This window comes from Lathyrus oleraceus, chromosome 3 (genome assembly GCF_024323335.1).
Source record: "Lathyrus oleraceus cultivar Zhongwan6 chromosome 3, CAAS_Psat_ZW6_1.0, whole genome shotgun sequence".
Taxonomy (NCBI): domain Eukaryota; kingdom Viridiplantae; phylum Streptophyta; class Magnoliopsida; order Fabales; family Fabaceae; genus Lathyrus; species Lathyrus oleraceus.
The window spans coordinates 147964055-148036143 of record NC_066581.1 but is presented as its reverse complement, the minus strand read 5'-3'; the positions used below and the strand labels follow the sequence as shown (position 1 = coordinate 148036143).

The 72089-nt window shown below is 37.6% G+C and overlaps 2 protein-coding genes across 4 annotated transcripts; one reads left to right on the top strand and one right to left on the bottom strand.

The window, feature by feature from the left end:
• Positions 1-37191: 37191 nt before the first annotated feature.
• LOC127125888 (protein MODIFIER OF SNC1 11) lies at positions 37192-39740 on the top strand. Of its 2 annotated transcripts, none has more exons than XM_051054743.1 (6): positions 37192-37618; positions 37716-37793; positions 37891-38019; positions 38147-38207; positions 38400-38458; positions 38604-39740. In XM_051054743.1, the coding sequence occupies exons 1-5, from the start codon at positions 37353-37355 to the stop codon at positions 38433-38435; spliced, it is 570 nt and encodes a 189-aa protein (XP_050910700.1). In that variant the 5' UTR covers positions 37192-37352; the 3' UTR covers positions 38436-38458; positions 38604-39740. The 2 variants fall into 2 exon arrangements, with proteins under 2 accessions (XP_050910700.1, XP_050910699.1); XM_051054742.1 differs by having other exon boundaries at positions 37193-37618; positions 38400-38479.
• A 1624-nt stretch (positions 39741-41364) lies between these two features.
• Positions 41365-43802, bottom strand: LOC127125887 (probable protein phosphatase 2C 38). 2 transcript variants are annotated; one of them, XM_051054740.1, is made up of 5 exons: positions 43432-43802; positions 42955-43344; positions 42300-42670; positions 41966-42202; positions 41365-41882 (listed from the first exon to the last, which is right to left on the bottom strand). In XM_051054740.1, the coding sequence occupies exons 2-5, from the start codon at positions 43241-43243 to the stop codon at positions 41664-41666; spliced, it is 1116 nt and encodes a 371-aa protein (XP_050910697.1). In that variant the 5' UTR covers positions 43244-43344; positions 43432-43802; the 3' UTR covers positions 41365-41663. The 2 variants fall into 2 exon arrangements, with proteins under 2 accessions (XP_050910697.1, XP_050910698.1); XM_051054741.1 differs by having other exon boundaries at positions 42300-42667.
• Between the last annotated feature and the right edge of the window lie 28287 nt (positions 43803-72089).

The window sequence follows — 72089 nt, the reverse complement described above, 5'->3', positions numbered from 1 at the left end:
AATCTTCAACGACTTTTTTCTTCTCTGAAGTCTTAAAGAAAAAATATACGAATTTACACTCAATAAGAAGTTACTCTGTCAAAATAGAAGTATAAGTTGAACTTAGAATTTCTTATTCTTGTATATTTTAGAAATTTCCAACTCTTAAAAACGTCTATTTGCATTGTATTCTTTATACATTGTATATCAAGTGTATTTTTTCAAACAATCATTTATCAGTTAGGTAGATTGTTAGAAGTCTCTTACTAAGTGTTTGAGCATTTGAAGGCTCTTGTTTGTGTGCTCGAGCATTGGAAATCTCTTGTTTGTGTGTTTGAGCATAAAAATCTCTTACTTTAGTGTTTGAGCATTTGAAGTCTCTTGCTTGTATGTTTGAGCAAATTGTAATTTTGTTTGATTATAGTGAAAATCTCTTGTAAGTATAAGGGAACTTGATTAATCTAAAGTTGTGAGAGGAAACAGGATAAATTTGTGTGTCACTGTTCTTTATTGTATTTCATATCTGCTGCTTACCTCTGATTGAATTTGATTTTTGTGTTTAGAATCTGACCAAAGAGTTTTAAAAAGAAAGAAAATGTTAACACAATCAAACCATTCTTTTTATATTTTTCTCACCTTCAGTTGGCATCGGAGTAAGGTATATGCTTAACACTTAACAACAGTTCAGAAAAGATCTTGAGAAAAACATATTGAATCATGTCTGGTGTTTCTGATACTGGATGTGGTACTTCCAAAATCCACATGCTGCTATTAATTCATTCTGATTATAACAATTCAAAAAAGAACAATTATACAACTAGACTTTCAAACTTTCGATAAATACTTTACTGAATTTGAATTGTGGAAGAGCAAGATATATGCTCATATCATAGGTCTTGATGATGCGTTGTGAGATAATTCTAAAATATGACATTGTTATTCCAGTCAATGAAGTTGGAATTGTGAGAGAATTCTTTACTTTGAATTAATTTTTAATGATAGCAAATTGTGTGATCATCATCCAAATGTTGGTTGTGCATTACATTACATGATACATTTGTGTTTTATTGTGTTTTCATTCCACTCTATTGTTGCATAACTGTACATATAGACCTACATTGATACTTCTCTTAAAATAACAGTTAAAATACATTTTGTGTCAGTATGCATCAACACATAAGCCTCTGCATCGATACATACTGCATGTGGTATATCACAAAACTCCTTCTGTTCAGTATGCATCGATGCATACGAGTCATGCATCAATACATGAAAGGCAAAAGGCTTTATGCATCGATCCATACGATCCCTGCATCGATACATGACCAATTGAAACAGGTTGTGTATCAATACATACGCATTAGGCATCGATACATACTAGTGGAAAAATCACATGCATCAATACATACGAATTATGCATCGATACATGATTAATCCATTTCACCAAAAATTCACTTATCTTACAGTATGCATCGATGCATACTCTCATGTATCAATGCATAAGTTTGTTTTATGTTCTAAACAGCTTCTGTGGTTGCATATATAAGACAGGTTATGACAGCAGCAAACGGTACGAATTCATTGAGGAAAAACAATTGAACACAAGATCAAAAAGCAGTGTTGGAGCAATTGTTTTGAGAGCAAATAGAAACCTGAAAGAGACTTCATCTTCTTCATCTTCTCAATCACTTTTCTTCAAGAACATTTACACATAACCATTCTTGTTCTTTGGATAAAAAGAAGCATCAAGATAACGTTCAGTGGTACGATTAAGGATCTAGCTGTGGTTTTCAGTGGAACGATCAAGGATCTAACTGAGTTGAAGATTGAAGGGGGTTTCTAGGAAAAACCTACTGGTTTGTCCTTCAAGAACTGGAGTGTTCTTGAGGGTTTGGGAGTCACGTTTGCAGAACATATTCAGCCGCAGCGTTGCGTTTGGAGATCGGGGGATTTCGCAAGCAGGTCGTGGAACCGGTGAATTGTTTGCAATTTCGTGCAGGAAAATCTTGATCGTGCTCAGATCAAGTGAAGGTTCATACAAGAAGAGGTTCTTAGAGTTTAGAATTCTGTCTTTGTATCATAACCTTGTATCAACGGATTCGGCAATAATTGATAATCAAAGTTCTCAATTTCATTTGAAATTGAGAGGGAGACGTACCCACACGCGAGGACGACGTGGGGAACTTCCTTACCAAATCTCTGCGTATCGTATTCTTACCTTATTCCTCTTTACGTTTTAAAACTGTTTTAGCAATTCCAGTTAGTGTGTTGTGATTGTTCCTTTTGCAAGACAGCAGTGGCAAGAAAACTTTTAAGCAAACTTCATTGCTGTCCATCATTGATCACACACACACCAACTGTTTGACAAAACGGTTAGCTAGTTGTTATTCATTGGAAATAGACTTTAATGATAAGTGCATTCAGTTAGTTAAAATTCTGGTGTGGATTGTCTCTGTCATTCTCATTAAAATCCAGCATTAAACTTGTGTGTCCGGTTTTCTAGTAGCGGTTTAGAATAGACGGAAGTCGATTCGGGACTGATTTTTCCGCCAACTTTGAAAACTCTGATAAAAACTTTAAATCCGTTAAATTTTAAAGAGGTGATCTATTCACCCCCCCTCTCGATCACTAGCCACACCGTCTAACAGGAATGATGTTTGATAGAAAAACTCTCACACTAGCTCAGAAAAAGACCTATAAAAAGCATCATAGAATAAGAGGCATCTTGGTTGATGCTCAATCTCATTCGTAGTACATCAAGATCATTAATAAATCTACTAATAAGACCATTTTCAAATTCCTATGTGCTACTTATGAAGGGAATCAATTCATTTCTCTCTTTTGACCTCAAGCTTTCATATTTATTTCAAGATATTAAATTTTTCTCTCCTCCATCCAGATTCATTCAATGTATTAAACTTTACATTTTAATTTTTCTTTCTTTATTTTTGTTTATTTGGTTTTCGTTTTGCAATTTAGTTTTTGTTTTTAATTTATATTATTAGCAGATTAACTCAAGAAGTTGCTTCTTCAAAAAAATTATCTTGTTGTTTCATTAAAGTATTTTGGCAATTTTAGAATTTAATATATAAACAATATTGGTGTGGCGGTTTTTATATAGTTTTTTTTTTAATTTTATTATGTTCATATGATTTATTAGGTTTATTAATATAAAAATATATATTATTAGGTTTATTAATTTGATTTTTTTAATGATATATTATTGAAGAATATTTATATGTATTAACATAATATTTTATAATATATTATTTTAACAAAAAAGTAAAAAAAAAATATATATCTATATATATATATATATATATATATATATATATATATATAACATATAATATATATATATATATATATATATATATATATATATATATATATATATATATAATTATATGTTATATATATATATATATGTATTATATATTTATTATATGTATTATACGTTATATGTTAAATTAAAACAAAAACAGAATAATATATTTATTTACAATAATATAATATATAAGTTTATTAAAAATGAATTAGTATGAAATAATTTTTTTAAAACATAATATATATTAAGTAAATAAATATATGTTTTTTTAATTAAATAAGTATATATTTTTTAATTAAATATTTTAAATAGGTAGTATATATTAAGTAAGTTAGTATATTTATTAAGTTATATATATATATATATATATAATATATATATATATATATATATATATATATATATAGAGATAGAGAGAGAGAGAGAGAGCGAGAGAGAGAGAGAGAGAGAGAGAGAGAGAGAGAGAGAGAGAGAGAGAGAGAGAGAGAGAGAGAGAGAGAGAGAGAGAGAGAGAGAGAGAGAGAGAGAGAGCGGAGAGAGAGAGAGAGAGAGAGAGAGAGAGAGAGAGAGAGAGAGAGAGAGAGAAGTAAATAAAATTTTATTAAGAATATATATTTTTAAATAAATAAGTAAATAGTAGTATTTGAGTAAGTATACTATTAAGTAATATAAGTATATATTTTTTAAGTAAATATTATTAAGTAAATATATTATTAAATAATATATATCAAGTAAATATATATTTTTTTAAGTATATATTATTTTGTAGGAAATATATTATAAGTAAGTAAATATATATATTAAATAATATTTTTATTTAAATAAGTATATATATTAACTACAATTATATAGTTATGAAATGTAGTATTTATAGTAAGTATATACAGTAAGTAATATTTTTATTTAAGTAAGTAAATATAATTTGACTAAAGTTATGTTTAAAATAAAGTGTAAAAAATTTATATGATTAAGCATAGTTATTAGGTTTGTTAATATATGTAGTTAATGTTTTACTAAAATTATCGAAGTTGGTCGATATATTAAAATCACATTTGTAATTATAAAAATAATTATTGTATAAATGTGCAGTATGAAATATTTTCAGTATTATCATAGTTAGATGTACAATAGAATGTATTCAGGAAGACATGCACTTAAACCAAATTTTGAGAAATGAGTTAAAAGGTTTATCACGTGGGCATTTGCTCAAGAATGTAGCAAGGGAGGATTAAGATGTCCTCGTCTTAAATGTGAATGTAAACTTATAATTAGTGACTCAAAGGAAGTAGAACGTCATTTGAAGATAAGGGGTTTCATTGAAAATAATGGAGAAGAATTGTCGGGTAACGTACCAGAGACTACTAATACGCATGCTTCAAGTAGTCGATCAAATATGGAATATGATGAACAATTTTATCCGATTGATGAGATGTTTGGAGATGCTTTTGGGATGAATGTGACCTATGATGAACCTGAAGATTTTGATGGGGAAAAGTTATTGAATGAGGAAGCGCAGAGATTTTATCAGTTGTTGAAAGAAATGAATATATCGTTGTTTGATGGGTCATCAGACTCAAAATTATCAATATGTATAAGATTATTGGTCGCCAAGTCAAATTGGAATGTTCCTTATCAGTGTTTGGAATTCTTTGCAAAAATGATGTTGGACGTGACTCCTACGAAAGACAACTTGCCTAAAAGTTTTTATGATGCAAAGAGTTTGGTGTCGAAGTTGGGTTTAGAAGTAAGAAAAATTGATTGTTGCATTACTGGTTGCATATTGTTTTATGACAATGAGTTTGGTACTAATGATGGAGCGTTGGAGGAATGTAATTTCTATAAGAGTCAAAGATATAAAGTTCGCAGTAAAACCACTAATCGTACGCAAAAACGTGTAGCAGTGAAGTCTGTGTTTTATCTTTCGATAATACCAAGGTTAAAAAGAATAGTTGCTTAAATGCATAGTGCAAGTTAATTGACATTGTGTCGTACCTCGAAAAAATGAGAACACGACTTAGCGAAGCGCAATCGCACTCTCGCATGATGGACTGAACAAAGTTGCCACCAAACTTTATTTATTCCTAAAAAGGAAAGGGAAAATATCAATAAAACCCTAGAAAGAACGACAATGGTTATGGTCGTCGCAACCAAATCAGTGTTCAGGAGTCGATTACGCAAGGGGAAGGTATTAACATCCTTCACGTCCGTTGTACTCAACGGGAATCATTATGTTAGTTGTGCGCGTTAGTGTTAGTTTGAAATATTAGGCTTCTCAAGTTATTAGGTGGGAAAGAAAGAATAGAAGAGAAAAGAATGTTTTTGGATTTTGCAACGATGAGGACTAAACATAAGTTTTTTATTAATGGGCCTGACAAGATTTACGAATCCTGCTCCTATGTATCTCCAGGTGCAATAAAGAACTCAAGGCTTACGTAGTTCAGGGTAGAAAATGTTTGTTTGTTGGTCAAATTTAGCGAAAGCTATATTGTATTAATCGACGAAACACATTGTTTTACCCAAAAAAGATGAGAAGCAGACGTATGCATCACATTGAATGGATTTACAAATCAACATTCGGAAAACATCACTTATCTCAACTAAACAATCATGGATGAAACATTGCTTTACATAACCTTAAGACAAGATATCTTTCGTTTATGAAAAGATTTTTATGATCAATCGCACGGCGGCGAAAAAGAGTTTAATTGGTTGAATGTATGTTTGGGCTTGAAAGACGAGTATTTATGACTTGCAAGCTCTTACAACTTGGGTCTAATACTCGGGATTACGACTGGACCTTTCACCCAGGTAATCTTTTTCTTTCAATTTTATTGAGAAAAGAAGTTTGAATATTTACAAGTATTTTGAAGAGAAGACGAATACATAAGGCTTACAAGCTCTTACAACTTGGGCCTAATATTAGGGATTACGACTGGATACTCCATCCAAGGTAATATTTTTCTTCATATTTTATTGCAAAAAATGGTTTGAAATGTTTGAGGGTAATTGAAAAGAAGACGAATACATAGGGTTTACAAGCTCTTACAACTTAGGCCTAATATTCGGGATTACGACTGGATATTCCATCCAAGGTAATCTTTTTCTTCATATTTTATTTAAGAAAATGGTTTTTGAAAATTATTTGAGTTCGTGAGATTTTGAAAACTAACTTGATATTGATCAATAACTCATTGTAAGAAGGCTCAAGAGTATGCCACGAGACTAAAAGCCAACCGAAATCAAGAGCAAACTGAATTTAGCTCTAAGCTAATTTAGGGTGGATTCATACATGAATCACTTTATAAAGAGCCGTACAAACAAATATATGCATTTGAACGGTTCTCGAAAGCAAAATTGAGTTTTAACTCCGAAATCGCAATGCAATAATAAATCAAGCAGCAAATCAATTATATTATTATCATTACAGCAATGTTACAATTTTTACATCAACTCAACGTAATCGAGAAACAAAAAGCTAACACGACACACACACATGTTATCCACAATAAATTTGTACTACTACAAAATCAACATAAAACTAAAAATAAAAGAATATATGAAAACAATATATATATATATATATATATATATATATATATATATATATATATATATATATATATATATATATATATATATATATATATATATATATATATATATATATATATATATATATATATATCCCTTTTTTTGTCAGAAAAACATGAGATCTAGTTTTTTTGAGAGGCCAACACTCTTTTTTTCTTCAAAACCTCACTACTTAGCCAATAATGAGCGTCGTTGGTATCAATTGGTTGGTTCTCCTTTTTCAACTTTCAGTAAAGCAATATGGATAGGCTAGGGTTTCTATAATTTAAATAATACCAAAATACCCTTAGTGAGATTATTAGTGTAAAAAAGAGTTAGAAGCAAATTAAATCAAATAAAATTACACTCATTTAAATAATCAAAATTAATTCAAAACAAAAACATAAAAAAATTATTTATTTATTTTGAATATTTTAACAAAAAAAGAACAATAAATGGACTAAAAAAAAATAAAAATCAGATGCAAAGATGCCCAAAAAATTAAACTGAACGCATCAAAATGATTAATGCAAAATAAACTTCTCAGAAACATACAGCGTTTGAGTCAATTTTAAATTGAAAAATGACCGATTAAATGCTCAGACGGAACAAATGTGATCGAAAAATTAGCCGAAAAATAAATCGAGCACACCAGGTTAAACTACGTGAGACGTAGATTAATAAAACTGATGTCTTCAAATTTGATTTTGAAACTTTTTTGCCCGCTATTTTGACACACATTTGATAATTGATTCAACCTATTTTTCTGTAAATCCGAAAATTTATTTCGACTGACATTCTAGGGATTATGAGGTATGCAATGCATGTTATGATATACAAAGATGCAACGACTATGACGAATGTGTGTAAACTGGTGATTCAGGGTCCAAATCAGGGTGTGATACATTGCATCATACAAGAGTCTAAGATATAAAGTTCGCAGTAAAACCACTAATCGTAAGCAAAAACGTGTATCAACGAAGTCTGTGTTTTATCTTTCGATAATACCAAGGTTAAAAAGAATAGTTGCTTCAATGCATAGTGCAAGTCAATTGACATTGCATCTTACAAACAAAACAAGTTCAAGCATTATGCGACATCCATCTGATGGCGAGACATGGAAGCACTTTGATTAAATACATCATGATTTTGCTGTAGAACATAGAATAAACACCACAAGACAATACTTACAAAAGTTGCCTAGCGCTGAAGTTTACACGCTGTTTGTTAGTCTGCATAACAGGTCTGCATCAAGACGTGTTGTCCCCTGCACGCTGATATGTACTACCTAGTATTGGTACGAGAGGATAAGAATAGGGACTATGTTGATTTTCATGGGCCAAAGCAATGAATAATCACAAGGCCCATGATCAAATGACAAGAGGAAACCCTAAAAGCTAGGAGGATATAAAATAACCACTTTGGAGAAATGGAAGGAGATTCAGAAGTCGAGAGACTTGAGAAATAACTTAGAAAAATATCTCGTTTGGAGAAGAATAAGTCTAAACCAAAAGCGAATAGATCCTTTCATCTTACCTTTTTCGAAGATGTGCTTAGCTAGCAGGCATGACAAAATTGGCCTATTATTGATTGAAAGATTGTAAAGAGTATAAGTGTAACACTTATATTTTCATTTTCTTTTCATTAGTGTTTAGAAATGTTAACTTTGAGAGATTGTGTTGTTGTACTTATTTTGCTCACCATGAGCTAATCTCTTTTGCTCCATAGCTCATTGCTCAAAGCCATATCAAGCTTCTCAAAAACACAACGACCACCATGAAAAATGGATATTCTCCAAGTATATTTCGGCCTTACAGACCCTAGATCCAAAAGCTTATGTTCATTGAATCATCCTCTAAAAATATTGCACATTCGAATGGACACCAATGCTCCATCTTTCTTCTCAGTTGCACGAGTAATATCGTTAAAATCCCCAGCCAACAACCAAGGTTCATTCATATTTTGAGAGATAACTGCCATATTTGCCCATAACAAACATTTATTCTCCTCATTGGGGATAACATATATTATTGTCAATAACCATATATTGCCTTAAGGATATCACACCTTCATATGGATAAAATGAAACTTCTTCCTGCATAGTTCAACACAAATTTGTGTCTTTTCCAAGCCACCATTACACCTCCAACATAGCCTTGGTTACTCATATCTAATACTTTGTCATTAATTAGTCGCAGGAAAGTACCTTATAAGTTGATAGGAGTGCACTGAGTCTTCATAATGACAAGTATGACCGACTTATGCATCATAACACATTGCTTACAATAACGATAAAAAGATGTGTTGGTTGCACCTCTACAGTTCCACACAAAATATTGTTTTTTGTATTAATCATTGAGAATATATTCATAAAATGAAAATCACTAATCAACCAATCTACTGGTTATCCTTAGGTGTTTATGCCACGTCTTTCATATCTAATTCATTTTCCACATTTGGTCTTTGATCATTTGCATTCATAAAAACTTCATTTTCTCTAATTTCCCCCTTTTCTTAATAGCATTAGCCGGAGAGGATGTAATGTTAACATCTGGTGGTATGACTGTGTTAGGAGTAACTATCCCCATCCAATTCCTGTTAATAAATCCAAATAAAGATTGTCCACAACTGTCGCATCGCGCGAAAAACCGGCGGGAAAACAAGAACAACAGAGCCGCCACCGTGCGTTATTTATCCCAAAAGAGGGAAAGGAAACGCTCGAAGTAAACCTGGGAAAGAACATGGTCTCGCGACCAAAGAGAATGGGTTCGGGAGTCGGTTATGCGGAGGGAAGGTATTAGCACCCCTATGCATCCGTAGTACTCTACGGGATCCGCGCACAAAAGGAAAGAAAAATGGTTGCTATAACACTGCTCACACTCACACACACTGGCTGAAAGAGACAAAAGAGACTGACTGAAACTGAACTCGGCAGGATGTCGCATCCTGGGCCTACTTAGTCTATCAGGCATAGACATCAGAGTCGAAGTAGTTCGGACTGGGGAAACGACACATGCTCGCTAGGATGTCGCATCCTATGCATACGTATCTTCTCGGACGAGAGAAGAATCAGAGCATTCGTAGCTCGGCTAACACGCGCACAAACAAAACAAGACACAGGCAAAGGCAAACGTGGAGCCCGACTGCCAATCACTGGACTTATGTCAGCATCCGAACCAAAACACACACAAGAAGGCAAACGTGGAGCCTGAATGCCAATAGCTGGGCTTACATCAGCATCCGAACCTAAACACACCCACACTGGAACCCAAATGCCACTCGATGGACTTACATCGGCTTCCAAGCACACGACAACACAACAGGTTAATAGGGAGTCGGGGACTCGAGCCTATAACTGTCAAGCACACACTCAAACAGACAGACAACAAATTGCTAGGGAGTCAGGCACTCGAGCCTAGCAACTGTCAAACAACACACACAAAAAAGAAAAAGGGCGCCCGGAGAGATCAGCTCAATCTCCTGCCTACATACTTCATCTGGTATGAAGATCAGGGCGATGTAGTTCCCCTACGGAGGGACAAAGGTTCTAGCCTAACCAGATAACAGAGGGAGACACAACTCTAGGGAGACTACGACTCGAGCCTAGACGTTGTCATGCAAAATCAACCCTAAGTTAAGGTTTCTAGCTAAATGGCACAAGGGCCAACCTATCCTAAGTATGGCTCACACAGGAAGCAAGCCACACACACACTTAACTCGCACAGGGAGCAAGCCAAGTAAAACCTACTTGCACAGGAAGCAAGTCTAAACTAATCCTAACTTGCACAGGAAGCAAGTCAAACTATCCTAAAAGCACAGATAGCACACACTATACACAAACAAGTGGCTCAAACAAGGGTTAGGTTTTAGTCAAGGGGTCATATCAACCTCGACAAACAAACCTCTGGAACTGGGTGAATGTTGCTCTTAACCTTGCCATTGAGGGGCTAAGGTGAAGCAGATGAAAGGATGAAGTGAGGATGAGACCTCACAGCTCTTATCCCTGGCCTGGGAGAGCTCGAGACAAGAATGTGTGGGTTCAGAAAGTGGGAACCCTTCTACACATTAAAACTGACTCAACTGTACAGTTGTACAAGATCTTGGGTTTGTATCTGCAATGCATCAACACAGTGGTGTGAGCAAGGCAGATGACACACTGAATAGTGGGGGATAGATTGCATATCCCTACCTTCCACCAATTGCCTCTTCACTTAGGAGGACTTTGACTCTATGCAAGGACAAAAGTAAACAATCACAAACCTTGCCTCTTAAGGAGGACTTCAGACAGTTGCCTGGCCAAGTAACAGGCCAGGTCTTCCAGACTACATGAAGTAAAAAAGACATACCTCAATGCAAATTGCTTATACAAGCAAAGCAAAGCAAAAAGTTCACAAGGAACTAAGCAACTAAAGCACCTGAAACAGTCAAGCAGAGGTTAGTATGCAACTTCAATCAAAACAAACAGAAACAGACAACAACAGTCCATTAAAGGCACGTGGATGTGCAAGGCACAAGGCTTTAGGGCATGTGAGCCAAGCCACCTACAAAACAAAGAGGTTAGACAATGATACTTGAGCAAGCTCAATCAAATTAATTGGTCTCAACGGCCATTTGATGGTCAACCTGAACACACAAACTCAAAGGTGAGTAGCAGGACCACTAGGGCAAGCCTAGGGTCAAAAGTGAATGATAATGTCAAAACAGCAAAGGATAAGCATCCAAAATCATGTTCAAACCATTAAGAAACAAAACCAATTGGGTTCACATTCATATCAATCATCATCATCATTTCATGAACCATTTAGGTCAAAGTATAGCAAACAGAAGCTCATAGAAGTCAACAGCAAGACTTAACTCAAAAGCAATCTAAACATTTTCCAAAAATCACCAAATAAATCATGATCAAACCCAACACATAGCATGGTGAGCATGTCAAATTTCATCCCATTTAGACAAGTGGAAGGCAGTCAATGAAAATCAGAAAGTCAAAGCCAATTTGAACATGCTCAAAGAAGTCAACCAAACATGCATCAACTTAGAAAAATCATAAGTCAAGAATGGTGTATGATGAATGAATGGGATCAAAACCATGGTGAAGATGAGGATGTCTAGTTATCTCATGTAAAATTTCATGTCCATCTAATGAAGTATGAGAATTTCACAAATGAAATGGGAGCATGTGTCACACAAGGGCAACACTTGACTAGGCAGAGAAGGAAAATCTCAAACAAATGGAAAATAGTTCAATTAAATCCAAGAAAAATCACAAGTAAACTAGACATACAAGAGTAGGCTCATGCAAAATTTGGGGTCATTTGGATGTAAGGAAGTATGTGAACAAAAATTGTGAAAGTGTATGTTATCCATGTAGCAACAAATGTAACACATGTCTTCAAAAAATCATAACTCTCAATCCACAAATGATAAATGCACAAACTTTATATGGAAATGAAGGTCAATGTGTCTAGTTTCACCACAAAAAATTTCAAGCTCATTGGATACAACATGACAATTTCACAAAAGGAATGGCTCCATGTATCATTTTAGCATACATGTTGGGAAATCATTTATCATTTAAAATCCAGCCACTGAAAAATTAATTAAAATTCACAATAAAATGAAGGACACATTCATGAGTTTAATGCAAAAAGTCCCACAATTTTTGGAGTTAAAATGAATTTAAAATGAATTGTTGAAGTTGGATGGATAATTGAACAAAGTATGACACACATAGCATGGCAAATGGTCAACAATGAGTCAACGGATGGCAGAAGTGTAATTCTGGGCTCATTAATCAAAACTACTGCGTTTTGGCAAGGCAAATAAAATGTTCCTATTGGCTCCCAGCCAATGGAACAGTAACACGGCCAACAAGTTGAAAATTCTGAGTTTCACATGAACCCTTAGGGTTTACAACAGCCATGGCAAGCTTCATGCACATTTAAATCAACATCCAAACAAGTTCAAACATCAACCACACAAAAGCATGGCAGTTGGGCAATGTTCACTCATCGAGCAATCAACAGCATACCACATGGTCTCATGGATTTTTAGGACAAATGATCAAAGAGTTTCAAAACTGCAGCAAGGTCTTAGCATGGCATCATGTATTCATCAATCATCCAAACAAAATTCAATCAGCACACAATCATCATGGTAATGACAGCATGTTCATGCAATAACAGCAAACGTGACTTTGGAAACAAACTAAGGTTTTAAAATAACAGCAGCATGTATGTGCATCAAGTTCATCATATAACATTTAAACAGCAACAACCAAACATGACAAGCACAATTCAATGGATTTTTCTGAACATAATCAAAACAGTAGCAGGGCATTAACATTCATCATCCATCATGAACAAAAACGCATCCATCCATTAGCAATCACACAACGGCCATGCAACACTATCTTCATGCAATTTTAACCAACAATAAAATAAACATTAACCATGAGAAATTCTGGACAGGGTAAGTTTAGACAGCATGGTTTCAACATCAATATTTCTTCATTCAATCCAAATTCAAATGGCATGGATCAACACAGCATGGTAGTAACAAGGTAACAATGTTCATGCAGCAACATTATAAACAACAAAACATCACAAACATGAGGGATTCGAGTTCTTACTTGGTTGTGAAGGAAACCAAGATGCAGTGTTTGTTCTGATGTTGCAGCCTGAAATAAACCTTCCTTATGCTTTAGAGTGGAGGGTTCTTGAAGTCTTTTGGCTCAGGTTTTGACAGAAGAATGCAAGGCAAGGCTTGGTGCTTTTCAGTTTTGACAGGTTTTGCAAGTGAGGGCAAGGTTTGTTATGTTGGTTTTGAGCTACAAAACAAGTGTGTATGCTGCTCTTACAGTTTTTGATGACAGGGAAAAAATGCAAAAATGGCCAAGGCAAGGTAAATGGTTCTGCTATGTGATGTTTACAAACATTGTGTTTTGGTCATGGGAGATCCAATGCAAAATGACCAGCAGTGTGTGTTCTTTAGAATGACAGTCCCCAATCAATTTGCCTTGGCCCAAAGTAGTTTTTGTGTCATGCTTGTTGATTAAGTTATGCTGGATTGTTGGTTATGTTTTGAAGTTTTTGACAGGATCCTTGGAATGCAAACAGCAGGTTGTTTTGAGGAATGGCCAAGTTTTTTTTTAGTGTAGTGTTGTGATAGGTTTATGGAAAAGAAATGCCAAGGGTTTTTTGGTGAATGGTTTTGCGATGCAAAACAAAAGCTCAGGCAGCTTTTTGTTTTGGACAGGTTTTTCTGGACAGAAAAATGCCAAGCCAGGTCAGGGTATGGTTGGCCAAAGAGTGAAGATGATTGTCTATGGTCTTGTGGTTGCTGTGGACATTGGACAGAAAAACGCAAGAATGCCAAGAGCCCGGCAAGGTTGAGAATGAGGGAGTGAGTGTGAAAAAATTTAGAGGAAAGTGAGGGCAAGGTCTATTATGTGCTGGCTGTTAGCAGGTGATTTGTTGCATTTTTTACAGAAAAGTGAGGGCAAGGTCCATGTCATTGTGGTTTTGGGCTGCTGTACGGTGGTATGGAATGCAGATTAGCAGGGTCAGGTTTTGGCTTAGGTGCTTTTGTTTATGGCAGAAGAAAACAAGGTGAGGGCAGGGTTCTCTTGAGAAGCAAATGCCAAAGTTTTTTCCTCCTTCTGCTGCAGTGCTGTGTCAGACCCTCTTTTAGAGGAATGGCCAAGTTAAGTGGTTGCCAATGCTGTGTTGCTATATGTCTTCTGTTACTTTTGATTTTGGCCCAAGAAATGGTTTTTGTGTGATGCCCCTTGCTGCTACCCGTTTCGTGACAGGAAGTACCCATACCATAGGCTGTTGAGTGCTGCTGTTGCTGTCCTTTTGTTGACAGAAAATCCTCTTGCCAAAACCTGCTGTTGGCTGTGGTTTTAATGCTAAGTCAAAATGAATGAAGTCTCTTTGGCTTTTTGCTGTAACATGTTACTCATGACAGGAAAAAAAAGAGGGAAAGCCATGCTGTTACTGTCTGGTTTTGACAGAAAAACCTGGGCAACAATCTGCAATGTGATGGTACAAGTATGGTTGCAAGAGGTATGGTTCATGAATTGGACATGTCTTTTTGCCAAAATTCAAGTGAGCAAGCATGGCTATGTGTACTTGTAGGTTGTTTGGCTGCATAATGAGGTCTCAACATGACAGAAAAATGATCAAGAATGCTGCACAATGTGTGTCCTCTTGAGGTACAAGGCAAGGCATGGACCAGTATGGTGCAAGTATGGTTAAATGATACTTTTCTTACAATTCAAGCAACCAAGCAATATTCACATGTGCTGCATATTTTGACTTTGCAAACACCTTCTAAATGACATTTATGAGCTGTTCCCATTGGCCAAATGTTGAAAAAATGTTTGAGTCAAAAAGTCAACTCTTGGTCAAACTTACATTTAAATGAAAAAGGTCAAAATTTGCCATTTTGATTGGTGAAGTTTTAGGTCATGAAATTTATATTTTTGGAAAGAGGATGAAAAATGTGATTTGTAGGAAAAAACCCCACCAAATTTGGCCAAACGGTTTGGGAGATATGGCCCTTTGAAGTTCAAGATTTTCTGAAATCGATTCGATCATAACTTGCCAACCACACATGGGAATTGAGAGTTCTAGGACTTTTTGGAAATGGGAGAACAAGATCTTCAACTTTCATGTTGGGCAAAAATTCATTTGAGGCTTGTATCATGATGTAAGTTTGAGGGTCAAAACTTTCCATTTATGGCAGTTTTCAATTACAGGCCCAGTTTCTATTTTGGGAAAATCATGATCTGGCTTCAAATTCTTCCATGATGGTGTTTGGCATGATGTATGATGACTATTTGGACATGAATGAACCCTCACAAACCAATTCCAATCATCAAATCACCGATTAAATGGACAGTTGACCAACAGTTGACTTTTAGGGTTTCTGAATGATTGCGCATTGACTGATGACTTCCAAACCCTAATTCCTTGAGAATTTGACTTCAAATGATGTCCCAGGTTGTTTGAACTCTTGATTATTGACCATGGTGCCCAAATTCCACAAGAATGACCACCATCCATTGCTTTGACTGACAGTTGACTTTTTTAGGGTTTTGACTGTCTGTATGTAAACTGATGACCTCTGAGCCTTCAAACCTTGACATGAACACTTCAAATAGACCTCCAAGTTATGTGAATTTGTTGGACAAACCCCAAGGCCTTGATTCAATGAGAAATTCCTTTGACCTAATTCCTTGACTGTCTTGCACTTGAAGCAACTGAAGCAATGCAAATGTTATGCAATGGGCCATGATATGCTATGACCTAATATGAAAATGTATGCATAATGATAGGTGCAAATTTGAGGTGCTACAGCTGCCCCTATTCAGTCAGCTGGGAACCCGAATGGATGAGAGCAACGGCTGTCAGACTTTCAGGGTAAGCAGGGATTGAATACCAAAGAACCGTAGAATTTGCACAGACTGGATATGATACAAAGAACCACGTCATTTACCGATGACGACTGCAATTGACAACTTCAGAAAAAGCAAAACCATTTACCGATGGTTGGAGAACTGGAAACTTGATATTTACCGATATCAACTTCAGCATGACCATTTACCGATGGCGGCTGGGGAAAACAAACTTCTGAAAAGCAAAACCAATTACCGATGGTTAGAACTGGGACCTTGATATTTACCGATATCAACTTCAGCATGACCATTTACCGATGGCTGCTGGGAAACAGATTTGATGTGGAAAGGAAGCAAGACCATTTACCGATGGTGGCTTCAAAGAAACTGGACATTTACCGATGTCGATTTAGCAAGACCATTTACCAATGGCTGCTGCAACTGGGAATTCGATATTTACCGATATCGAAGAAAACTGGGCCATTTACCGATGGCGTCTCCACTTGGGGAGGGACAAGGTCTTCGTGGTGTAATTAGACAAGACGTTTACCGACGACTTCTGGGGGATTTGATTTTATTGACCAGATATTTAACGATGACTGGGATGAGATTCGATGTTTACCGACATCGGAAGATGATGTTTACCGACATCCAAAAGAATGACCAGACATTTACCGATGACTGGGATGGGACACGATGTTTACCGACATCGAGAGATGATGTTTACCGACATCCAAAGAAATGACCAAACATTTACCGATGACTGGGAATGAGAAATTTATTGGGGAGATACGAATATTTGCAACTGGAAACCAGATAGGACATTTACAGATGACTCTACTGGGGATTTCTAGTTGGGGATTATCAGACATTTACCGATGACTGAGGAAAAACTCGATGTTTACAGACATCGAAAGATGATGTTTACCGACATCAAAAATGACCAGACATTTACTGATGACTGAAGGAAGACTCGATGTCTACAGACACCGAAACAATGGTGTTTACCGACACCAAAAGAAGAAACACACACGGGTGCTGACATGACACTTACTGGTATCACAAGAACGACATCTGAGATATGTCAAGGCAAGGTTGACCACTTGCTGGGGGTCTCACTGGAGAGAAACAAACTTTCTGTCACCATCGGGTGAGGAAATAAACCTCTGTCACCATCGGGTGAGGAAATAAACCCCTGTGGGGAATAAACAATTCTGAATGCTGTCAAGAGCAACTGTAGCAGTCTTGCTGTGCTGATGTTGAATGAAATGATCCGCCTCTGCCGGGGATACGGTCTGGTGAAGTTAACACATGAATGCATATGTTTGAATTTTTCTATGGCGTAATGCTCCATATTGAATGGGAATGCTACGCGATTTTTGAGGATGCAATGATTACTATATGCAAAATGCAAATGAACCCTGGCTAGGGAGCCGAAATGATCAGATACTCTGACTCTGTGGGGAGTCTCTTCTCGGGGAAATACTATGCGGGGAATTCTGCTTGGGGAATGGCAAAGCGACTTCATACTCATGTTGAAGAATATCCCTGCTACTGGGGAAAGATAAACTCCGCTGGGGATATCCTTCAGTCCACAGATAGAAAAAATACTGGAGATAAAAATTCAATGAACTGCCTCACTCGGGGAGGAAATCGGCAAATACAGGCCTACTGGGGATAGGCAATCTTTAGATCTGTTGGGGAACAGAAGGCACTATCTACGGACGTCTTCGCAGGGGAACACAGCTCTGGCAGCTTCCAAACTTGCTTGGGGAAAATATCTGTTGAGGAAACGTCCTCACAGAGGCCAACCTGAAAAACAGCACAACAAACTGCCCCCAGGGGATACATGGACAAGATACGCTCAAGCGTCCTCAACATTCAAAATGATTTTCAGATGTTTCGTCATCCTGCGAGTTATTGTTTAGCCTTCATGTTCTTATATGCAATGCTTATCAAAAATTCGGACATTTTTGCAAACAAAACAATAAAAATAAAAACAGAAAGAGCTATTTATCTGAATAACGATTTTTATTGATCGAAAATGTGCCTGAAGAGGCAAATACATCGGGAAGCAATTCCTAGAAAGAGGTAATTGCGCATAAAAGGAAAAATCTATCATAATGGCAATGTGAACACGGTATCCACTATTTCCCAATTCTGTTATAACTCACAGATCATCAGTTTTCCTCCCAACTCCTTGCTTTCAGAGAAGAATGACTGGACAGATCACATCTTTCGAGATGGCGGATGACAAAGCTTGATGAAGTACAGACAACTCAGACTGTAGTCTTCGCTTTAATCCCTAATTTTTGCCTGGATCGCCCTTTCGGGTTTTCAATCCACCGGGATACCCATTTTTGCCTAAGCCGCCCTTGCGGGTTTTCGACTTACCGGGTGTACACATCTTTCATTTTATCCCTAATTTTTGCCCGAACCTTTCCTTTCTGTTTGTTTGTTTTTTTTTTTTGGTTCGCCGGGATGCCCATTTTTTGCCTGGACTCTTTTATTCTTTTTGTCCAGCGGGTCAATTTATGCGAAGTATTTTTTGACTATATCTGAGTTAACAGGAGACGGAAAATCTTCACCATCCATAGTTGTAAGCATCAAGGCTCCACCGGAGAAGACCTTCTTCACAACATACGGTCCTTCATAATTAGGAGTCCACTTGCCCCTGTTATCTGTACCGGGAGGGAGGATCCTCTTCAAAACTAGATCACCGATCTGATAGCTTCGAGGACGCACTTTCTGATCAAAGGCTCGCTTCATCCTTCGCTGATACAACTGTCCATGGCATACGGCTGCTAACCGTCTTTCTTCGATAAGGCTCAACTCGTTAAACCTTGTTCGAATCCACTCAGCTTCGTCCAGCTTGACATCCAACAAAACTCTCAGAGAAGGAATCTCCACTTCAACAGGTAGAACAGCTTCCATACCATACACAAGGGAGTAAGGGGTTGCCCTGGTCGACGTACGTACTGAGGTACGGTACCCATGCAAAGCGAAAGGCAGCATCTCATGCCAATCCTTGTACGTAACGACCATCTTCTGCACAATCTTCTTGATATTCTTGTTCGCCGCTTCTACAGCACCATTCATCTTCGGTCTGTAAGGAGAAGAATTGTGATGTTCAATCTTGAAATCTCTACAAAGCTCTTTCATCATCTTGTTGTTGAGATTCGAACCATTGTCAGTGATGATTCTCTCAGGAACTCCATAACGACATATGATTTCTTTCTTGATGAACCGGGTAACCACTTGTTTGGTAACGTTAGCATAGGAAGCTGCTTCTACCCACTTGGTGAAATAGTCAATCGCAACCAAGATGAAGCGATGTCCGTTCGAAGCAGTAGGCTCAATCTTCCCAATCATATCAATGCCCCACATGGCAAACGGCCAAGGCGAATTCATGATATTCAGAGGGCTTGGTGGTACATGCACCTTATCAGCATAGATTTGACATTTATGGCACTTCCGAGCATACTTGAAACAATCGGATTCCATAGTCATCCAGTAATAACCCGCTCTCAACAATTTCTTAGCCATTGCATGTCCGCCGGCATGAGTACCAAAGGAACCTTCATGAACTTCTTGCATTAACATGTCCGCCTCGGGTCTGTCCACGCATCTGAGCAAGACCATGTCAAAATTTCTCTTATACAACACATCATCCTGATTCAAGTAGAAGCTTCCAGCTAGCCTTCTCAGGGTTTTCTTGTCGTTCTTCGACGCACCTTCAGGATACTCCTGAGTCTTGAGGAAATTCTTGATGTCATAATACCACGGCTTCTCATCAATCACAACAGACTCGGCTGCAAACACATACGCAGGCCTCTCAAGTCGATTCACTTCAATATGTGGCACATGATTCCACCAATGAACTTTGATCATAGACGACAAAGTAGCCAAAGCATCAGCCATTTGATTCTCATCCCGGGGGACATGATACAACTTCACCTTCTTAAAGAACGTCAGTATTCTTCTGGTGTAATCTCTATACGGAATCAAATGCGGCTGGTTCGTATTCCAATCTCCATTGACTTGATTGACCACTAGAGCGGAATCCCCATAAATGTCAAGCGTTTTGATCCTCAGATCAATGGCTTCTTCTATCCCCATGATACAAGCCTCATACTCAGCTTCATTGTTGGTGACGTCAAACGTCAATCTGGCAGAAAAAGGTATATGAGCACCTTTAGGATTGATCAGCACTGCCCCAACACCGTTACCATTCATATTCACAGCCCCATCAAACATCAGTGTCCACTTGTCATCTGGATCCGGTCCTTCCTCGACAAGAGGCTCTTCGCAATCTTTCATCTTAAGATACATGATGTCTTCATCAGGGAATTCAAACATCATAGGCTGATAATCTTCAATCGGTTGTTCGGCGAGATAGTCTGACAGAATACTACCTTTGATGGCTTTTTGTGACGTGTACTGAATGTCATACTCTGTTAAGATCATCTGCCAACGGGCAACACGTCCGGTGAGAGCTGGCTTCTCAAAGATGTATTTTACTGGATCCATCTTAGAAATCAATAAGGTAGTATGGTTCAACATATACTGTCTCAGTCGGCGAGCAGCCCAGGCCAAAGCACAGCAAGTTTTCTCGAGCAGTGAATATCTTGTTTCACAGTCGGTAAACTTTTTGCTAAGGTAGTATATGGCATGCTCTTTTCGACCAGACTCGTCATGCTGTCCCAATACACACCCCATCGAGTTCTCAGTCACTGACAGGTACATTATCAGAGGTCTCCCTGGAACTGGAGGTATAAGGATTGGAGGTTTCTGTAAATACTCTTTTATCTTGTCAAAAGCTTTCTGACAGTCATCATTCCACTTGATCGCTTGATTCTTTCTGAGCAATTTGAAAATTGGTTCACATGTGGCAGTTAGATGAGATATGAACCTTGCAATGTAGTTCAACCTCCCTAAAAACCCACGGACTTGCTTCTCCGTTTTTGGTTCAGGCATTTCTTGAATAGCTTTGACTTTCGCTGGATCAACCTCAATTCCTTTTTCACTGACAATGAAGCCTAAAAGCTTCCCTGATCTCACTCCAAACATGCACTTGTTCGGATTCAACCTTAGTCTGAACTTTCTCAACCGGTCGAACAGCTTCTGCAAATTAACCAAGTGCTCCTCTTCTGTCTGCGACTTCGCAATCATATCATCTACGTACACTTCAATTTCTTTGTGCATCATGTCATGAAAAAGAGTCGTCATTGCCCTCTGATAGGTAGCACCAGCATTCTTTAGCCCAAACGGCATCACCTTATAGCAGAACGTGCCCCAAGGTGTAATGAATGTCGTCTTTTCCATATCCTCTGGCGCCATCTTGATCTGATTATATCCGGAGAAACCATCCATGAAAGAGAATACCGAGGATTGAGCCGTATTATCAACCAATACATCAATGTGAGGTAATGGGAAATCATCTTTCGGACTCGCTCTATTCAAATCCCGGTAATCGACACACATTCTAACTTTACCATCCTTCTTCGGCACAGGAACGATGTTGGCCATCCATGGGGGATAACTTGTAACAGCCAAAAAACCAGCATCCCACTGCTTCTGAACCTCTTCCTTGATCTTAGCTGCCATATCAGGACTCGTTCTACGAAGCTTCTGCTTGACCGATGGACATCCTTCCCTAAGAGGCAAACGATGCATCACAATATCTGTATCCAACCCAGGCATGTCCTGATATGACCAGGCGAATATCTCCACATATTCTCTCAGCATCTCAATCAGCCTCCTCTTGACAGAGTCTTCTAAAGCAGCCCCAATCTTAATTTCCTTTTTGGCGTCCTCAGTACCCAAATTAATAGTTTCCAACTCCTCCTGATGAGGTTGGATGACCCTTTCCTCTTGCTTCAGTAGTCTGGCCAATTCTGCAGGGAGTTCACAGTCTTCCTCACTCTCCTCTTCACCTTGGTAAATGGGATTATCGAAATCATACTGAGCCATAACAGAACCGTTCATAGTGAATGCCATAAGATCGCTTCTGCATGTTTAATGCTTTGTTTTAGAAAAAGAGTTCAAGAAAGTCACAAAAAACAAAAACATTGCCATTTTTATTGTTTTGAAAAAGTGAAAACAAAAATAGAAAAACAGGGATCACAAAGTTTGATTGCAAAAAATGTCCTTCATTGATGATAATCATTAAAACATGATGAGGCCCTACAAAATGAATCACTACGCCTTGGGCAGAACGTAGGATTTTCATGCAAAATGACAAACAACAGAAAATTACTCTGTCAGAAGAGTAACTTGAACCACTTCTTCAGCCGTCCAGTTGTTGATAGACCCCCCTGGTGCACACGGGCGAACCCAATTGTCCAGATCACAATCACTGTCACAGTCTTCACTATCGGTGGCAGAGACGTCGCCATGATTCATTTGCCCAGCGCTGGTAAAGGTACTCGGACCTGCTTGACCATTCTGCTCTGCTTGGAGAGGCTCATAACCAACGCCAAATTTGTCTTCTTTAACCGGCAAATCCACCATCTTGCCCCAGCCTTCAGCTTTGCCAGAATCAACAACTTCCTTAGCCTGCCTGTAAGAAGTAATTGAAACACCCGGCTTCCTCTGCTCAGCATACGCCACTTTCTCAAGAGCCACAGTCTCAAACGCCTGGCATAAGGTTTCATGGATCTCGCCATCCACCTCAACATATTTGAACGAGGATAGATGACTCACCAGGATCTCTTCTTCACCGCACACAGTTACAATCTGACCGTTCCAGACATACTTGAGCTTTTGATGGAGTGTCGACGAGACTGCCCCTGCTGCATGAATCCATGGACGCCCCAACAAACAACTATAGGCAGGCTGGATGTCCATAACATAGAAGATGATATCAAAAACCTCAGGACCTATCTTCACAGGCAAGGTAACTTCTCCACACACAGAACGTTTGGATCCGTCGAAAGCACGAACGATCAGATCACTGGGATTAAGCACAAACCCTTCCGCATCAATCTTCCTCAGAATCCGCTTAGGCAACACATTCAGCGACGACCCGGTGTCTACCAATACGTGAGACAACACTGCCCCCTTGCACTCCATGGTGATGTGCAAGGCTTTGTTATGGTTTCGCCCTTCAGGTGGTAAGTCCAGGTTGGTGAAACCTACACCATGCCTGGTGCTCACATTGGCCATCACACCCTCCAGTTGATTGACAGAAATCTCCTGAGGCACGTAAGCCAGATTCAACATCTTCAGCAAGGCATTACGGTGTGCCTCAGAGCACATCAACAGTGAAAGTATAGAGATCTTGGACGGAGTTTGATTCAACTGATCTACAATCTTGTAGTCACTCTTCTTGATTATTTTCATAAACTCCTCCACGTCTTTCTCAAATGACCCCTCGGGCGCTTCTTTCTGGACAGGCTCTTCCTCAACCACAGCTTGCTTACCTTTTGCTCTGGCGAGAGCCTCGGCATTATTGTCCCTCAAAGGCTGCGGTGCAAACAGACGACCGCTTCTGGTAAAACCTCCTGGCCCCCCTACATTATCCACAGCCGGACCAACAGTTGCAGGAACTCTATTCGGTACACCAATTGTCACTGGAGTTTGATTCACTGGTTTCGTCTGACTTTCAACCCTTCTGTAACTGCGGTGAGCATTATCATACTTCCATGGCACGACTTTACTATTCTCAACAGCCCTTCTTCCAGATGCAGCGGTAGTAGTTGGAACACTGATAGTTACAGGCACGGGAATGGTAACTGGGGTACCATTTGCTGCAGGTGCACCGACGACCCTTTGTCCACGTTCTTCAAACGGTTTAAAGTAAATGGTGATAGTTGACGTTGTTCCACGATTCTTTACAACCCTACTGAATTGCAAACAACCCTCATCCATCATACCCTGGATACCGGTCCTCAACTGGTCGCAACCATTCTCAGATTCTGCACAGTCCAAACAATTCTCATCACAGCCTGGGTAGACACCCCCATTCAGCAAACGACCCTTCACAACTAGCAGAGAAGTCTGAACATCATTAACATTAACAACCAGATCTTCAGCTTCTTTCCCTTCAATATTGTTCACTCTATGCCCACCATGCTGAGGCATAGGGTTGTTTACGACGTTAGGCACAGGAGCGAAGTTGATTGCTTTGGCATCGATCAAATCTTGAACCTTGTGCTGGAGAGCTCGACACTTCTCAGTATGGTGGCCTGGTGCCCCAGAATGAAAGTCACATCTAACATTAGCATCATAGCCAGGAGGCAGCACTGTAGGCGGAGCCATTGTACGCAACTCAATCATCCCCAACTTGAGTAGTTCGGGTAATAACTCTGTGTAAGACATGGGCAGAGGATCAAATCTTCTATCAGCCTGCAATTTCTGTCTGGGCTGATAAGGACGTTGCTGTTGTTGTTGTTGTTGTTGCGGTTATTGAACTCTTTGTTGTTGTTGTTGACGAGGTTGAGGTGTCGGAATGGTTACTGCAGCAGCTTGACGGTATTCAATTCTATTCTGATCTCTGCGGTGTTGAACAGCATTAGTTTCACCCTCTCTTCGACGAGGTGCCCCAACAAACGGCTTCCTAGAAGAAGAGGAACCAGCATCTTGAATCTTCCCAGTTTTGATCAAGCTCTCAGTCCTCTCCCCACAAATGACGACATCAGAAAAACTACCGAATGGGCAGCTCCCCATCCGGTCCATAAACACACCTTGAAGAGTACCAATAAACATGTCTGTCAACTCCCTCTCCAGCATAGGGGGTTGAACTCTAGCAGCCAGTTCACGCCACCTCTGAGCGTACTCCTTGAAGCTTTCATTGGATTTCTGACATAGACTCTGCAGCTGAGTCCGGCTCGGTGCCATGTCCATGTTGTGTTTATACTGTCTGAGGAACGCTTCACCCAGATCTCTCCAGCATCGGATCGAATCTCTCTTCAATTCCATGTACCAGTCCAAAGAAGCCCCAGATAGACTATCTTGGAAAAAATACATCCACATCTTTTCATCATCGGTATACGCAGAGATTTTCCTGTAGTAAGCCTGCACATGGGTGCGAGGGCAAGAAGTACCGTTGTATTTGTCGAATGACGGTGCCTTGAACTTGTGAGGGATCCTCAAACCTTCAACCAATCCCATATTAGTAACATCAAAACCAAGAGAATTTTGACTTTCCATAGCACGGATCTTCTCAGCAAGAGCTTCAACTTTGCGGTCTCTCTCATTAACCCTTCCCAGAACGTCTTCGTCTTCACTGAGCAGAGAGAACAAATCCTCTTGTCTGTCAACAATCGGAACAGGATTGCGGGCCGGAGCACGGACTACTCTGGCATTAGCGGCATCTGGAACAATAGGTTGACCGTTGATTCGAATACCCCCCAACTCATCACCTGCAGCATAGTTGTTGACGGGTACAGCAGCAGCAACATTGTTATCATTGACCGGGCCTCCCTCTGGCGGAGCATGGTTGATCGGTGGATTTGCAGCCTCTTGTCTCTGAACCATAGCTCGAAGTTCTTCTTGACCTTGCGCAACCCCTTGCATCATATTCATAAACTGGGCCATGCTAGCCTTCATCTCAGCCAACTCAGCTTGAAATTGATCCATACTTCTCTGTTGATTCAGTCTTGTTGAGTAGCGGTGCGGACGTTGATCAGCTATCCTGCCTGAACAGGAACCAAGAGTGAGAAGTCACGATCAAGAACACCTGTTATGCAAAATGATATGAGTATGATGCTAATGATGCGTATGATGCACATGATATGCTCATTTCTCAGGCATTCAAAGAGCCTGACCCATCCTGAAAAGATGGCAACCTGCAGCAACAAGAGAACAAAACAGATACAAGGAAATGCTGACATCCTTATACATACATAAGGGTAAAAAGGCATACAACCAATGTCAACAGAATATCTGAATAAACAACGTACAAAGAAAAAGAATCCCATCCAACAAGCCTGGAGGTGATTCTTAACAAAAGATCCAAGAGATGGCTTACACGCAAATGAATCCCATCCAACAAGCCTGGAGGTGATTCTCATACAAACAGAGATACAAACTAAGACAGACGGTCTTCAGGAATGAGGGTCTTCAGGTAATGGCACTGGTCGATCAACTGTGAGCATTCTGAACAATCTGGTAAAGGAGTAATCTTCTCTTTCAACTGTCTTCTCAGCTCCAAGACTTCTCCTCCAAGGTGGTCCTCTGATTTCTGTCTCAACTCTACTTCCTTCTTCAACTGAGCGTCTTTGTCTCTGAGTTGCTTCTCCAAGTCTCTGATCTTCTTCTGATAACTGGCTTCTGCTCTCTGCAGCCTCAGACATTCCCTATGCTCCGCATCTAACATAGACTCCATCTCCTCATATGACCTCTTCTTACTCCTCAGTCTGCTAGCATCTTCTCCTTGCACTTCCCTGAGTTGATGGGCCAAGTGCAGCTTATCAGCTTTGGCTTTGTACAGCTCCATATGGGTGTCTTGCTCCTTCTCTCTCAGACGACGACTCTCCATCAGGGCTTGCTTATAGTGCTCAGCAGGTACACTATCAGCGAGAACCAAGGGTGGTTGCTCTTGCAACGGCTCCATCCTATCATAGGGTAACAACAAAGTTTCCACTCTCTTCTTGACCCAATCAGTGTAATCAGGCATGGCTATGGCAAATTTCTTCCCTAAGACGGATCCGTCTCTGACACCAATAGACTTCCAAGCTCTCCCAATCTGCTCCAACCTAACAAGGTCATCCTTCTTCTCAAAGTACACACTCTCGGCTATCTCAGCTTCACGTGGTCTTCTACTCATAACAAAACCTAACTGGCGAAGAGAAAGAACTGGATTATAATTTATACAACCCTTGGTCCCCACGAGTGGCACATTCCGGAATTCTCCACAGCTCATAATAACATTCTTCACATTCATCCGGTAAGATTGCCATCTGATGTCATAAGATGTGAGTGACATGACCCTCTGAGTCCACTTAAGAGTGCTCTGGGTATCTACAAATGGTCCACTAGCTGGCAGAAGAGACACGAACCATCTGAGCAAAAGTGGGAGACAACACCTGATAGCCCCACCCTTACCATGCCTACTGTGAATAGCATAGTAAGTGTCAGCCAATAGAGTAGGAACTGGATTTCCTCCAATGAAAATACTGACTGCAGCATAGTCAACAAAATTCGGCATACTCGGAAACAAGACGATCCCATAGATCATGACGGCCAACTGAGCATGAAAGGCTTCCCAACTTCCCTTCTCTGCTTCTTCTCTAGCTACCCTCAACAGAAATTTCAAAGGCAATCCTACAACATCCCCACTGGACTTCCAACTATCACTGACTTCCTTGATACCCAAGTGGAGAGCTCTGGCAATCAATCTAAAGTCAACCTCCTTTGGGACGTCTAAGAAGGGAGTCTGGTGCTGAATAGGGATACTCAACAGGATAGAATACTCCTCGAGAGTAGGTGCTAACTGGTAATCTTGGAAAGTGAAGCATCTGAGCTCTGGATCATAAAACTGAAGTAATGTCTGCAGAGGCACTGGATCCACTACTGTCTTCAATACTGTCAAGATATCTCCGTACCGCCCAACAAAACTCTTCAGTCGATCGTCTGTCACGAGGCTACCCAACTCAAATAGCGGAGTCAACGGCTCACGGTGGAAACTGTAGGAACAGGTCTTTCGCTTTGGCTCTGGGACTGTTGCCATCTCTATCAGTGAACAAGCTCTGGAATGTACCTGAGAAATGATATGCATGCAGGGATTAGTTTTTTTTTCTTTTTTTTTTTTTTCTTTTGATTTTTTTTTTTTATATATATTTTTTCAATGCGTTTCTTTTGAAAAATAAATATGCTATGATGCAAATGGTGCAAACATGGCTGGCTGGTTGTGCAATCTCTGATCACTAGGTCGAAGCTTCAGTCAAAATCAGAACATAAATCCCACTTAAGGTCAACCGAAAACTGTTGTCTGAACTAGAGTCACCAACAGAACCAAGTCACCAACAGAACCGAGTCACCAACGGTACCTGTAATAATGATCATTCCCTCCCCACTCACGGGTGTAGTCTAGGCCAGGGTAAGGTCGAGAGAAACGCAGCATAAATAACCTTTCGCAGAATACTGTCATATACACACCCGAAGTATGTAACGACAGCATCCCACCAGGGTCTGAACTGCTCGTGATATCAATGTTCCGCTAAGTGGCGCCATACCACCCGCTTCCCATGAATCACTCTATTCCTAGGTATCCTAGATTGCACTCATGGTCTGGGTATTGGACCTTTTACCTCAACTGACTCTTCCCCCCCACACAGAGAGAAACAAACAACCAGCCAGGTGAACAGATGAATAAATGCAAACATTAATGCAAACATAAATGCAAACAATAGACAAATGAATGCAACCAGTAAATAATGAATGCAATAAATAAACACAGCATAAAGCAACCAAAACCCTAACCTAAAGAGCGCTAGGAGAGACTCGCTCAGGGAAGATGGACCAGCATAGGTCAACTTCTCTATGTCCCCAGCAGAGTCGCCAGCTGTCGCATCGCGCGAAAAACCGGCGGGAAAACAAGAACAACAGAGCCGCCACCGTGCGTTATTTATCCCAAAAGAGGGAAAGGAAACGCTCGAAGTAAACCTGGGAAAGAACATGGTCTCGCGACCAAAGAGAATGGGTTCGGGAGTCGGTTATGCGGAGGGAAGGTATTAGCACCCCTACGCATCCGTAGTACTCTACGGGATCCACGCACAAAAGGAAAGAAAAATGGTTGCTATAACACTGCTCACACTCACACACACTGGCTGAAAGAGACAAAAGAGACTGACTGAAACTGAACTCGGCAGGATGTCGCATCCTGGGCCTACTTAGTCTATCAGGCATAAACATCAGAGTCGAAGTAGTTCGGACTGGGGAAACGACACATGCTCGCTAGGATGTCGCATCCTATGCATACGTATCTTCTCGGACGAGAGAAGAATCAGAGCATTCGTAGCTCGGCTAACACGCGCACAAACAAAACAAGACACAGGCAAAGGCAAACGTGGAGCCCGACTGCCAATCACTGGACTTATGTCAGCATCCGAACCAAAACACACACAAGAAGGCAAACGTGGAGCCTGAATGCCAATAGTTGGGCTTACATCAGCATCCGAACCTAAACACACCCACACTGGAACCCAAATGCCACTCGATGGACTTACATCGGCTTCCAAGCACACGACAACACAACAGGTTAATAGGGAGTCGGGGACTCGAGCCTATAACTGTCAAGCACACACTCAAACAGACAGACAACAAATTGCTAGGGAGTCAGGCACTCGAGCCTAGCAACTGTCAAACAACACACACAAAAAAGAAAAAGGGCGCCCGGAGAGATCAGCTCAATCTCCTGCCTACATACTTCATCTGGTATGAAGATCAGGGCGATGTAGTTCCCCTACGGAGGGACAAAGGTTCTAGCCTAACCAGATAACAGAGGGAGACACAACTCTAGGGAGACTACGACTCGAGCCTAGACGTTGTCATGCAAAATCAACCCTAAGTTAAGGTTTCTAGCTAAATGGCACAAGGGCCAACCTATCCTAAGTATGGCTCACACAGGAAGCAAGCCACACACACACTTAACTCGCACAGGGAGCAAGCCAAGTAAAACCTACTTGCACAGGAAGCAAGTCTAAACTAATCCTAACTTGCACAGGAAGCAAGTCAAACTATCCTAAAAGCACAGATAGCACACGCTATACACAAACAAGTGGCTCAAACAAGGGTTAGGTTTTAGTCAAGGGGTCATATCAACCTCGACAAACAAACCTCTGGAACTGGGTGAATGTTGCTCTTAACCTTGCCATTGAGGGGCTAAGGTGAAGCAGATGAAAGGATGAAGTGAGGATGAGACCTCACAGCTCTTATCCCTGGCCTGGGAGAGCTCGAGACAAGAATGTGTGGGTTCAGAAAGTGGGAACCCTTCTACACATTAAAACTGACTCAACTGTACAGTTGTACAAGATCTTGGGTTTGTATCTGCAATGCATCAACACAGTGGTGTGAGCAAGGCAGATGACACACTGAATAGTGGGGGATAGATTGCATATCCCTACCTTCCACCAATTGCCTCTTCACTTAGGAGGACTTTGACTCTATGCAAGGACAAAAGTAAACAATCACAAACCTTGCCTCTTAAGGAGGACTTCAGACAGTTGCCTGGCCAAGTAACAGGCCAGGTCTTCCAGACTACATGAAGTAAAAAAGACATACCTCAATGCAAATTGCTTATACAAGCAAAGCAAAGCAAAAAGTTCACAAGGAACTAAGCAACTAAAGCACCTGAAACAGTCAAGCAGAGGTTAGTATGCAACTTCAATCAAAACAAACAGAAACAGACAACAACAGTCCATTAAAGGCACGTGGATGTGCAAGGCACAAGGCTTTAGGGCATGTGAGCCAAGCCACCTACAAAACAAAGAGGTTAGACAATGATACTTGAGCAAGCTCAATCAAATTAATTGGTCTCAACGGCCATTTGATGGTCAACCTGAACACACAAACTCAAAGGTGAGTAGCAGGACCACTAGGGCAAGCCTAGGGTCAAAAGTGAATGATAAAGTCAAAACAGCAAAGGATAAGCATCCAAAATCATGTTCAAACCATTAAGAAACAAAACCAATTGGGTTCACATTCATATCAATCATCATCATCATTTCATGAACCATTTAGGTCAAAGTATAGCAAACAGAAGCTCATAGAAGTCAACAGCAAGACTTAACTCAAAAGCAATCTAAACATTTTCCAAAAATCACCAAATAAATCATGATCAAACCCAACACATAGCATGGTGAGCATGTCAAATTTCATCCCATTTAGACAAGTGGAAGGCAGTCAATGAAAATCAGAAAGTCAAAGCCAATTTGAACATGCTCAAAGAAGTCAACCAAACATGCATCAACTTAGAAAAATCATAAGTCAAGAATGGTGTATGATGAATGAATGGGATCAAAACCATGGTGAAGATGAGGATGTCTAGTTATCTCATGTAAAATTTCATGTCCATCTAATGAAGTATGAGAATTTCACAAATGAAATGGGAGCATGTGTCACACAAGGGCAACACTTGACTAGGCAGAGAAGGAAAATCTCAAACAAATGGAAAATAGTTCAATTAAATCCAAGAAAAATCACAAGTAAACTAGACATACAAGAGTAGGCTCATGCAAAATTTGGGGTCATTTGGATGTAAGGAAGTATGTGAACAAAAATTGTGAAAGTGTATGTTATCCATGTAGCAACAAATGTAACACATGTCTTCAAAAAATCATAACTCTCAATCCACAAATGATAAATGCACAAACTTTATATGGAAATGAAGGTCAATGTGTCTAGTTTCACCACAAAAAATTTCAAGCTCATTGGATACAACATGACAATTTCACAAAAGGAATGGCTCCATGTATCATTTTAGCATACATGTTGGGAAATCATTTATCATTTAAAATCCAGCCACTGAAAAATTAATTAAAATTCACAATAAAATGAAGGACACATTCATGAGTTTAATGCAAAAAGTCCCACAATTTTTGGAGTTAAAATGAATTTAAAATGAATTGTTGAAGTTGGATGGATAATTGAACAAAGTATGACACACATAGCATGGCAAATGGTCAACAATGAGTCAACGGATGGCAGAAGTGTAATTCTGGGCTCATTAATCAAAACTACTGCGTTTTGGCAAGGCAAATAAAATGTTCCTATTGGCTCCCAGCCAATGGAACAGTAACACGGCCAACAAGTTGAAAATTCTGAGTTTCACATGAACCCTTAGGGTTTACAACAGCCATGGCAAGCTTCATGCACATTTAAATCAACATCCAAACAAGTTCAAACATCAACCACACAAAAGCATGGCAGTTGGGCAATGTTCACTCATCGAGCAATCAACAGCATACCACATGGTCTCATGGATTTTTAGGACAAATGATCAAAGAGTTTCAAAACTGCAGCAAGGTCTTAGCATGGCATCATGTATTCATCAATCATCCAAACAAAATTCAATCAGCACACAATCATCATGGTAATGACAGCATGTTCATGCAATAACAGCAAACGTGACTTTGGAAACAAACTAAGGTTTTAAAATAACAGCAGCATGTATGTGCATCAAGTTCATCATATAACATTTAAACAGCAACAACCAAACATGACAAGCACAATTCAATGGATTTTTCTGAACATAATCAAAACAGTAGCAGGGCATTAACATTCATCATCCATCATGAACAAAAACGCATCCATCCATTAGCAATCACACAACGGCCATGCAACACTATCTTCATGCAATTTTAACCAACAATAAAATAAACATTAACCATGAGAAATTCTGGACAGGGTAAGTTTAGACAGCATGGTTTCAACATCAATATTTCTTCATTCAATCCAAATTCAAATGGCATGGATCAACACAGCATGGTAGTAACAAGGTAACAATGTTCATGCAGCAACATTATAAACAACAAAACATCACAAACATGAGGGATTCGAGTTCTTACTTGGTTGTGAAGGAAACCAAGATGCAGTGTTTGTTCTGATGTTGCAGCCTGAAATAAACCTTCCTTATGCTTTAGAGTGGAGGGTTCTTGAAGTCTTTTGGCTCAGGTTTTGACAGAAGAATGCAAGGCAAGGCTTGGTGCTTTTCAGTTTTGACAGGTTTTGCAAGTGAGGGCAAGGTTTGTTATGTTGGTTTTGAGCTACAAAACAAGTGTGTATGTTGCTCTTACAGTTTTTGATGACAGGGAAAAAATGCAAAAATGGCCAAGGCAAGGTAAATGGTTCTGCTATGTGATGTTTACAAACATTGTGTTTTGGTCATGGGAGATCCAATGCAAAATGACCAGCAGTGTGTGTTCTTTAGAATGACAGTCCCCAATCAATTTGCCTTGGCCCAAAGTAGTTTTTGTGTCATGCTTGTTGATTAAGTTATGCTGGATTGTTGGTTATGTTTTGAAGTTTTTGACAGGATCCTTGGAATGCAAACAGCAGGTTGTTTTGAGGAATGGCCAAGTTTTTTTTTAGTGTAGTGTTGTGATAGGTTTATGGAAAAGAAATGCCAAGGGTTTTTTGGTGAATGGTTTTGCGATGCAAAACAAAAGCTCAGGCAGCTTTTTGTTTTGGACAGGTTTTTCTGGACAGAAAAATGCCAAGCCAGGTCAGGGTATGGTTGGCCAAAGAGTGAAGATGATTGTCTATGGTCTTGTGGTTGCTGTGGACATTGGACAGAAAAACGCAAGAATGCCAAGAGCCCGGCAAGGTTGAGAATGAGGGAGTGAGTGTGAAAAAATTTAGAGGAAAGTGAGGGCAAGGTCTATTATGTGCTGGCTGTTAGCAGGTGATTTGTTGCATTTTTTACAGAAAAGTGAGGGCAAGGTCCATGTCATTGTGGTTTTGGGCTGCTGTACGGTGGTATGGAATGCAGATTAGCAGGGTCAGGTTTTGGCTTAGGTGCTTTTGTTTATGGCAGAAGAAAACAAGGTGAGGGCAGGGTTCTCTTGAGAAGCAAATGCCAAAGTTTTTTCCTCCTTCTGCTGCAGTGCTGTGTCAGACCCTCTTTTAGAGGAATGGCCAAGTTAAGTGGTTGCCAATGCTGTGTTGCTATATGTCTTCTGTTACTTTTGATTTTGGCCCAAGAAATGGTTTTTGTGTGATGCCCCTTGCTGCTACCCGTTTCGTGACAGGAAGTACCCATACCATAGGCTGTTGAGTGCTGCTGTTGCTGTCCTTTTGTTGACAGAAAATCCTCTTGCCAAAACCTGCTGTTGGCTGTGGTTTTAATGCTAAGTCAAAATGAATGAAGTCTCTTTGGCTTTTTGCTGTAACATGTTACTCATGACAGGAAAAAAAAGAGGGAAAGCCATGCTGTTACTGTCTGGTTTTGACAGAAAAACCTGGGCAACAATCTGCAATGTGATGGTACAAGTATGGTTGCAAGAGGTATGGTTCATGAATTGGACATGTCTTTTTGCCAAAATTCAAGTGAGCAAGCATGGCTATGTGTACTTGTAGGTTGTTTGGCTGCATAATGAGGTCTCAACATGACAGAAAAATGATCAAGAATGCTGCACAATGTGTGTCCTCTTGAGGTACAAGGCAAGGCATGGACCAGTATGGTGCAAGTATGGTTAAATGGTACTTTTCTTACAATTCAAGCAACCAAGCAATATTCACATGTGCTGCATATTTTGACTTTGCAAACACCTTCTAAATGACATTTATGAGCTGTTCCCATTGGCCAAATGTTGAAAAAATGTTTGAGTCAAAAAGTCAACTCTTGGTCAAACTTACATTTAAATGAAAAAGGTCAAAATTTGCCATTTTGATTGGTGAAGTTTTAGGTCATGAAATTTATATTTTTGGAAAGAGGATGAAAAATGTGATTTGTAGGAAAAAACCCCACCAAATTTGGCCAAACGGTTTGGGAGATATGGCCCTTTGAAGTTCAAGATTTTCTGAAATCGATTCGATCATAACTTGCCAACCACACATGGGAATTGAGAGTTCTAGGACTTTTTGGAAATGGGAGAACAAGATCTTCAACTTTCATGTTGGGCAAAAATTCATTTGAGGCTTGTATCATGATGTAAGTTTGAGGGTCAAAACTTTCCATTTATGGCAGTTTTCAATTACAGGCCCAGTTTCTATTTTGGGAAATTCATGATCTGGCTTCAAATTCTTCCATGATGGTGTTTGGCATGATGTATGATGACTATTTGGACATGAATGAACCCTCACAAACCAATTCCAATCATCAAATCACCGATTAAATGGACAGTTGACCAACAGTTGACTTTTAGGGTTTCTGAATGATTGCGCATTGACTGATGACTTCCAAACCCTAATTCCTTGAGAATTTGACTTCAAATGATGTCCCAGGTTGTTTGAACTCTTGATTATTGACCATGGTGCCCAAATTCCACAAGAATGACCACCATCCATTGCTTTGACTGACAGTTGACTTTTTTAGGGTTTTGACTGTCTGTATGTAAACTGATGACCTCTGAGCCTTCAAACCTTGACATGAACACTTCAAATAGACCTCCAAGTTATGTGAATTTGTTGGACAAACCCCAAGGCCTTGATTCAATGAGAAATTCCTTTGACCTAATTCCTTGACTGTCTTGCACTTGAAGCAACTGAAGCAATGCAAATGTTATGCAATGGGCCATGATATGCTATGACCTAATATGAAAATGTATGCATAATGATAGGTGCAAATTTGAGGTGCTACAACAACCACTCATTCCCACACCCTTACTTCTTGTTGATTCTTTAATATATATCCCCCATTATTTCTTCTTTCCCTCTCCAATTGACTTACTAATATTGGTCCTTCTGAACCGGGCCTCAGTATCTTTATCCACAATATTAAGTTTTAGTTTATCTACCATGTTTTTCAATCATTTCCTACTAACAACACTAGCTTTCCCTTTAAAAACATGTGATACAAGTGTAGTCAATTTCAAATCTTTAATTGTCTTCTCCTGAATAATTGTCTCATTTGAAATATTATTGCCACTACTTTCTTACTTACCTTTATTTCCATTTCTGAATTTAACAAGGCTAGTAACATCATCACCCAATCTTTGTCTATATCATTGTCATTTATTACCAACTTGTCCTCTTTCTCTTTGACATTAATAACACAATCATTATATATTTTCGATATCTCCTTATTTTTCAGAGTAATAAATCTTAATCTATTTAATGTCGTTGCCTCATTAACTCTTGTCGGAGCACTGATTCTCCATCTATTAGTCATCCTTCGTCCTTTTAGATTTTCTGTACTACCCTATAAGGATATTATTTCCACTAAAAGCATAATTTCCCCATACACCTCATTCACCTTTATAAACGCATCCTTGTTCTTGATTCATTATTGTCTCCCTTATATTTAAAGATGGCTTTATCATGACACTCTTCCTTATAGTGGCCAAATTTTCCATACTTGACGCACAACAAAATTAAACCTTCATATTCATCATTGTACTTCCTCCCTTTGATGGTGAACATTGCTAGGAGTTGTTTTGAGATATTGACTTCAACACATAATCTTGCATACTTCCCACGCTTTTGCTGGAACATGTTATTATCAACTTTCACAGTTCATCCCAACAAAGAATAAAACCTTTGCATCATAGTATTGAATAGGCAATCCAAGGATACAAATCTAAACAACCACATTCTCAATAATATCACTTGTTGGATAAAAGTTAGGACTTAATTCCTACATTGTTAGATATTGATCATATATTTACCAAGGGCCCTCAGATAGATCCACATTCTTATCATCTTTATGCATACACCTTTCCTAACCCTTATATGTTTCAAATGTGTTTCCAACGTCTTGTAACTAAATATGTGTCCCAACAACTTCACAATAATTCCTCTCCTCCATGCCCGATAAATTCATCTATCTTCAGATTCAGAGAAAACAAACGACCGACATTTATATTCTATTATACAACATTTCTCCATTTTCATCCCTTCATCACATCCATATTCTCTACTTCCGTATCTTTTTCATGATATTAGTCTCCTTCTTCCTTGTTAACACTTTGCCCTAACACCATATTTTTATATGATTTTCCTCCATTGTTTTCTCCCGTAGTATATAAGTAAGCATAATTCTTTGGAAAAGATGAGGATTCAGACCACACATACTTTTCATCATTAACGCTTTTGATACTTTGCTTTTGAAGATCTCATTCATCTTTTGATTTTTCGAAGTTCTCACTCGATAGCTCAATTATTTACTAATGCGAATGTCAAATTATGAATTTTTAAACCGAAAAAATATCTAATCATGAATGAAATGAAATAATTTTTATTTTATTTATTTTTGAAAGAATAATTATTTTTATAATAATTGTTAGAAAAGGAAGAGGGAAAGGTAGTGGAAAGAATAATAAGCTAATTACAAAACTCAGACAACACAATTTTCAGAGCTAGAAGAATATTCGGAAGAAAAAGAATATCAAAACCACCGCTTGTACTTCCGCGACGTTTCTCTCGTCACGTCCACCGCTGTTTATCTTTCCAATCGATCTTCCATTTCCAATGGCAACCCCTGCCACCACTACCGCCGCCACCACTATCACCGAGGAAATCCCTCTCGAAACCCTAGACCCCACCTCCCCCAATCCCCACCCAGATTCAATCTCCAACGACAAAGACGAGAACGACAAGAAATCCAAAGAAACACTGGCTGAAACCGACACCGACGCTCCACTTTCCGATGTTCAAAAGAAGATGCGTCGCGCAGAGCGATTCGGTATTTCCGTCCAGTTGTCCGAGAAAGAGAAGCGCAATTCACGAGCCGAAAGGTATATAATCTTGAAATTTCAACGTTTCGTCTTCCACCGACATTTATTGTTTTCTTTTGAACAAAATAACTGAATTTAGGGTTTGTTTTGATTGCAGGTTTGGTACTGCTTCTGTATTACAGGGACCTGAGGGATCAAAAGCGGAAGATCTGAAAAGGAAGGCTAGGGCAGAGAGGTATTCAGTTTTCCCCCTTCTAAACCTAAACCCTAATTCATGACTATTTTAATTTGAAATTCTAGGGAACACGGTTACTTATTCTGATTCTTTACAGGTTTGGGATTCCTACTCCTGCTACTGCTGCTGATGAGGATGCAAAGAAGAAAGCTCGCCTTGCTAGGTTTGCACCTGGTTCTAAGATTGATCCTGCTGAGGAAGATAAAAAGAAAGCAAGAGCACTTAGGTGTGTGTTTTTGTCATATTTTGTTTCTCCTGTTTCATATAAACTGTCCTATCCTATGTCCTTCCCCATATTATCAAATCTTATAAGAATTGAATTTGATTGGTATCTTGTTATGTTATTGTTCTAGGTTTTCAAAGTCGTCATCAACCCCTTTGTCTCAAGTCAATGCTGAGGCGTACATTGAGCCTGTAAGAACCTTTGGTGACTTCCAATACTTTTCGTTTATATAAAGATTGTTTTTGTTTGACACTTATGTTTGTTCTGTGGTTCAAACTATATGGCCCTTTGGTGATTTTCAATACTTTTTGTTTATTTAAAGATGAAAAAATTAATTTTTGTTTGTTTGACATTTATGTTTGTTCTGTTCTTCATACTATAAGGCTGCTATTACGGGTAATGCTGGAGGAGGGACCTGATTTATCAGCCTGCTTCTTTTATTGTAGGTTTTTTTTTTCTTCTTGTAAGTCTTCTGCTCTTTCCTGTTACTCTTTGCTTTTGTAAATTACACATACGTTTAATTTTGACCTGATTTATGATTGTGATATAGTTTTTTATACGCCTTTTTTTCTTGAAATTTTCTGCAGTTATAGTTTTTAGCACTTCAATATTCAGAGTGGCTTCCGCACACAGTATCTACTTTATGAACTATTAACTCCCAGATGCATCTACCTTCCTCCAAGCCGTGGATAGATTCAAGTGCTCGAGGTAGCCTGCTTTTGTTTCGTCACAACATTGACTCTATGTGATATCTTTGGTAATTATTGGCCGTCTTCATAGTGTTACTTATCTTAAAATCAGCAAAGGTTTTAATATTAGAATCTACAGCCTTAAAAATTTAGATAAATGAATGTTTTTTTATAGGAACTTATCTGTTTATAGTTTTCTTTTGCTAGTGAAATGCTCATTGTCATTGTGCCAAAAGGTACTGCCAGATTGGTTTTACCGGTCCAATGTAACACTGATCCAGAATTTGGTAATTTTGGCTTAGGTTTTGTTGTTTGATGTGTCTTTGAAGGGCGATAAATAACTGTGGAAGTAGGCCCTTCTATTATAGAATAGCATGCATAATACAAGATGAACTTTTTTCTGGTTAGTGCATGACATGTATTTTGGGGAGAGGTGCGGGTAAAGTTAGATTTCTTCATCTTCTATGAGTAGTAACGCTCACTCAGGTATTCTTCCTCAATATTTCTTGGCCTAGATTCTCGCTGATAAAATTTAAAGGGAGAGTGCGAATATGGAACTACTGATAATGGCTGCATTTGTACTTTTGCATCTAAAATTGCTTTCCTCAATCCTTTGTTGTTCTGAGTTTTTTGTTGCTGTGTTTATGCCCACTATTTCACTTCTATGGTTGTATCATGTTTGAATCATATGAAAAAAAGTGATCACGGCACATTACATGAATCTGAAGCATGCCCTTTGAAAAGGGGTCAATGTACTATGTGGCTGAATCTTGATGCTTTTTTATGTAGGTGGTTAAACTTGTTTTTTTTAATTAAGGCTGTAGCTTCTAATTTCTATTACCTTTGCTGTTATTTTAAAGATAAGTGAACGCTTAGAAGTTTTATATCCGAAGTTGCCAAAATATAAAATTGTATATCTGTAGTGCTGGATGTGGAGAAAACTCTGTAATTTTTGTGCTTTAAATAGTACCTTGTAATCTATTTTGTATGATGGACCAAAGCTTGGAATATAGTATCATGTTTCTGGGGTTGACATTTTCGCTTGGCAGTACTAATGAATGGAAGGACCATTATTTCTTGCAATTTAGCTGGCACTATTTTTGACTTACACCTAAACATGCTATGGTATTCTTTGGCATAGTTGTTACCGCAATTCTTTAAATATTTTATCATGCTGAATTACTAGATTTTAAGATGTTTCTTTAGATACCGTTGATTTTCTTTTGAATCAGTTTAATTATGTTAAAAAGCTTATGTGGCAGTTTATTTAGTTAACACAAATTTCAATCTTATTTCTGCCGATTCGATCCATGAACTAAGTCTAACAAATTAATTGTTGAGTCAGGTTTGAACTTGAGTAAAACTGTGAGTCATTCTTTGTAATACTTGTATGGTCTTCGAGAATCCAAATTATATTTCTAGTACATCCATGATGAAATCGCCAGATGAATATGCTTGGAAATTGGGAATTCCCAAGTTATTTAGTTCAAAGAACTAAATATTTGTGAAGGAGTCTAAAAAGAAAAAGTTGTTTATAAAAGAGAATTAAAAAATCTAAACTACTCAATAGTGGACCAATATTCATGCTCTTATGGGATAGAATTGTCATGACCGTTTCAAAATTGGTCTAGAAAGCTAGAAAATTGTAATTTTTTCAAAAAGTTATATTTTAAGAATGTTTTTTATGGAAAATTATTTGAAATAACTTTTAACATTAAATAATTTTTTTAATATTTTGTTATTCAAAAAAATTTCAATAAAATAATAAAATATCTAAAATAATATTTTAAAAATAACTATTCAAATCAGATTTTTATTAAAAAATTATAAAATTTATTTGTAAATTTTTTTTATATAAAATAATGTTACACCGTAAAAATCTGCTTGATTATATAATCTATAAAAAGGAAGTTTTCTTCTTTTATAAATAATCTTATAAATAAGATCGAAGATATTCAAACTCAATATAATTTTCATCTTCAGTATCAAACTCATCTTCTAAATTATGAACCTCCAATTCATTTTTAATAGTGGCACTTCAACTGACAACTTTCATATTATCAAATTCTATGGTAAAATTTAAATATCAACATCTTTATTTTTCATAATTAGTTCATCATTTGACTTAATGTCATCAAGACTACACTATTGATTTTCTAGTTTTCTTCTTGGCCAATTTTGAAACGGTCATAACAAAAACTACACCATTAATTATCTTTTGATTTTTCCCGTGTGTGAATCTAGAAGATTCAAACTTTATATATATATATATATATATATGAACTTAACAGAGCTCCGGATGATTTCCAGTAGGAGTTTTGTTTTTAAGGAGATCTATTGTAATTAGACTACCAATTTTTTTTTCTTTTGTCTTCGAATTTTCAAGTTGTGGAGTAATTTTAGTAACATTTTCAAGTTGTGGAGTAATTTTATTTACATTTTCAACCATCCTCTGCAAGCAATAATACAATTCACGCTTAACTTCCTAGGTAACTTTAAAATTAGCATTCTAATGTGGTTGGGGATTGAGATGATAAGCTGCAACATACAGAGGCATATGAAATTATTTAACAAATTTAAAAAGAGAACTTTTGCTTGAAATAGTGATATGAGAGGGAGTACTAGTTAGCAGAAATTAATGGGGGTATTGCACATTGCATTCATCTGAAATCACCTTGAATAACTCAAACATAGAAACATACAAACCGAAAATCCTGTGCATTCATAATTTGCTTAGTTACAATTCTCTTAATTTCAACTATAAACCGAAATGTGTGATGACGGGGTTTGCGAGACAATCTGATGGAGTTTTAAAGAGAAATTGTTTCCATAACAATCCTCAAGTTTCAATTCAACCACACCATAACCATAAACTACTTTAGGAGAGTGTGATGTGATGTCAAGTTATCTACCTATCTTCTCTATACAACAATGCTTAGAGTTCTTTCATTCATTGCACTAAAAGTTGACATGCCTACCACCTTTGATTGAAAGAGGAGAACTACATAGTGAGCTATTATCGATCAGTTTACGATTTAGATATACAACGATTACTGTAATATCGTCATGGAAATGTCTCCTCACTCCTTGTTCAATCTTCTGGAGATCTGACAATCTTATCTCTCTTTTCTTAGCTGCTTCTTTAAGCGCTGCTTTCACGAGTCTCCTTGCGATTCCCTGTTGCATAAATCAATCGCAGTGAGAAAGAAAAGAACTTGTGAGTAAGAAAACACGGTTGAGATATTCGAAAGGAAGCTTACATTGCGTGGATTATTGCTAACTATATTGACAGCTGCTTGGTTGCTAAGATGCTCCCATAAACCATCTGAAGCAAAGATGAGAAATTGATCTGCAGGTTGGATTTTGTGAATCGATATTGACGGTTCGCTACTTAGAATCGGCTTGAAAAAGGTTTCGGGTAGTCTAAACTTTTGTGCCAGTGGCTCCCGGTTAAATTCTGCTTTCTTCAGATACGCATCGCCTATGGATCTTGAAACCTGTAAAAACAAATTCTGTTAAGAAAGAATTGGAGTGATAGATTGTTATAAATTTTCCACAAAGGAATCAAAACATATGAATCTTTGAAGTTTCTACCTGTATGATGCCTTTCACGCGCCAAACCGAGTGTTTCATAACCACAATCTGTGGATCATAAGGGTGCTTCGATCTAACATCGTGTCTCTCCGTTTCGATGTTCACATTATGTTCTGCAGATAACTGAACAGCTAACGTTTCTTTCGTTCCCTTCTTCACTCTTCCTAACACGGCTCTCGAATCTCCTGCATTTGCAACATACAGCATGCCATTGGAAATTATCCCGGCCAAACAACATGTACCGGAAGACGCCATCTCTGGTTTCGTTAGCCACTGCTTCTTCACAAGAGACAAAAAATCATCTTCTGTTGCAGAAAATGCCCTCTTTATAACCTTTTCCGAAACGCCTTGTTCTTCAGCTGCAAAACCTGCTTCACACAGAAAACTTATTCAGCATGTGTTCGAAACAGCGTTTCCATGCTATTTCTCTCGTCCTGAGGCTGAAAAAACGCGAAAAACATAGCTTATCAGGCCAAACACACGTTTTTTCCCCTCTTTGACGCAGAAACAAGCCGACCATCGATATACTGAGAAAAACACAAGTCTCGCATCTAAAATAATATAAGACCCAAAAACTTAATATAGTTTATCATAAAAACAACATATGGCAAAACTATATTTCAAATATATCATATGATTTTTTTTGAGAGCATACTCTTGAAATTGGAGAATAGATTTTCATTGACAAACTTGGATGCTGCAGGTCCACCATGACCATCATAAACTCCTACAAAAGTTCCTTGAGGACCCAAATAATCCGAACTCAACGGTCCAGATTCAAGCTGGCTATGATCCTCCAATGAACTATTAGCTTGAATTACAGCCATTGAAAACTCACCATAAAGATGGTTCCCCAAATCCTTATACCATAGCAATCCATCCACTTTCCCTTTCACATCTCCATCATCACCCTCTACACTTGGTTTCCAGCATGATATAGTCATGACAGAGTTTTTCGCTAACCAAATATTATTATCAATCGGTTGTTTTTGTTGTTCTTGCCTATTCTTCACATGATCTCATTTTACTGAATCTGTATATATACCTATAAGAAATAATAGACATGATTAGATATGAACAAATTTGAGCTAAAAAACAAGCTGGTATGGGGTGGAGTAATAGAGAAAGTTACCTTGGGATGAGAAACCAGTAGCTTTCATGCAATAGTTCAGAGAATACGCAAGCGTGTTTCGGTTCTTTGTACCTTGAACATTAGTTTGAATCATGCATGTGGATTTAAAACTCAAGGTGTGTCATATTACAGGAACACACTTAGCTGGAAAAGCACATATGGACTCGAGATGGCAGAGTTGGTCTAAGATTTTAGTTATGCAAGAGAAACAATGATAAGAGAAGGGTTTTGGATTTTTTGACACAGGATCTTTGGACTAGTGTCAGAGAGATCTAAGATCAAGAAATGAAAATGAGACTTAAAACTACAAACTCTGACACTTATAACTCTTGTGCTTTTATTTGTCCATTAAATTACCTAAATCATAGACTTGGCTCTCTGTTTCTGTCGTGCGTACGTACGCAGACCGTCTTTGACGGTGTGCAAAACAAACTAGTGCGTACGTACGCAGACCGTCTTTGACGGTGTGCAAAACAAACTACTGCAAGTAACCCAAAATTTAACATGTTTAAATTGTGGTTAAAAATGATTCTGGATGTATGATATCTGATATTAACATTGACGTTACTATCATATGTGATGCGATTATATTTATTATTTTATTTTTAAAATTATTATCGATATAAATGTATCATTGTCGGTATCTGAATATAAATGTGATGATATTAGATTATATTTATCCATATGATTTTAATGTTTTTTTTCTTCATGTGGTTTACATAAAATTTTCTTTTTTTATGGTTGAGATTTGATTTGAATTTTCTTTTGAAGAAATATTCTTCAAGACTATTAGTATTAGGTAACTTGGCTTGTCTAGAACTTCCACCTTCTATCTTTTCCTTGGTTTAATTTTCGTCATAATTCAAAACTTTACTGAATCTAGAGTTAATACATATGTTTCCTTACCCTCTTACTATAATTGGATTAATACATGCATTTCATCATTCAAATGTAATAATAATTTTCAAGATTTCTGTTAAATATCACTTTTGCTTCACTTGATTAGAAATTACACGAAAAAAATATAGATGAGTTGTTATAAAATTACAAAATCGTAAAAGAAAAATCATTTTTTTAGAATGGTTCTTTAGTGGTTTAAATAACCAAAAATATATATTAAAATTAAAATGCAACGAACATGATTAATTTATTTAATTCAATTATTTTATGAAATTTTATTTCTAGATGGATATATCTAGCTGGCATTAATGGCCACAAGTTCACTGCATCTTGGATCTTCATTTTAAAAAATAATTATTGCTCAAATGTAGATTGTATTACATAAAGAATGAGCCCACTTTGATTTGATGAACTTCACCTAACTGTATGTTTTAGTCTAATAACAAGATTTGATAGTCATGATAATGAGAGATCATAAGAAGATTATGAAGACTTTGATCGTTACCATATACTAAAAAAAACATATGGTATGCAGATGAAGACACTTTGGAATTTGAAATTATGATAGCATTATTTGGATATTAATATTAATAACAATATACCAACTTGGATTTCTAATTCCTTTGCCAAGTATAAACTTGTGGTCTTTGATTATTTGAGCGATTTGTTAAATTTATTATAAATAAAAGTAAATTAAATGTAAAATGATTTAATGTACGTTTAAAATGTTAGGTTTTTTTAATCCCACATGAAATTTCATCGGTTAGACTATTAAAACAAAAAAAGGTTTGTTTTCCACATCCAACCTATTAGAGAAGATTGGAAATAAGTGTTAATTAAAATAGTTAGAGCTAGTATAGTTAAGAAGTTAGTTAGAGTGTTGTAATTAACTTTTATATGAGCTAAAACTACTAAGTAATACTACTAGTATAAGTATGAGATCAATTTTACATCGTAATAGTTAACACATGATAATAACAAAATAGTGAAAAGTAAAGCTTCAACAAGAATATCTTGATATCAATTCTTCATCTCTCTCTATCTCTCAATGAATCATTGTTCAAATTCTAATATGATATCAATCGTCAAGAGGAATTTGATTTCTGCTGCACAATCTTCTTCAACAACTCATTATTCATCACCATTGTTGAAGATTCAAGCTTCATAGAAGCTGCACTAGATTGTAGAAGTTTCAAAGAAACTTGCGTTTTCATTTTTTCATTGCTATCATCGCCATTGTTGAAGATTCTAGCTTCACAGAAGCTGCACTCTGCACTGGATCGTATATGTTTAAGAGAAACCTGCATTTTCAGTTCTTCATAGTTGTCTTTTATGAGATTAGAAGTTTTAGAGAAACATCAATGACAGACCTAGAACAATCACCAAACGCTTATCTTGGAGTGTAATCATCGCCTCAAGCTATTCAAACTTCACAAATCATCACGTCTCAACTTGCATTTTTAGGATATTCAAACACAGTTGCACCAAAGTTGTATATCAAGCTGCAAGATAACCACTTCTTGTTGTGGAATAAACAAATAAAAGGCATCATTCTTTCACACAAACTTCATAAGATTGTAGTGAATCCCCAAATTCCATCAATGTTCAAAGTTGAGCATGATCGAATTCCCATCATAATCTCTGAAAGTTTTGAGTCTTGGATTGTGCAAGATTAAGCTCTTTTTACATGGTTGCTTTCAACAATCTCTAAAGGAGTTTTACCTCACATGATATCTTGAAAATATGCCTTTGAGGTCTGGGATAAAGTGCACAAACACTATAATTCACAGATGAAGGCTCATGTTCATCAACTAAGGTCAGAGCTGAAGACAAGTGAGAAACGTAATCAGTCAATCTCTGAGTATGTGCTTCACATTCGTACAATTGTAGATTCACTTCTTGCCATAAGCGATCCAATACTTGAGCGAGACCAGGTTGATGGTATTCTTTAAGGGTTACCTGAAGAATACAACCCGTTTATCATGATGATATGCAAAAAGGGGAGCCTACGGATATCTATGACGTGGAGGAATTCTTGTATGTGTAAGAAGCTCAGTTGGACAAGTACAAGCAAGAACTTGTTGCCCCTAGTGCAACATCCAATGTAGCTCAATAAATGTTTCAACCAAATCCTGCTCAAAATGCAAGCTCTCATGGAGGTTCTGATAGCTACAATCGAGGTAGAGGAAGAACTACTCATGGAAAAGGACATGGTGGAAGGCAAAGTTACACCATAGGTAATTGACCAACCTATCAATTGTGTAACAAATATGGTTACTCAATTCTTGAGTGTTGGCATCACTTTAATGAAAACTTTGAACCTACTCAATCTAAGTCTTAAGCTCAAGGATCTGCAGCTACTAACACAAGTGATGCTCAGAGCTCCAACCATCAAGATGCTAATGTGTAAGACCCCAATTTTGTCCCTAAGATCCCTCATGGCATCATAACATTGCATTTGCATTGCCTCAAGGATCATAAGCATCTTGGTTCCCTTTGCCTTTGGGTGGGACCTCTTGTGAGTGGTTTGAGATCACCAAGCATGATTGAATTGTATATTATTTCTTTTCTCACTTTGTTTACTAACCAAAAGCACAAAAATATGTCACTAACACCTTTTGTTTGTAGCATAAGCAATCACAAGGTCAAAAGCTTCAAGGAGATCATTGGTACAAAGATATGGCCAAGAGGAGATGAAAGCAAGCATAATAATGGTTCCCAAAGCTCTCCTCCATAAAATATGCCTCCCTAGCATCTCAACTCATCATTTTGATCAAAGCAAGTCAAAGGGTTTGAGGTTTGTTCCCCAAAGAAACCCTAATTCATCTGTGCACCATAATGCCTTGCTCTTGAAGCAACCTCAGCCCATGATCAAATGCAATCAAGGTAAGTTCTTTAATTCATCATTTCATGCACATTTGAACTTATTTGAGTGTCCTCAATCATCAATTCATCCAGATATGAGTCATGGACTTGAGAAGTTGAGCAGTCAATCCATTTGACTATTTTGAAATGCACTGAGACCTAACTTTTTATCTGTTGGTCAAATGGAGATGATCCCAAAATCAAAAATTATATTAAGGACAATATGAAAAACTTTCATGTTCATCAAAAAGTTGATTTGAAGCTTGGAAGGTCATCTCCCATTCCAATACATTATAGGTCATTTTGACTGAAACCCTAATTTTGGGTCAACTTCCCAAGGACATAACTCATTCATTTTTTATGATTTTGAGGTGGGATCAAATGCATTGGAAATCTTAAGATGTATAATTCAAATGTTATGTTGAACAAAAATTCAAAATCTCAAAGGAAATACATGTGATAATGAAAGATATTATAGGTCACCTTGGACCAAATGCATTGAAAGGTAAAAAAGTCCAACTTCAAGTGCCCATAACTTTTTCATCAAAAATCCAAATGATGCAAAATTTAAGTTCATTTTGATTGTGTTGAAGAGATCTACAACTTTTATGTTGGAGGTTTTTTAATTTGAGGTTTGAATCATTGAAACGGAGGGGCTTGAACATTGGCCAAATTTAGAAACTTTGCCTTTACATGTTTTGCACCTTGCACTTTAAACTCAAATTTCACCAATGTCCACATTTCAAATGGATTTTTGCCCAACATAACAATTGTTCCTTGCATCAAAACCTTTCCAACCATTACTCACATGATCATGTTTGGGTTTGGCAAATGGTATTTTCGAAGAGGAGAAGTTTTTGGTCCAATTATGCATAACACCTCAAAATTCCATGCACAAGCAATTACCATTCAGATTACACGTCCATTTCACTTTGGTATGATTTCAGATTGCATTTGGAATTGAATTTGGGCCTTTTGAATGATCATGCAAGCCCATGCAATGAATGTCCAATTCCATGCACACAGATTGAATCACACTTGCCTTGCCTCTCCCTCTATAAATAGAAGCCTTACTCCATTCAAATTTCATCCATGAATCAACCTGAAATGCTGCTGAACTGAAAACCTAACCTCTCACCAAAGAAGCTATTTCACTTTTCTTCAAATTTTTCAGATCTAAAGTTCAACTACATCTGGTTGAATCTTTGGATCTAAAGCTTCTAGACCTTCATCCTTTAGTCCATTGCACTTCTGTTTTTCCAAAGGAAGCAAGGAAGCAAGCTCAAATCTCCAGAATCCAAGGTTGATCATCAACTGGTTTTCTCTTCGAAACTCATTACTCTTTGATCTATTTGCCTGGCCATTGTGTTTTCTGAAGTCCTCACTTGAGAGGCAAGCTAGTGGTAGCTTCAATTTTGTGTTTTACTGAACTACATTTTTCATACCTGAATCTTCCATCTCGGATTTCTTACTCTATAAGAATCTTGAGTGTGATTCAAGGTTACAGGGGTGATGTACATCACCCCAGCTTTATTTTGATATAAGGATCGTTCAAAATGATGAAGGTTTGAAAACCTGCAAATGTCATCGGATTCTGGCTTCTCACCGGAGAAGAAGGTGGTTCCGGTGGCCGTCCATTTTCCAGAACAAGTCACAGCCGTTGGATCATGTGTCCAGATCTAATCAGGTCCATTGGATTTCATGACTTTATTTAATGCATTATACTTCTCATTGACTGAGGTTCATGGTGCGCGCGCTTGCCAATGCCATTGGATCTTCCACGTCATTTAATGAGAAACAATCCAACGCTCCCTGATTTTTGTTATTTTTCATTTTTTGATTTTATTTCTTTTATTTCCATTATTTTCAAAAATTCATATCTTCTTCATTTTAAATCCAAAAAATATGGGACCAATTGCATTCTTCTCCAAATAATTTCTAGTTTCTAATTTTGATTTTTAATATTTTTTATTTTGTCATTTGATATTTTTTATGAATTTTATCTTTTCTGGTTATTTTTAATTGATTTTAAATAGTTTCTGATATTCAAAAAATACAAAAATATTTTCCTAACCCATTTGAATGATGATGGATCTATGAAAAATATTCTCATCAATTTTTTAATTGATTTGAGATTTATTTGAGATTTTAGTTCAATTAGGTTATTTTTTGTCCATTTTTAATTGATTAAAAATAGTTTCAGACTTTTAAAAATGCTGAAATTTTTTGTCAAACTTTGTTTGACCTTGTTGAACTTGGGATAAATCACTTGGACCTTTCAAGGTTGATTTGAAGTGATTTTGAAGTTTGACCTTTCTTTTATTTTTAATTCAAGTTTATTTTAATTTTAAAAAATGCCAAAAATATTTTGTTTATTGTTTGACCTCCAATCTTCATCTCATTTCTGATTTCTCATTGTTTGACTTTGACTTTCAATGTCATTTGGTCAATACACATGGATTGGTACATTTTTTTATTTCACCTTATGCATTTTGATCTTTCCATTATCCATTTCCATTATTCATCTTCTTCTTCTCCTTCTTCCTTTTTTCTTTTTGATCAATGAGTTGAAGGTTGATAAGTTAGCATTGATTAGGGAGGCTTAATCTTCCTTGATTCAAATCTAATTCATCTTGATCAATTGATCAAATGAATGGCTTTGCATTAAGGATAGGTTGCTTCCTAAATCATGCAAAAGACTTAAACCAATACAAGATCAATTCTCTTCTTCTTTTTGGCATGGCAAGTTGTTGGAACTTGGTTCACTAATCAAGACTTCTAACTTGTGTTGTTGCCTACATTATTATTGACCGGCCTCAGATAGTTGTGACTTCTACATAAGTCCAATTACGATTGCTTAACATAGCGCTAAATTTGCCTTATGGCATACTAACTACTAACACTAACCATTAACAATTAACATTTACTTTATGCACTTTACTTTTATGCAATTTATCATTCTTGTACATATTATCCATTTGCTTTTTCCTTTGCTCACTTGAGCATATGTTTATGTTAATTCCATTTGCCTTTTGCTCACTTGAGCACATAATTGTGTATATATTATTGTGCTTGTGTTTTGTTTTGATTGTTGTGAACCAAAATGCAAAGAATTGGACAAAATGGACTTAGACTTTAGGACTTTCCCTATGCAAATTTGGAGTCAAAGAGCAACTAGGCATTGGGCCTTTAGAATGCTTAAGCTTGAAGATGAACATTGAAAGGACCATATTCTAAACTCTCTCTTGTCCATTCTTTGATTGTATTATAGAATCTTTTGATGTGTGTTTTCTTTGTGCTAGGAGTTCCCACTTGAGCTTAATTGAGGAACCATTACCATGAACTTCCAAGAGAGAGAGAGATCCAAGATACATTGGGGAGTCTTTCCAAGAGTTCATTTGACTGTTGATTGCTTGAGTTTATGCTTGTGATTGCTTATTCCAAAGGATGGGAGCTACTTGGATCATTAATATGATCTCAAGAGAGGAACTCCTTGTGGGGTTTTGTTCTCTTCTCCCTTATCTCTTGTATGCTTAGGATTTTAGCCCTTCTTCTTCTTCTCTCCACTCTAACCCAAGCCAAAACTTTTGTGCAAACATCTAACACTTGTTTTTCAACATTAGAAACCTAAGCCTTATGCTTTTGATTTTCAAACTTTCTTTTCATAACACTTATTTTGAATTGAATCTTTAAGTCCACTTTGACCATTTTGTATATACTTCTAATTGGTAAATATAACCCATCCAAATACCTTTTTGTGGTTTCAAGGGCCACTTTCTAATCAAAACTTTTTCATAACCTCTAGCTATTAGGTTTGAGTTATCTTTGTGGTAGATGTAATACTCACCTATATCCTTAGTGATGGACAATGAGTCTTCCATGCTTATCATAGGGTTAACCCCTCACTAGCATGTTGAAGCTATCCTCACGTGGTGGATTTGTGGTTTTAGGTTGAGTTTTATCCCTTAGATAACAAAAGACCTTAAGGCTTTTGGACCAATCAATTCACCAACTTGTTTTGAGATTTTTACCCCGAACTACGAGGTTTTGATCCTAATCTTTTTTAAGATGGTACGTAGGCAATGGGTTTATCCATTCAAACACAAAATGTAAATAACTTGTACATTCTCTTCTCATCTCTTCAATCATGTTTGCACAAACAAATTTTCACAAAAACAACAACCTTACAACAAGTATGAAAAGGGCTCCCTAGGAGTACCTAGGATGTTTTGGGTGCCTAACACCTTCCCATTGCATAACCAACCCCCTTACCCAGATCTCTGATTCTCTTTTACTAGTTTTTGTTAAAACTTTTAGGTTTTTGTTCGCTTTCTAACCATTCCTTTGGATAAATAGAAGTGCGGTGGCGACTCGACTTGTATGATTTACCTTGGATTTAGTCAATATCTCTAATGGTAACGAATACCCCGCTACATAATGCACATTAAGCATCAACATATCTTGCACATCATGAAAAGTTGAAGATTCCTTAGGAACTTGAAGCACAAGTCTGATTTGCAGACTCAGGTGCTTCTTACCACATTATAATACATAATTTGAATTTACAAAATACTGAATCGTGTTCCGGGCCAAATAACGTTATAATTGGTAATGGACAAAGTCTAGAGGTTAAACCAGTAGTTTTCTCAAAGTTTCATTCTACTCTTGTGTCAAATCATATGTTAAAACTTAATGAATTTCTACATGTACCTTACATCCCTAGAAATATGATTTCAATCTCTAAATTTTCTAAGGACAATAATGTCTATTTTGAATTCCACTATAACAAATACTTTGTTAAATCACATGCATCTAATCTGGTGCTCCACGAAGGTTTACTAGATGAAAATGGCTTGTATTTATTCACCAATATTTCTTTGGAGTCTTCAATAAATGTCTTGAGTCACAAGTCACATAGCTTAAGTCCAATAGTTAACACTACTTTAGCTGCAAATTTGTATACTATATGCCAATCACCAAATAAGAGTGTAGGCACTAGTTCTAATGCATTATAGCATGCTAGGTTGGGCCATGCCAATCATAGAGCTATGAAAAGTATCTTTCAAATGTGTAATATTTCTGTAAAAAATAAAAGATTTATTGATTTTTGTGATTCATGTTGTCTTGGCAAGTCACATAAGTTGTTTGCCCCTTTGTCCAATACTAAGTATAACAAATTATTTGATATGTTTTGCACTTATTTATGGGACCATCACCCTCCCCATCATGTAATGGTTACAACTACTACATAGATTTTGTGGAAGCATATTCAAGATACACTTGGATTTACTTACTCAAACATAAGATTGATGTTATATCAATATTCACATTATTCTAAAAGTATCTTGAGACATAATTTTAGGGTAAGAGAAAATCCATTCAGTCTGATATTGGAGGTGAATTTAAACCCTTTACTCGATTACTTAATGAACAAGGCATTACACATAGACTCACATGCCAACATATTTCACATCATAATGACCCGGTTGAAAGAAAGTAAAGACAAATCGTGAAGATGAGCCTAACCTTGTTAGCTAATGCACCCATGCCACCTGCATACTGGGATTATAAATTCACTACTATAGTATACTTGATGTACAGGTTACCCACAAGTGCCTTACCTAACTTCATATCACTATTCTCTGTAGTACATCACAAGCAACCTGACTACAACTCATTAAATATATTTAGTTGTGCTTGATATCCTCACTTAAGGCCATACAACCAACACAAGTTGTAGTTCAGAAGTTCTAAATGTGTATATATGGGAGTATCACCAACACACAAAGGCAAAAAATGCATGAATATGACATGCATAATATTTATCTTAAAAGATGTTATCTTTAATGAAGAGGAGTTCCCATTCAAGACTGACTTCAAAATGGATAATCAAGCTTCAGATTCACAAATCTCTCAAGCTCTAATCTCTCTCATACCTAAAAACCAACATGCAAACCATCATGTTTCCAAAGTCAATTTTTCAAAATTGCTCTGAAGGTCACAATGCCACAACTAAAAACTTAGTCTCAGTTGGTCAAAATCCTACAATCAATAACTCTAACTCAAACACTATTTTATCCATATCACCACTTCAACCAACTAATAATCAACATACCGAAGTCTTACCCAATGAATCTAATGTTGTGATTTCACCTTCACCGTCCAATTCTGGGTCAATGTCATATCTTAATCTTGTGGTCATAATCCCAACACCATATGTGTCATATATGTCTAACACTGATGTCTCTCAGCCAATTACTAATGTCCATCACCAAATTGAAAACTCAAATACTTTTAAAGACAAGTCACCTTCACATAGTACCACAGGTTTCATGCTAGAACCTAATGAACTATCGTACTCCATAGAGTCATTGGCCACATATTTTCATAGTCCTTCAAGTCACATCTCACATCTACTCCTACAAAATACTCATCCTATGCTAATAAGAGCCAATACAAGAAAGTTAAGACCTAAGGTGTTTCTTGTTCAAATTGATCCAACTACAATCAAACAAGAATTATCTCGACCTGAGTGGGTTAAGGCCATAAAATCTGACTATGAGTCACTCATGAAGAATGGTAAATGGACTCTCACTACTCCCCCTCCTCATAGAAAGTCCATAGGCTACAAATGGGTATTAAAAGTTAAAGATAATCCCGATGGGAGTGTAAATGAATACAAGGCACAATTGGTAGCTAATGAATTTCATCAATAACATGATTTTGACTTCCACAAAACCTTCTCACCAGTAGTCAAGCCAACAACCATACGTGTTATCTCGACTCTAGCTATCACACATAAGTGGTAAAAACAGAATATTAACATCAATAACACATTTCTTAATAGATAACTTCATGAAGAAGTTTATATGCACCAACCTTTAGGCTTTATTGAATCTAATCCACAGTTAGTTTGTGTAAGACCCCAATTTTGATCCTAAGATCCCTCATGCTATCTCATCATATGCATTAACATTGGGATCACACCTTGGCCTCCTCCTTACCCCTCACTCATCGGGTTTGCATTGGGAGAGATCACCAAGCACCATTTTATTGTATCATACTTTGTATTTTATCATCTTTACTAACCAAAATACCAAAAAATTGTCTTTGCATAGATCTAACTCTTTTGTAGGAAGGGCACATGCTCCCCTTTGATCTATCAAGCTCATATCTAGGGTTTAAGACCCTCATTGCTAAGATCTCAACCAAGATTGGTCCACAATGGCCCTAGGCATCATGTACGGATCCAGCTACAATCAAACAAGAATTATCTCGACCTGAGTGGGTTAAGGCCATAAAATCTGACTATGAGTCACTCATGAAGAATGGTAAATGGACTCTCACTACTCCCCCTCCTCATAGAAAGTCCATAGGCTACAAATGGGTATTAAAAGTTAAAGATAATCCCGATGGGAGTGTAAATGAATACAAGGCACAATTGGTAGCTAATGGATTTCATCAATAACATGATTTTGACTTCCACAAAACCTTCTCACCAGTAGTCAAGCCAACAACCATACGTGTTATCTCGACTCTAGCTATCACACATAAGTGGTAAAAACAGAATATTAACATCAATAACACATTTCTTAATGGATAACTTCATGAAGAAGTTTATATGCACCAACCTTTAGGCTTCATTAAATCTAATCCACAGTTAGTTTGTGTAAGACCCCAATTTTGATCCTAAGATCCCTCATGCTATCTCATCATATGCATTAACATTGGGATCACACCTTGGCATCCTCCTTACCCCTCACTCATCGGGTTTGCATTGGGAGAGATCACCAAGCACCATTTTATTGTATCATACTTTGTATTTTATCATCTTTACTAACCAAAATACCAAAAATATGTCTTTGCATAGATCTATCTCTTTTGTAGGAAGGGCACATGCTCCCCTTTGATCTATCAAGCTCATATCTAGGGTTTAAGACCCTCATTACTAAGACCTCAACCAAGATTGGTCCACAATGGCTCTAGGCATCATGTATGGATCCAGCTACAATCAAACAAGAATTATCTCGACCTGAGTGGGTTAAGGCCATAACATCTGACTATGAGTCACTCATGAAGAATGGTAAATGGACTCTCACTACTCCCCCTCCTCATAGAAAGTCCATAGGCTACAAATGGGTATTAAAAGTTAAAGATAATCCCGATGGGAGTGTAAATGAATACAAGGCACAATTGGTAGCTAATGGATTTCATCAATAACATGATTTTGACTTCCACAAAACCTTCTCACCAGTAGTCAAGCCAACAACCATACGTGTTATCTCGACTCTAGCTATCACACATAAGTGGTAAAAACAGAATATTAACATCAATAACACATTTCTTAATGGATAACTTCATGAAGAAGTTTATATGCACCAACCTTTAGGCTTTATTGAATCTAATCCACAGTTAGTTTGTGTAAGACCCCAATTTTGATCCTAAGATCCCTCATGCTATCTCATCATATGCATTAACATTGGGATCACACCTTGGCATCCTCCTTACCCATCACTCATCGGGTTTGCATTGGGAGAGATCACCAAGCACCATTTTATTGTATCATACTTTGTATTTTATCATCTTTACTAACCAAAATACCAAAAATATGTCTTTGCATAGATCTAACTCTTTTGTAGGAAGGGCACATGCTCCCCTTTGATCTATCAAGCTCATATCTAGGGTTTAAGACCCTCATTGCTAAGATCTCAACCAAGATTGGTCCACAATGGCTCTTGGCATCATGTATGGATCCCCCTGAGCTTCACATGTTATTTTTATCAAGAATTCATCAAGAGTTTGGAATTGGTTTGCCTTGGAAACCCTAGTTCATCTGGGTATCTTGTGTAACTTCTTCACCAAGCTTCTTCAACAATTGATCAAATATTTCAAGGGATACTTAAAATTTCATCATCTTATGCATATATGATCTTCTATGAGTCCCAAAAGTCAAGATAACTGCAAGTTAGCAAGTTGGTTGATGGTGGTTGACTAGAGGAATTCATCTGATCAAAACTGGGGTTTCCTAGACCCTATCTCCTACAATTTATGTCATATGAAAATTATTCAAAGAGAAAGTTACTCTAAATGACATTCTAAACACCTTTCATGTTTAGTTCTAGATCTAGTTTTGCATGGAAAGTCATTTTTTAATGATGAAAGATTATAGGTCATTTTGTCTAAACCCTAATTTGGAGGTCAACTTCCCAAGGCCATAACTTGCTCAATTTTTATGAGATGAAATATTTACAATTTTCAAAATTAAATTCAAGGTGTCTACTTCAACTTTGATGTTTAGAGGAAGAGATAATTCAACTTTTATGAGCATGTGATATGAGGGTACATTATAGGTCATTTTGGACCAATACCATTGAACAAGTGATTTGCCTCAACTTCAAAAATGCATAACTCCTTTATATCAAATCCAAATGAGGTCATATTTGTGACCATTTTTAAGGAATTTGAGATAGCTACAACTTTTATGAAGAAACATTTCTCATTTGAAGCTCACACAAAGAGTTAGCCAAGGTGGAATAAGTGAACATATGGCTTGACACTTAGAATTTTTTTTGATATGTTAAAATTTTCAAACTTCCACATTAAAATTCACCATGATACAAGCTTTAAATTAAAAAGTGTTCAACATTAAAGTTGTTCCTCTTGATCTAACCTTTCCAAAGAGTCAAATTTCATCCATTTTGGACAAGATTTGGATGGGCTGCACATGGCTTGAACATTGCATCATCATTTGGCAAAAATCAAACTTCAAGCTTCCATGTATAGTTGCCTAGCATTCCAATTTGATTTCAGACTTGTTCACACTCAATTATGGATCAAATGGAATGATCTCATGGGACTGTACACACCCATGCACACATGAACCACTCATTGCCAATTTTAGAAACTCACTCGTAAGATGCAAATAACAGTTGATTCAGCTATAAATAGAGGCACCCATGCTCAGAATTGAGGACTGCTTCGCGCCAGCTTTGATCCCAAACACCAAACCCTTCCATTTGAGAGGATAAACCTGAGAATTTCCATTGGAAATTGAGTTTGAATCTCACTGTTTTGAGATTCAAAACTCCAGGGATCCAAGACCTTTTGTGCATTCTAATCTACTTCTGCAAGCATCCTGAGCAAGATCAAGCACGAGCCAAAGCAAGAACACTTGAATCCAGGCCTGCATTGAAGGTATTTTCCAGAAAACTTCATCTCTTCGATTCTCACTCAATTCTCCATAATTCTCTCGGATCCTTGGTTGTCCGAAGTCCTACCAATGTAGGCAACAAGATTGAGTTGCTTTGAGGTAAAATCGAAGCAACTCAGATCGTGCACCTCAAATTTCAACTCCTTGTATCTCTCAATATACTTGGAGTTAGGATGAATTGAGGCTAGATTCGTGCTCAGTGCCATTTTTACTTTAAAATCATGTCCTTCTTTTTAATTTTAGTGATGGTTATGATTGGACTAGTCTGACGAGGCTCGCTTGAGAAGGAGTCCAGAGGTTTGCTCCGGTGGTGAGTTGGCAAGGTCCAGAGCCACATTATCTGTTTGATTTAATCTAATCACGAGTGTTGGTTTATTTGCCTTGTTTGTGGCGCGCTGACTAGAGTCCATCATGGATTGCGCGTTTGTGGCCACTTGATCTGCCACCTCAATTAATGAGGGAGATCAAGTGGTCCATGTTTTTTCTGATTATTTGATTTTCATTTTATTTGTGTTATTTTCATTAATTCATATTAATTTTAATTTTGATCCAAAAAATATGAGAGTTTCACCAATTTTTTTTTAAATAAATTCCTCTTTCATTTTCTGAATTAAAATTATTTTTTGGATCATTATTAATATTTTTCATGATTTAATTGATTTTATGAATATTTTTAATTGTTCAAAAATAGTTTTAAGTTTCCAAAAATGATGACATTTTTTCTCCAAGGTCCTTTGACCTTGTTTGACCTATCATAAATCTCATGGCTATTTCTTTGGTGTTTTGATGAGGTTTTAGGAAATTGACCAACCATAATTTAATTTAATGCATATTTTAATTGTTTTTAATTGATTAAATGTCAAATAAATTATGTTGAACTTCTATTATTGACTTGCTGAGTTTGACTTGTGTTGTTGGGCCTTGGTCAAGGTTGATTTGACTTTGTAAAGTTAAGATCATTGGATTTAGGGGATTGATGAAATGTACATTTCATCTCCCAAAATTAATGGATGATCTTAATTTGGTAAAAGTCCTCCTTTGACCAATTTGTATTGATTCCATCCCCCTCCCTCTTCATCTCATTCCCCTTCTTATTTCATTCATGTCATGGACCTATGATATCTCTATATCCTAAGGCTAGTCGATTGCAAAATCAACATGAGTATGGATGAGATTAAGTCCACCATTTTGCATATTCTTTTTGTGTGTGGTATGTTTTATGAGCATAGTCCATTATACTATGTCTCTAACATGCATTAACACCAAAATTCTATTGCCTGACCTCAAATAGTTGTGACTTCTACATAAGTCCAATTACGATTGCTTAACATATCGCTAAATTATTGACACAAAAAGGCATAACATTCTAGTAAGTGAGATTGTAAGTCTTCCCTCTTTCATGGTATTGTGTGGAAACTTGTTCTTTTTTCCTTCCTTTGGAAGATGTCTTGGTTCAAGGATCCATGCTTGTGACAAATTGGTTGAGTGTTCTCCAAAGAATGACTTAAATAATACAAAAGCAAAAAATATACTAACTTCTAATTAACTAACAACTAACATTTAATTTCAAGCCATTTACTTTTATGTACTCTAATTTCAAGCCTTTATTCATACCATTCAATTTGTTTACTTTAATGTCATTTTTACTTTGCTCACTTGAGCCATTTCTTGTGAATACACTGTGATTGTATATACTTGTTTGTGTATTTTGTTTGTGGTCTTTTGACCTTAATGTACATAATAACAACAAAAACTTTAATAGACACTTGTGTGGACTGTTGGATTTGGTCTGAGACATTGGACTTAGAATTAGGCAACACTCCATATGCAAAAGGACTTGGCCAATGCCAACTTTCATGAAACCAAGTGCTTGTGAAGTGAACATTCATCTGATACAATATTGAAGATCCATTTAAGTTCATCTACAACACGATCATATTGAAGCTGTTATTTTGATCTTGTGTCTAATGCTTACCTTTGAAGTCATCTGATACATGGGAAATTATGAAGAAGATCATGGGGTTGCTAAGCTTGGATGTGGATATCTTTATTTGATGCCTTGCTCTTCATTTTTCTATTGGTGTATTGATATTGCTTGATTCTAAAGTCCAAAGGGAAATTTGGGTTTCTATATGACATTCTTGTCTATTGGATTGCAGCCCATTGGTCAAATCTTTTCAACTCTTAACTTTTAAGTTTGTGTTTAGGATTAGTCTCTTCATCTCCTTCCCACTTCTTTAATTTCAAAATCTCTCCCTCCTTTTAAAAATCTTCTTTGCTTATGTTTTTTTCTAAACTTATACCTATTGCAAATTAGAAACTTTGGCCTTATGCCATTGCATTTTCAAATTTATTTCTTAATCAAACTTGTAAATAAATCTAATCATATTGACTTAAAATTTCAAAAGACAAAAAGAACTAACACTCATTCAAACCTTTTTAGGCCTTTGTGCCTTTGCTAAACTTAAATTTTTGTTAAAAGTAATGCATCCACTTTGAAATTGTTACCACGAACTACGAGATTTTGATCCCTCATTTTTATGTTGGTACGTAGGCACAAGTTCGAAGGTCTTTTCAAACACAAAAATATAATTAATGAATTCTTTTCTCATCCTCACACTCTATTTATTGCAAAAATCATTTTCTACAAAAACACATATGCACACAAGAATGGGCTCCCTAGGAGTACCTAAGATACTTTGAGTGCTAACACCTTCCCTCTGTGTAACCAACCCCCTTACATGTAATCTTAGACATTTTATTAGTTTTGATTTGAAAACTTTTTTTTTTTGCGTTTTGTTTGTACTTTTCCCTTTTCCCTTGGAAACAATAAAAGCACGATGGCAACTCTGGTTTAATTAACGTCTAGCTTATCCATAGCTTGATGGTCATGAATTTACCGCTATAGTTTTCAAACTCAACAAAGAAATTTATGGCCTGAAGCAGTCTCCACGCGCGTGGTATGAGAAATTACATCAAACATTAATTCAATTTAGATTTTTCTCAAGCCGGTGTGATCACTCCCTATTTGTTTTCAACTACCACAATATTACAATCTATGCACATGTTTATGTAAATGACATCATGCTAATCAGATCATCTCAAAAGATGATTCATGACTTAATCAACAAATTTGATCACACTGAAAAACGCCGCGTATTTGACTCAGATTGCACATGTTTATTAGGTCTTTATTATCATTTTGCTTGTGTTATGCTTTCTTTTTTGTTATTTTCAAGTATTTAGCTCTTTCAGGACCTTTTAGAAGAAACGAAGCAAAAAGACCAAAAAATTAGGGTTTTTGGCAAATATTGTACTCATGGCGTTCTGCATGACGACCGCTATAGGAGAAGCCATGACACATCAGCCCTCAACCAGGAGGAAACTACCACGATCCCATGAGCTTTCCCATTTACTCACATGGCGGGCGCCATGAAGGGGTGGCGGGCGTCACCTTTGAATTCCACATTCCCACTAAAGAGAAGTTGACGGGCATCCTGGTCTTTGCATGCTGTAGCGGTGTATTCGTCGCTATATGATCTATTGATTAAACCATAAGCAAGAGATACAATGAAATTTCGAGTCGCCACCGCACTTTTATTTATCCAAAGGACTGGCTAAAAAGCGAACAAAAGCCTAAGAAGTTTTACACGTAGAAAACTAATAAAAAGATCAGAGAGTCTGGGTAAGGGGTAAATTACGCAATGGGAAGGTGTTAGGCACCCACTACGTCCTAGGTACTCCTAGGGAGCCCTTTTCACACTTGTTATGCTAAATTGATATTTGTTATGACATAAATATTGTGCAAACGTGATTGGGATGATGAGAAAAGAATATACAAGTTTTATTGGGTTATTGGGTTTGAACGGATGAACCCGCTGCCTACGTACCTTCCATCAAAGGTAAGGATCAAAACGCCGTAGTTCGGCTAAAAGATTTCCAAAAGTTGGTGGATTTGATTTTAAACACAAGCACTGAGGCTTTTCATTATCAATGGGAGAAAACTCGACCAAGAACAACATCCACCATGCGAGGATAGCTTCGACGTACTAGAGGGGTTAGCCCTGTTTTCAGTACGGAAGTCTTACTGTCGACTCACTAAGGATAGGCAAGATTTACATCAACCACAAAGATAATTGAAACCTATGGCTAATGCATGAAAAGATTAACAATGGACAAAGCCAAAACAAGTGAATTAATGAAGTTAATTGATTGTGATTATGAAAGTGAAGTCAAAGTATGATTAAGATTGATTCAGAGAAGTATTATGAAATGAGTTTGAAAAAAAAGTCAGGGACTTGAGTCCAGGTTTTTAGTTTGAAAAACATGAAGAAGTTTGCACAACACTTATGTCAAGTTTGAAAGATAAAGTGTGAAGAGGTTTAGGACATAATGAATGATGAATGGATGAGGATGGGAAGTAAAACTTCTTAGAAGGTTCACTTCTTGAAATCATATAGCAGATGATTCAAGTGTGTCCTTTGGAATGCAATGGATAATAGAAAACAAACAAAGATGAAATCCAAAAAGGCGGATATCGGATGCCAATCACTGGGCTTATACCAATCTCCTAAAACAGAATGGGATATCAGATGCCACTCAATGGACTTATACTAATCTCCACAGAAGAAAACAAGAAATGGGATATGAAATGTGGAAGTCAACTGCCAATCTGTCTGGACTTAGGTTAACTCCACAGTATGGTCCTAGGAAATCCAATGCCACATTGCAGGGACTTACAATGGATCCTCACATACAAGAACAAAAGCAACAATATGATCACAGGAATGCAAATGCCAACTTACAGGGACTTATAATTGCAACCTCTCATACAAACAGATAAAACAAACTATGATCACAGGAAAGCAGATGCCAACTTACAGGGACTTATAACTGCAACCTCACATACAAATCAAATGCATCAAGCAAAGATAAGATGAGTGGCCAAGGTGATGGTCTTATACTCACTTCCATATCATAGGAGCAATGGCCAATGGATGGTCTTACAATTGTCCTCAATGGGTAAACAACAAATGACAAAATCACAAAGACAAATGAGATGATTGTGCATTAATGGCAATTGATGATGATAAATGCATAACATACAAGCAAGCAAGTGCATATGAAGCAAGCAATCAATCAATCAATATCAAACAGCACACTCTATAGCCAAACAAGGAGGCTCACACAAGAGGGTTTGACTATGAAAGTCCACTGTAATAGGTAAATGTCGCTCTTAACCTTGCCATTGAGAGGCTAAGGTGAAGCAGATGAAAAGGAGATGAGGGGTGTACCTCATTGCTTCTATCCCTAATCAGGGAGAGCATATAAGAAAGTGTGGGAGTTCAGAAAGTAGGAACTCTCTCCACATTATTGACTCGATTAGATCTTGGGTATTTATCTCAATGCTTCAACCATGTAATGGGAGCAAAGAGAGGACACACTGAATAGTGGGGGATAGATTACTTATCCCTACCTTCCACCAATTGCCTTACTTGAAGGACTTTTCCTGCTTGGGACAATTTTAAACACACACAAGCATTGCCTCTTAAGGAGGACTTCAGACAGTTTGCCCGGTCAAATAACAGACCGGGTCTCCAGACTACATGAAGAAGAAAGGTTTATACCTCAAAGCAAATGCTAAAAAGCAAAGCAAGCAACTAAAGTGTACCTGAAAAAGTCAAACTCATTAGTAAACAAGTCAACAATCAAAATCAAAAGAAAATGAACCAATAGTCAACCACAGAGGGACCAATTGTGCAAGGCACAAAGACTCAAGTATGTGAGTCACACCTACAAAACAAAAGTTAGCACAATATATAATTCAACTCAAACAAATTTGAATGGTCTTTGAGGCATTGGTGCTCAACCTGAAACAATAGCTCAATTGTAAGCTCAAAAGACCACTAGGACTAGCCTAGGGTCAAAGGTGAAAGAAAAAAGTCAAACAGCAAAGGAAAGTCAACCCAATTCATGTTCAAACATTTAATAAGCAATCTCAATTGGATTCAAACTCAAATCATGCATCATTGTCATTTCATATGCAAAAGAATGCAAAGCATGGCAAGAAAGAGCACAAATAGGTCAACAGCAAGACTTCATCCAAAAGTCAACTCAAACAATCTCAAAAATCATGAAATAAATCACACTCAATCCTAACATCTAGCATGGTAGACATGTCAAATTTCATGGCATTTGGATGAGAGGAAGTCAGTCAAGTAAAATCATGAAGTCAAACCAAATTCAAGTAAGCATGATGAAAGTCAACAAACATGGGTCAACTTCAAAAAATCATATCAATTTGAAAACAGAAGAGAAATGAGTGAGGTTAACACCAATGCAAAGCTCAAAGTGTCTAGTTATCACATGTGAAATTTCAAGGTCATACAATAAGATTTGAGAATTTCACAAAAGATTTGGCAACATGTAGCACAAAAAGTCAACAAATGACCAAGCATGGAAGAAAATTCTCAAATAAATTGGAAACAGAACAATTAATTCCAGGAAAATTCATACACAAACTAGACATGTGATAGAGGATTCATGCAAAATTTGGGGTCATTTGGATGTAGGGAAGCATGTGAACAAAAATTGGGAAAATGCATATCATTCATGTAGCACCAAATGTAACACATAACTTCAAAAAATTGTAACTCACAAACCACAAATGGGAAATGCATAAACTCTATATGGAAACAAAGGTCAATGTGTCTAGTTTTACCACAAAAAGTTTCAAGGGCATTGGATGCAACATGACAATTTCACAATTGAAATGGCAAGAGATATCATTTGAGCATACATGTTGGGAAAACAATTATCATTTAAAATCCAGCCAATGAAAAATTAATTAAAAATCATGATTAAATAATAGACATCTTTGTGATCATGATGCAAAAAAAAAAATCAGAATTTTTGGAGTTGAAATGGATGAGAAATGAATTTGGCAAGTTGAGGAATAAATTGGATGAAGTATGAACAAGATAGCATGAAGTAATGGTCAACAGGGTCAACGCAGTGGCAAACTGGTAATTCTGGGCTCACTTATCCAAAACGCCCCGTTTTGAAGGGACACGGGAAATGTTCTCATTGGCTGTTGCCAATGGAACAGTAAACTTGGCCAATAACATTCGAATTTCTGGGTTTAAAGGAAAACCCTAGGGTTTTAGCAGCCATGCTTCATCATTCAACTTCATGCAATCGATCAAAATGAAATCAAAAGCACACAAACAACATGGCATGTGGTAATGTTCATACAGCAACCGGACAACAGCACACAACACAACTCACATGGATTTTCTGGGCATGTTCATAAGGTTTCAAAATAGCAGTATACATTCATCATCATCAAGCAAAATCGACCAAGAACAAAAATCCCAGAAACAACAAACAAACATGTCAATAGCTTCAGTAAACACCAGGCAGCACAAATCCATCACGCATAATCATTAAAACGCAACCACAACCAAGAATCGAGCAAAACAAGTTCATGCATACAAATGTAAATCCAGATTTCTTATGATATAGTTGACCATTTCAAACGATTCAAGTTGCAATGGAACGAGCATGGAAAGGCCTTTCAGAAACATAGCAAAGCAAGGCAAATGATTGAATTCGAATGCTTACTTGATTTTTAAGAAATGGAGATGCAGTGTTGTTCTGGTGGTTATAAGCTCGAACAGGTGCTTCAAATGCTTGGAAATGATGAATGGTTGGATGACTTTAGCTCATTGATGCTTGGAAATCCACACACTATGATCTGCCATTGTTGAGCTTGATGAAAAAAAACAGAGTGAGAAATGGCTTTACAGTAGGGGAATGGAGGTTGATTAAGCTTCCAAATGTTGTTTGGAGCATGGAGGAACCAAGGGTGCTCAAGGTTTTGTGGAACTTTTGGGCAGAAATCCAACTCGAGCCAAATTGCAAGAATGAGAGGAAGTGTATTTTCTGTGATGGCTGCTGCAAAACTAGGGTTGAAAATGAGCAGAAATATTGCTTATAAGGGTCTGTTTAACATCCCTTAATCAAGTGGTAAGTTGGTTTTTGTTTAATGAGGTGATTTGCAATTTGCTAATTTCTGCATAAGTGGGTGAATGGAGGTGTAGGTGCCACGAATGGGCCTTGAAAATAGGCTGCAAGTAACTTTGCTAATGCTGTTTGCTGTTTGTACATGAATTGCTAGCTTTGCCTTGTGTTAATGAAGTCATTTTGTACATTTTGCCAATTATGCACCTTTGCCAAAATTATAGTAAAATGGTGGTATGGGCATGATTTAGGGCTTGGAGCAAGTCACAAATATGATTTAACACATTTCCCAATTGGCCAAATTAAGAAAAAGTCAAAGAATCAAAAAGTCAAAGTTTGGTCAAACTTGTCTTTTTAATGAAATAGGTCCAAAAATGCCATTTTGAATGGTAGGGTTTTGATGAATGAAATTTATATTTTTGGAAAGAGGATGAAAAATGTGGTTTGTAGGAAAAAACCCCACCAAATTTGGCCTTATGGTTTGAGAGATATGGCCCTTTGAAGTTCACAAATTTCTGAAATTGAATTGATCATATCTTGATAACCACACATGGGATTTGAGAGTTCTTGGACTTTTTGAAAATGGGAGAACAAGATCTTCAACTTTCATGTTGGGCAAAAATTCATTTGAAGCTTGTATCATGATGTAAGTTTAAGATCAAGAAGTTTCCATTTTTGGCAGTTGGAATTACAGGTCCACTTTCTATTTCTGGAAATTTTCTGATTGACTTTGAATTCTTCCATGATGAGGTTTTACATGATATATGAGGCTTATACAAGCATGAATGAGCTCCTTCAAATCAATTCCATCCATCAAATCATTGATTAAATCCACAGTTGACCAAGTTTGACTTTTCTAGGGTTTTGCTTGACTGAAGCATTTCTGATGAATTCCAAACCCTAATTCCTTGAGAACTTGACTTCAAATGATGTCATGAGATGTATGAACTTTTGATTATTGATCATGGTGCCCAAATTCTGCAAGAATGGCCACCATCCACTGCAATGACTGACTGTTGACTGATTTTGACCTAATTGCTGATGATTGCTTCAACTGCAAGCAACAAGGTTAGACTGACAATATTTTTGTACTTTTTGAATGATAAACATATGAAAAGCAAAGATATACAAATGCAAAGTATGCTTGGTGATCAAGAATCAACCCACAAGGCAATCTACCCACTAGGAGGGAAGCTAAGGCATGCAATGATCCTTGAGGCCATGGTATGATATGATATGGGCCATGAGGGATCTTAGGGCCAAAATTGGGGTCTTACAGATGCCCCTATTTAAGGTCATTCTAGCCGGAGAAGTGAAGTTTAGAAATCTTCATCTCGACGCGGTAGAATGGACTTAAATAACAGTAATGAGACAAATTTTGGTCCCTAAGAGACCTCATGATGCAAATGTATGTATGCAAAAGACACAAATTCTATGGGGAATATGATTCACACAGAAGAAAAGACGATCCATCGGAGTAGTACACTCACCAGGAACAGAGACTCTAACAAGACTCTATGGGGATAAACAAAAGAAAAAGAAATGTGTGAATAATACACGACTCCAAACTGGGGAAGATAAAACTGACATAACGTGAACAAGACACGACTCTGATTAGGAAATAACAGAAAAAACAGACAGGAGAACTCACTGGGGAGTGAAGAACTCACACTGGGGAAAAGAATTCCAAAAGAAAATAAATCCATTGGAGAGACATAAGCTGACTCCTGGGGGGAAGCAACAAAAAGTTCCACTGAGGGAAAGTAGCAAAGAAAACGAGATGTTACCAGGCATACGGGTAACAAACTCAGGAAAATCTGACTCCACAGGGGGACCGAGGTCATAATAGGGAGCAGAAAGGAGGGAACACCAAGGATACCGGTTACTGGGTATATAATAGGTGATCGACCAAAGCGTGAATTGGATTTCACTTCCAAAACACTCATCATCCTGAAGAAAGCTAGAAAAGCAAACTTGTTTATAGGATGGTCATTCAATTCCACAAGGAAAATGAATCTTACTCTGAGGGGAAAACAATCAAAAAAATTGACTCAAGAGTGCACGAGATATAATATCCATTACCGTCAGAACGTGGATAGAATACTCAGATGAGACATATTATTCATTACCGGCAGACCGTGAATAATATACTCGAAAGGAAAATTATCCTGAACCGGTTACTGGGTTGTTTATAGGATAAAATCCGAAGACGTGAATTGGTTTTCACTTCCAAAACACTCATCACCCTGAAGAAGGCTAGAACAGCAGACTTGTTTATAGGATGGATATTCGATTCTACAAAGAATACGAATCTTACTCGACTGGGGAAGATCAACAAAGGACTCCAACCAAAGAGCGCATGAGACATATTATTCATTACCGGCAGACCGTGAATAATACACTCGCATGGTAAGAAACACCAGGGATACCGGTTACTGGGTATATAATAGGTGATCTACCGAAAACGTGAATTGGATTTCACTTCCAAAACACTCATCATCCGAAAGGAGGGCTTGAAAAAGCAAATCGACTTACAGGATGGGCATTCGAATCCACAACGGGAAAACGAATCTTACTCAAATGGGGACACAAACCCAAAGAGTGCATGAGATATAATATCCATTACCGGCAGACCGTGGATAAGATACTCGCATGAGATATATTATCTATTACCGTCAGAACGTAGATAATAAACTCGCATGGTAAGAAACACCAGAGATACCGGTTACTGGGTATATAATAGGTGACTAACCAAAAAGAGAGACAATCGATACCAAGCATACGGGTAAACGAAAGACAACTCAAAGGGATAAATTGCAAGCATCCGGCAATTATCCAACAACAAGAATATTCGACTCCACAAAGGGAAATAACGAACCTTACTCGACCGGGGAAACGCAAAAGGCTTCGACTGAAGAGTGCATGAGACATATTATTCATTACCGGCAGACCGTGAATAATATACTCGCATGGAATATTATCCTGAACCGGTTACTGGGTTGTTTATAGGATAAAATCCGAAAAGAAAGGCATCGGGATACCAGAATAGGTATATAATGATGACCAATCAAAAGGAGCAACAGACATTACCAACAAAAGGGTAAATGAAAGGCGAACTGCTGAGGATAATTTGCAAGCATCCGACAATTATCCAAAGAAGACTAGCTGGAGATGCATTGATAAAGAATCAATAATCTGGGGAACAAATCACTAGCATACGGTGAAAAGACCCACTGGGGATAAAATTGCTAGCATACGGCAATTATCCACAAAAGACTTGCTGGGGGTATAAGTGCTGATCTGAGCAACTTATACAAGCAAAGGAAAATCGACATCAAATATTGAATGAAGATAACCACGAAATTAGGGTTTACATCCACCGAATACGGGGTAGAAGACCAACAACTCCGCGTGGGGATAGAACAAATCACAAATCCGCACGGGAAACCAAAATAGGGTTTATAACAAACCACAAACTGCTGAAGAGCAGGAAAATAGGATTTACGACTACCAGGTGGTAGGTAGAAAACCAAAAACTCTGGCTGGAGAATAAAAGGTGTATAACCACAAATTCTGTCAAGAAAGCCAGGAAAAGTAGGACTTACAACTACCGGTTATGAGGGTAGAGGCCCAAAACTCTCCGCTGGGGAACAACCCACTGGGAAGTACAAGACATCTGACAAATAGCCAATTCGGGAATGATCCGAAAAGACAGACTGAATCAAGACATGTCCTAATGAGGATGTAACTCAAATAGGAACATCCATCCCAATATATGTGTTGGGAGGAAACGGAAGAAACCGTCATCCACGAGGATATATCTCAGTGGGGAACTGCAGAAGAAAAGACAACATTTTCTGCTTATGGGGCTGACTCTATATGGAGAGATTTATAACACCCGACATCTGCTTGGGGAGATCTGTAAAGAGATCTATATCACCATAGCAGGAGACACGACAAACAAAAGATACATGGCAAGAAATGCAACATGAATATCTGAATGTTTATGAATATGCATGAATATGCGTGGTTCATGTTTGATGAATGCTGACAAAACAGACAATTCTAACACAAACAGGTTCAGGAATCGAACGCCCGGTATTATACTTCCAGGGGAAAAACCAACTGGAGAGCCAATCTGCGGAGATCTTCATGCTGTAAAGCAAAGATCTGCAGGTACTGCTGAAGAAGCAGAGAATCAGAGATATCGGGAAACAACCCAATCAAGGTACAGAAAGTCACAACGGGCAAGACAGCCACCAAGACAAATCTGTAGGGGAACAAGAGAAATCCCAAAGTATCTGCAGGGGATCCCAGTGTCAACTGAGAAACAAAAAGTGCGTTGCACAAGCACAAACTGCTGTAGAAGCAAATCTACACAACTCCGCTGGGGAACAACCCACTGAGGGAGAATGATATCATCCAGATAGAATCTGACTGCATAAGCAACTCTACTGGGGAAAACTATCGGCTACTCTCTTGGGAACAAACCACTGAGGGAGGACAGATCAAACAAGTATATTCTGCAACGGACCACTCCACTTGGGGAGAATATACACAACAAACTGATCACAACAAGTAGATTCTGCAATACAAGCCACTCTACTGGGGATCACAAACAGTCAGGAAATCAATCCGTTCACTGGAGGCTAGAGCCATCATCCGACCATATTGGGGATTGAAGGAGTAATCAACGGGCAAAACTGCCACAACAAACGTTCTGCAGACTACGCTGAGGAAAAGATGGTTGCAAAACTGGGATGTCAACCCAAATCAAACAACGAGTAGGAAAATAAATCCTACTCTGCTGAAGAGAATAAACTCTGATGGAGAGATAGCAATAATTCCGCAGACGACTCCGCCGGGGAAAAGGGTAAAGTATCGGGTATCAAACCACTGACTTACCGAGTCTTCAAAAAGAAAGCGATCATGCTGAGGAAACAGACAACTCCACTGGCAACACTGCACGGGGAAAAGCGGTAACAACTCCACTTGCAACTCTGATAGGGAATATCAACAAACATCTCTACTCGCGACCCTGGTGGGGATGTTAATAACAGCTCTACTCGCAACTCAGAGGGGAATATCAACAACGGTTATACTCGCGACTCCGATGGGGATATCAATCAATCTCTACTCATGACTGCGCTGAGGAGACAAATAAAGTCTGGGGCATACGACCCACTGGAGAAAGTGACGGGGCACCAAGAGGACAAACCATCAACCACCGAAACTTCTATAAGGAAAACACCCATGCTGGGAAAAACTGTTGCTGGAGAAAACGAAGTTCTCAACAACAATCTACTTGCGACTATACTGGGGAACAACCCCAACAACAACTCTGTTTGAGGAACAACCCCAACAAAGATCTGAAGAAAGAAGATACCACCAAACCAGGAATATGAACCAATGTCTTACCTGTTGGAAATCATGCCACCCTCGGGAGAGCACTGAGATATTCTTGAGTATCCTTTCAATCTTGTGAATGTTCACTTTGTTTACAACAAAGATTTTGAAAAATTTGATTTGTTTAAAACAATGACATTTTATCAATTTAAGACATGCAGAACATTTGTTGAATTGAAACAAATAAGAGTGCAAATAATTGGATAAAAGCTCAAATTGATTTGATAGAATGGTAGTCTGCAAATGGCAAGACTCCATAGATCTGTACAAATTTGAAATCAGTGATATATATTGGAAGAGGGCTACATTGAACATAATGATCCTTTCTCTACCAATTTGAATCTCGATGTATCCGAAGCTTCGGTTGACGACGAATCGAGAATCTTCTGACAAAATGACGACTGATGAACCAGAAAGTCTTGTCAGGATGCAGTTACTTGCCAAATCCCTAATTTTGCCTAGATTGCCCCAGGGTGAGGTACTCAATCTAGCAGGATGCAAATATATCTCTTTTTTCAAGTCTCTAATTTTTGCCTGGATCACCCTTGCGGGTTCTCCACCGAGACGCTCATTTTTGCCTAAGCCGCCCTTTCGGGTTTTCAACTTAGCGAGCTATTCTGTTTTTCATTTGCTTTTTTTTTTTTTGTTTTTTTTCATTTGCATATACTTTTTTTCTAGGCAAAGTATCTCTTGACTGCATCTGAATTCACAGGACGAGTAAAATCCTCCCCATCCATTGTTGTAAGCATCAAAGCTCCGCCTGAAAAGGCTCTCTTAACAACATATGGACCCTCGTAGTTTGGAGTCCACTTGCCCCTGGAATCGGGCGCGAAAGACAAAACTTTCTTGAGCACGAGGTCACCTTCTCGGAACACACGAGGCTTGACCTTCTTATCGAATGCTTTCTTCATTCTCTGCTGATATAACTGACCATGGCACATGGCAGTCAAACGCTTTTCTTCAATCAAATTCAGTTGGTCATAGCGACCCTGAATCCATTCAGCATCAGTCAACTAGGGACTTGAGGGTATAATTTTCTTTTTTCTTTTGGAAAAATTTTGAAAAAAATTTTCCTGATTTTTGATTTTTTTTTTTTTTTTTTTTTTTTTTTTTTTTTTAATCCCCAGTTTGACTGTTTTGCTGATTCTCGTGATACAGCTGAATGAGCTCCTTTGGTGCTCAAGAAGGTGGGTAATCTCGTCAGGAATCCCCTTCAACATCATCTTCCTCTGCCTCAAATACAAAGAATTCAAGA

Excerpts from the sequence above, each read along its gene's own strand:
- LOC127125888 (XM_051054743.1), top strand. The coding sequence starts at position 37,353 with ATGGCAACCCCTGCCACCACTACCGCCGCCACCACTATCACCGAGGAA. Across the intron at positions 37,619-37,715 it reads CGCAATTCACGAGCCGAAAG|GTTTGGTACTGCTTCTGTAT; the intron begins GTATATAATCTT and ends TTTTGATTGCAG. Across the intron at positions 38,020-38,146 it reads AAGAAAGCAAGAGCACTTAG|GTTTTCAAAGTCGTCATCAA; the intron begins GTGTGTGTTTTT and ends TTATTGTTCTAG.
- LOC127125887 (XM_051054740.1), bottom strand. The coding sequence starts at position 43,243 with ATGACTATATCATGCTGGAAACCAAGTGTAGAGGGTGATGATGGAGAT. Across the intron at positions 42,671-42,954 it reads TCTATTCTCCAATTTCAAGA|CAGGTTTTGCAGCTGAAGAA; the intron begins GTATGCTCTCAA and ends TTCTGTGTGAAG. Across the intron at positions 41,883-41,965 it reads TTAGCAATAATCCACGCAAT|GGAATCGCAAGGAGACTCGT; the intron begins GTAAGCTTCCTT and ends TTTATGCAACAG.